Here is a 72,089-nt window from a genome sequence, read left to right as displayed (position 1 = left end):
AGAATAACTTGGTTTTCAGTGCAGAATTTTCAAAGAATTCCTTCAACAAGCGACGAGCAATTAAAATCCGGTCAACTAAATTATTAGCCTTCAGGTATTCGTCAACCTTAGTACAAAACACGTATTCATTGTCGTCTACAAGAATTCGATGCCGATAAAGACGATGGCGACACATTCTATACCAAAAACGCGATATGTCTTCTTGTTTTATAGGGTACTGTAGGCATAAAGGTTTAAGGCAAATGTGCAAACTTTATCTTTGTCAAAATCACGTAAGACAAGTTGAATTAGCGTCAATTCGTCCTTGGGTAATATGTAGGTTTCTGTTAAAGAACCCTCAAGATCGAATTCCTGATGGGTTTCATAAAGAAACTGAATCAGAGGATAGACATTCTCATAGGCTTCTGATCCCCCGTATGAATTTAAACCAATAAAAACAGGTGGATAATTTGACATACTCTAAAGTCCCATAAATAATGATCCGTTGTGCATGAAATATTAAAATTCAGTCCCAACAGAGGAATCTGTAAAAGAAATGGAAATAGCGTTGGTTATCTTTTTGAGCAGAAACTTCACAATTTTTCAATCTTGGGAAAAAATTTTCCAACTTCATGAAAACTTTGTAGAGGTTTCAAAAGAACATTTTGGCACGTGTAGTGAAAGTCAGGGTAGCATGTGCCAATCTGGGCCACCCCTGGCGCCTTCGTGGTTAGTATGGCTATAAAAGGTCAGAACAACGAATCGGTGAGAGCAGTTCTGCTCTATGCTTGTGAGTCCTAGCTTCTCCGAGTTGAGGATGTCAGACAACTCTGTGTTCGATCGTTGTCCCCGAAGGATTGCTGACACCCATTGGCAACACCATCTTAGTAATGTAGAGGTTCGGCATCGTGTTCGAGCAGAGCGATGACAATTTAGTGTCACCATCTTGAAATACCAACTACAATGGCTCGGATATGTCCTACGAATGTCGTCCCAGAGAATTCGTCGTGTATTATTTGCCGACGCTGGGATTGATAGAAAAAAGAGAAGTGATCAGCAGGATATGGTGTTGTGGCATGAAATTTGCACAGGACTGGCTTCTATTGGTCCTTTACGACTACTTAGTTGAGGTTCTAGAGATGGGGCAACATTGGTTGATACCTTGTTAGACGTGGCTCAGAACAGAAGTCAGTGGCAATCCTGCTCTAAATTTCATCAAAATGAACGTAAATTCTGTACTTGAAATAGTAATCTACGGTTACACTTTTGCTAATCGAATTGTTTCTACATTATCATTATTATTCCACTCATACACTAATTTCTGTTTTTTGTTGCTCACTTATTATACGCGCTTTACATTATCCCTTCACAGCCTCATTATTGTGTGACACGTACGTATTTGGTTCCCCTTATAACCACTGCTTGTGTTTAAATGAATTTAATAAAAACCTTCAAATTCCAATAAGACTGAGGTTATTCCCCAGAATTTTAAATAATTTCGAAGAAATTCACAAAACGTTTAGAGGAAATTTAGGTTTTCTCCAAAATTACCAAAATATTTGAGAAAATTCATTGAAGTTCACCAATAAAAATTTTAAGCTTCCCCACAGTTTAGGAAAAAACGTATGAACTTCATTGCGAAGCACCCAGAACTTTCTGTGTATATAAGCGTTTTTTTATTTGCAGTTTATTTCGCAAACTTAACGCAATTCAAATATGGTCGCGCGATTGTTTTTAACATCAACTTGTCTGTTGTAACAAACATTTATAAAGCCGTGATTAACGTCGCTCGCATAAACATTCCACAAGTAACTACGTAAATGATTCTTAGGAGATACAATGTGGACATGCAAACAATTAGTCAGTCAGCTACAACGTAGGACCAGGCACATATATACATCGGTTCCAGTTGCCACACCTCATTAGCACAACAAGATGAACACCAAATTCATAGCAGTTACTTTACTGGTAGTAATATACAATATTTATGTGTTCAAATAAATAATAATAAGTAATATATTAAAAAAGAATGCATATAAGGACACAGGAAGAAAGAATTAGTTCGTAGAAAGATATAAACCAATTTTAATCTCACAGTTTAAGAGAAGATAATGAGTGTATACACCTACATCATTGTGATCGATTCTGAGCGATGTCACATACAGTCTCAAACCATTGGTTACGATAGTCGCGCTGACCCCAACCAAGTAGTCTGCATCTACCGACATGCCACAGACCAGAAGTCAGTGACTCCAAGGAGTGATGCCTCGTTTCGGTGTGGCCGTCACTAACTTTTTCCCAACCAACCCCAACACTAGTCAGCATCGCGCGTCTTGGTAATCGGTGTTCAGCCATACGTTGTTGTTTCTCTCTAGACAGTGGGGTGTTGCTTGCTTTCCGCTGGTGTATGGGAATGTATGGGGAAATATTAGTAGACACCCAGTTCTGAATACCGTTGCTTAAACTAACAGACCAGGAAAAATTCCTGAATTTCCACACGCATTTCCCCAGGATTTCCATAAAACTTAGTGAAACAAAATTTCCCCATAGTAAGGTAATCGGATGTTAATCAATTAGCAATAATGCGAGATAAAACACAAACGAGAATCGGGAAACTATAAACAAACATAAAGCATGAAGTCAATAATAAGTGCATGTACCTGAAAAGGGAGGAATAAAATAAATTTGAATTACGCCCAGTCAACGCTCCTGGGGTATCGTCCACTGACAGGGGTTGCGAGCACTTTAAGGTCAAACTGTCGCAAGATGATTGGTGCGTCACATCGACAATCCGTGAAAATTTTCAGAAGCGGACAAATCAAGACATTTTTAGGTTTGAATTGAGTTCAGCCACACCATGTCTGATAACGTTCATTCTTCAAGTAACAAAGACGATGCCATCGTGATGATGCATGATGTAGGACGAATCTTCAATGACATATAGTGACTTAGGAGTTATCGTTAGTCAAGACTTAAAGACTACTGCACACTGCCGTGCAATAGCCGCCAAAGGTTTTAGAACCTTATGGTCAATACGTAGAGCTTTTAGTCATGTCGACGCTAAAACGTTTTTGACTTTGTATACAGTGTTCGTTCGTCCTAAACTTCAGTACTGCATACAAGCGGCTAGCCCTGCTTAAAAAAAGACAGTGAACTTCTGGAAAAGGTTCAGAGAACGGCGACTAAGCTGATTCCCGGAATAGCGAAGCTTCCGTATGAATCTCGACTAGCCAAGCTGAACCTTTTTCCGTTGTCATATCGCAGAACTAGAGGCGACTTGATTACCGTGTAGTGACTCACATTTATCACGAGAACACGACTGGTTTAATAAAAACAATTATTATTATAACCAACTGTACCAGTGTTTGTTTTAATGTGCTTTGTTTGACTGTGCTAATGACAGTTATTTTGTGCTTCCATTCTTATTCACACACTTCGATTGTAACTTCGCGCGAATTCGGTTACGTTCTGTAACCAAGGTTGTATCCTGGCACGACCTCGGTATCCTTTCGATGCCACGAGATCGCCAGCAAATATAACTCGACTTGGTCCATTAACTGCCTTCTGATATTTGGCTTCTCGGGGATTTCATGGATCTATTTGGTTACGTCCAACCCTCGCCTTCTGATTTATTTGGCACGTGTTTCTTTGTAGCGGTGTTCATAGTTAATCTCAACTCGACGCCACGCTACAATTGGTAACCCGTATTTTGGAACACGCCTCAGCTTCTGGTCAAATCTTCCAAAGAAGCCAATTCGGTGAGTCTATGATTTATCTATCCACGTCTGTCGTATATTTTCATATTTAATATATAATATACTCGACATGACGGATAACGATAAGAATAGTATTAATATAATAGACTCCCATTTATGTGTACCGAACTCTTGTTACTTTTTATTCGCGTGACGATGAATTCCACGCTTTATTCGAGAAATTTTCCCCTATTAACTATTCTCCTCGCTGACCCGGTTGCTTGGTACGGAATGCATTCGCATACGCATTGACGTCTACCTACCAGCATCAAATGGTTAAGTTGAACGGTTTCATTGCCAACTTAAAAGTTCTCTACGAGCACACGAGAACGACGACTGGTACGAAACCTTATCGCTCGTCCTCTTAGGTATTCGAACGAGCTTGAAGGCAGATATACAATGTTCCGCCGCTGAACTGGTATACGGCATGACATTGCGTCTGCCCGGAGAATTCTTCACACCACGGAGCAGACATGATTTCGCTAAATCAGACTACGTCCAACGACTGTCTGCATTTATGCGAACGCTGTCTCCGGTGTCAACTCGAATACAACATCGACAGGTCGCTCTCCCTCGAGAGTTATCTACCTGTTCACATGTTTTCATACGAGTAGATTCGGTATGCAAACCTTTGCAACAACCTTACGAAGGCCCTTTTCACGTGATCGCTCGTCACGAAAAGACCTTCAAGGTCGATCGACACGGCCGCATCGAGATCGTCAGCATTGATCGTCTCAAACCAGCACACGTCGATGACAGTGCCCTATCTGATAACCTGGGATTCAATGCTAGACCAAGCAAACCTACTAGCGGGATCCTCAAACCATCTTCAGGTCCCACGCTAGATACATCTGAGACCTCATTCTCACGTCCCAGTCAACAGCACGCGTCATCTGCACCGTCTACGGATGAGACGACAGTCTCACGTCCAGATCAGCAGACCACGCCGCCCTTGACTTCGGATGAGATTGCAGGCTCACGCGACGCGAACGAGACTGCCGTCTCACGTTCCGGTCTCCGAGTACGGTTGCCCGTACACTTCCGCGAATAGTCGCGCAGTCAACAACCGATACGGTGTAGGATTATTCCTATACTACACGCATGCTACACTCTTCTCTTTTTTGATTTTCTTTTTGTTTCCTGAGCCCACGCCTTCGACCATCTCCGTTTGGTTCCGTCGACTCCAGTCAACTTTGGCGAAAGCTGGCCTGATCACCCACGCTCTTGTCAACGTACTCAGTCGATATATTGGTTTCGAATGCTTGGCATACGCTTGTTCTCGAACTTGGTCGTTACGGTCGCTTCTGGTCTTTTGGCTCAACGTGGTTTCGTCCTTCGTCTGCAGCGTTTCTGGTCCGCTTTCTCTACGAACAAAATCTTCAGATTCTGGATACAAACCACTCTGGTGTAGCATGCTAACTCAAGCAATAAATACAACACATCGCTCCTGGTACCGTTCTCCGAAAACGACCTACGTTGGCAACTCGACGATCAACGATCGCTTTCCTGTTCGCCAATTCTTCCGTCCTACAATCGGTCGTCGGCCGATCAGTCCCACGATTTAAACCGCTATTTATCGAAAGTGTTAACCCTTTCTAGCGGGGGGCTCCTGTAGTGACTCACGTTTATCACGAGAACACGACTGGTTTAATAAAAATAATTATTATTATGACCAACTGTACCAGTGTTTGTTTTAATGTGCTTTTGTTTAACTGTGCTAATTATAGCCATTTTGTGCTTCCATTACCTTCCATCATTGTTCCGCGGTGTTTGGTACTGTTCGTACGTACTCCTGTCATCTGCTTCCACTTGTACCATTCCTTGGCACGATCTCGGTATTCGTTCAATACCACGAGATCGCCAACGAAATAAATCTGGTTACGTTCAACCTCCGCCTTCTGATTTACCTGGCACGTGTTTCTTTGTAGCGGTGTTCATAGTTAATCTCAACTCGACGCCACGCTACACATGGATTATATTACTTAATTCTTTGGGAAGGTTGCACTTCGGAAACTTAGACGATTAACATATATAAAGACCACTGTGTGAACTTACTTTGAATCGTCCTGTGTAACCTGCGATTCTTGATACATATTCTAATTTAGTCCCACGTAAGTTATGAGTAATTGTCATTTACGGCATCAGTACGTAAGGTAAACAGGCCTAAGTTGATTTCCGAAGGTCATCACATAGGATCTCACAAAATCTAGCCACCTGAGATCAAGATATCTTGATTATCGAATCTTACTTTTAAGTGCGTCCTCGTAACAGCCTTATATCAGTAATTATTTCTGATATTAGCTATTTTTGCAAGAATACCGGCAGCCAAAACATTGTAACTCTGCACGAGAGGTAGTAAAGCTATCTTAGCTCGGTCTCTGGTGAAATCTTCACATAATTACACCTCTTCCGCATGATTATGATTTATTTACTGCAATATAATCATCTGGTGGCTAATATATCTAACTGTAGAAAGTGATATTTACATCTTGGTATGTGTTATTATCATCTATAGCATTTATATAATATTCACAACACTCAGGACACCTAATGTTTTCACTTCCAACCTATTTCTGCCATAAAAGTCGAATAAAACAGTGAAAATTAGCCAAAATTGTGATAAAGAAGGGAAAAACGATAAATCTTACCATGGTATCGTTACTTGTAACGCAGTCTTGGTAGCCTTGACGACAATACAATTTTTATGACGATATATGCCTGGATCATGCTATTTCATATCTAAAAACATGATTTGTCTACCATCAGTGTATATCTAAGTAGAAATAATTGCTAGTCTGCGATGCAAATACGAAAAAACTATTATAGCAGCACCTGATTAATGAATTTTCAAGGACTTCGCGATACCATGTAACGCAAAGTGGATAACCATTTTTAACCTAAATGTGAAAACGGAAAATAAAATTTTGAATTGATTTATGAATAACTTCGAATTAGGGCTGTGCGAGAAGCAGAAATGTAAAAGTAGCGCAAAAGTGTGGCGATATCCCTTTAGCGCTGCCTCAAACATGTAGGGCAAAACTTCATAGGTATCGCCCTCTGTGGAGGTCGCTGAGCACCTGAAGGTCAAACTGTCGTAAAACGATGGGTGATATTATCCGCGACGCAATCATGTAAGCTTAATGGATCGCCCAAAGTAATAGCGGTCATCTATACGTTCAAGTAATCATAGAATTTGTCATTTCATAATGTATTTTTCATTAAAGAACTAGATTATGTTGTTAATTTTGCTCTAGTTGTAATTTTTATTCGCCACGTCTGACTGCGTTACACTGTACGTTCATTGCACGCTGGGATGATATCCCAAGTCATAGTGATTTCAGTCACATAGTTGATTGTTTCCAGATAGACCATGAGTGCATAATGTTACTAAAGAAAGATTTGTTGTACTGTAAACTATGTTTTTATGACTGATGTCTTAAGCCTGAAAGCAATTTATATATCCTTTGTCTTCTGTTAGGTAAGTTCGACTGGCCTATATTTCGTGTTTTGGTTTTATCGGCTTAATTACGTCCATTTAACTACTTTGAGCAACATGTCTGTGTAAATGAAACAATAATTATGACACTTGCTTTGTTTAGTATCCTTGGTTGTCGTATAATTCAGTTTAGTCGGAAAAATTATGGTATACTTAAGTATAGTGTTGGAAGTCTGTAACGAAACAGATCAGTTTAGTAAGTACAGAGGCCTGTTTCTAATGAGTACAATGACTGAAATCAGTCTGATGAAAAATAGGAAAAAAAGCCTTTGGTACTGTTGCTGACATACATTATAAGATAGCTTTAAGTATGTTTGGTGTTTATTTCTAGACCGTACATCTATCACTGACCATATTTCAAGATCACTGTCATTAGACAATTTCCCCAGCAAAAACATAGGTAGAAGGATTGCTAAGCGTCTGAGCTTATAGTTGGCCACAAAACAGCAGTATACAGCCTTAGAAGATGGGTGTTCTGTGTCTCATTTAAATGCAACTGGCTGTGAACAAATGTTAAGAATCTTTTCGAGAACTGGGACTTTCGGTTTATCAGACACCAACTCTGCTTGTATGTCTTCATGTTAAAATAGATGCAGATGAATGGGAATACTTAAGTGGGAGCAAAATAATAAAAGCATTGCAGTTTTGTACTAAGCACGTGTTATGCTTTGCACAAGTAATAATAGCTGACCTGATCTAATATTCATGAACTTGAAGGTGGCACAGGTATTCAGTGTTTGACAACGCTTTTACCAGTAACACCTTCTAATATAATTCGTACCCATCAAGAGAAATCAAAAGACAGAGTCGAGGAGATCGGGAGAGTGTATTTGGCGATAACCAATAAATCGGAATTCTCTTATCTAATCTGGCTAGCGATTGCGGTTGATGTTGAGCACGGCGTTACCACACGTGATCTGGTGCGGATGCATGACCGAGCGCCTTCAGTTAGGTGAGTCCACTAAAACTAATCTGGTCATCATCCAATATTGAAAACTTACGGAGCAATTTATTTTGCGGATTTATTTACCGCTACAGACCACTTCCCCCCTAGTGGGGTGGTGATGACCCTAAGACGTGGCCAGTCAGAAGTTTAAACCCAACGGGTATGTCGTTGGCAAACACTCTTCTGATAGCTTGCTAGGTCTAGCAGTGTCTGGTCGTCTTTCCTTACTATATGGGACCGAAGTACAAAATAGTAAAAAATACACTCGTATGTGCGTAAAACCACAATGTCGGCGAAAAAACAAGGAAAATAAACTCAAGCACACGTAATAGCTTTAAAAAAATTTATGTTTTTTGTTTGTTTTTTTAAACAAAAATATAAATATATAAGCATATTAAAATTGTTTTTTTAAAAAAAGATATAATATATCGTAAAAACAAAGATCGAGATAATATAATAATAATAATATATTTCTGCATGTGCAGGTACACACCGTTTTTACAGGCATGATCTATAAATTACAGCATTTGTTGGTTTGCAAAATGCTTCCCAACTTATTAAGTTTATAGTTGTTATAAAGTGAAATCGTAGAGCGCTTGCTGTAAACTATGACCTTGGGAGGACGCGTAGGTCAAGTTTGTTCCAAACGTCAGAAGTTTCATAGCTGTGCTCTCAGAGCAAGATTCTGAAGAAGAAAAAAAGAGAAACGGAAGAGCAGCAAGGCACTTGGATATGAACGCCAAACGTTGCTTAACATTGTGTAGTAGAACGGACAGAGGTATAATAAATTAGAATAAATTCATATTATGTCTTGTTAGAGTGAAGCGAAGTCAGAGGCTCTATATTAGAGAATGTACTAATAAAGAACAATGAGTTGTGATGTTTAACAAGTTGGAGTAAGCTTACATGAAGCAAGGGAAGTCAAGGTTGGTACAAGAGAAGCGGTTTATTAGAAGGGTGTGTATATAGAGGATGGAGTGTTAAGAATACCAATGACTATATCTTTTGTTATCTTTTTTTGTCTATCCGATGCCAGCCACACAATCCTAGTGTAAAAGTCCGAGTTAGCATGTTGTAGGTTGTCTTAGTAGAATAGCTAATCCAGCATAATATTGGAAACTTGAGTCTGAGTGGTGAGCGTAGGAAGACAATCTATATCACAGATTGACTGACTTATTCTCAATCGTGAGGAGCCTGATACATACAAAATGTTCTGTCCCCACAAACACGGGTGGATTGAAGTTATCGCTCTCACCATCAATGCTTGCTGGTCAGTAATTCCACCCTCCCTCCTTTTGTGATGTTAGGCTCATTTAGGCTTATTTTTGTATATACGTCATACCTCACACAATCCTCTGTTTCACAACCTGTTGGAAAGCACTATTTCTATAAGTACCATTTAACAAGCTTATCAGGCAGTTACAAGTTATGGACTGTGGGTAAAGCATCGATGCAGTGCCTCTGTTGACTATAGTATAAAGTATAGTTTGCCAATCAGAGTATAAGCGTTAAGAAGGGTATATTGTAGGATAATTGTTTATTTAAGCAGGCTGAAAAAGTATAGAAGTATATGAGTTGTGGATAAGGGAACGAGTGGAGAAATAATATTAATTGCTAGTCAACATAGTGTACAGAAGAGTAAAAAGTTAATACAGGATAAACAGGAAGGAACTCACAGTAACTTGGTGCTGATGTTATTTTCTGTTGTCCTAACTAGTTGATTGGTAACAGGCCCCATAGATGCAAGACCATTGGTAGTATACAGTCGATTGTGTGGTCCTCTTGACTTTTTAGGGTGGTAGTGAGTGTCCCTTATCGACCGAGTTTAGTTTAACAGTAATGATAGGTCCAGTGAGTTACCTGTCTACTTCAAGTGAAGAAATAGGGTGGGAAAAGTAATTAATACAACTGCAAAGTAGGAAAAATAAGGCAAACTGAACTTGAAGTCTATTTTGGTCTAGACATGGAGAGAGCCTATAATGTCTGAGTGGGGCGCAGATGTGTTCGTACGTGCAAAATCAGTGTGAGTGAGGGCTTGATCAAGCAGTTTTACAAACGTATGTAATTCATCTGCCATGCGAGTTTCGGAGGGAAGACTTCCATATTATTGCATACTTGGTGAGGAAGAAGTTTTCCCGAGTTTTTTATCTGTATTTCTCAACTTTGACCGTAGATACTTTGTTTCGAAGTCCGTATTCATGTGAATCTCGGGTAAGAATTATCTTTTATGTTGAATAAGTAAGGTTTTTGAGTAGTTTGAAGTAGAGAATCAAATAAGACCTAAGCCTTCTTTTCCAAAGGGGTGCTATTCCTAAGATTTGGCATCGGGAACTGTAGTCAATGACCGAGTCAGTCTTAAGTACTTTGCGGGTGAAGTCTCGTTGTATTCCTTCCACCTTTAGTATATCAGATAGGCGTAGATTGGAAAATAAGAACGAGCAGTATTCAACGATAGGTCTTACACAAACTTTGTAAAGAATGATTTTAGATTCATTTTGATAGAAATTACGGAGAGTGAAGCCAAGCAATTTCCGCATTTTGGATGCTTTGGCTGAGATGTGTTCAGAGAAATTAAGACTGTGAGTAATGTACCCCTAGGTCAGTTACTGATGCCAGCCTGGGCAGTGTGTGATTGCTAAGTGTTAGTTTCATCTTAAGAGACGTGTCTCCTATACATAACCAGCCGCATTTCTCTGTGTTGAGCCCTAACCTCCAGCGTTTGCACCAGTCGTCTACCATGTTGAGTTCATGTTGGATTGTTTGCATAGTACTGCGTAAATCGCAAATGTCAGTTTTATAGATGACTTTTAAGTCATCGGCATAGAGGTAGGTCTTACCTGTGCTAAAACACTTGCATATATTGTTGATGTAGATTATAAAGAGCAATGGACCCAAGACACTACCCTGCACAACTATGGTTATTGGTCGAGGTGTAGATGTATTAGAGTTAATCTTGGTTATTTGATATCTGTTCGCAAGAAAAGACTTGATCCATTGCAAAAGGGGATTTATAATTCCAACTGACTTAAGTCTGTTGATTAGAAGATTATGAGGTACTTTATCAAAGGCTTTCTTTATATCGAAGTATAGTATAATAACTAGTTTCTTCTGGTCACGTATACGAGTAACCTCGTTAAAGAAGTCTATCAGGCATGTACTGCACGACCTTGTTCTAATGAAGCCGTCTTGTGACGGGTCTATTAGATCTTCCTTGAGTAGGTGATCAGATAGTTGATTTTGTATCACTTTTTCCATTATGCGTGATATGACTGGAGTGATATTTATAGGTCTGTAGTTTTCAACCAGGTTTCTCGGTCCGGATTTGTGTTTGGGAAGAACATACGTTACCTTTCAGGTTTCCGGATATGTACCTGTCTCTAAAGATAATGTGTATATTTTCAGTAGTAGCGTCTGTATGTCCGGTCCTGACATTTTATAAACGATTGAAGGGATGTCATCGGCACCAGAACTTGCATTTGGCTTAAGGGTTTTAATGGCGGTATGTATACTCCTAATGTCGAAGTTTATGGTACTAAGATAGTTTTTGCCGGTGCACTTTATGTCAATATCTGGAGCATCAGATGTATTCCCATTGTGCGAAAACCATTCACATATGACGGTTTGGTCATTATACGTTACTCCATCGTGCAGTAAGGAGTGAATGTTGTGGTCTGTGTTCTTTCTTATGCGTTCCGTGAGGAGACGACATAGGGCTTGGGCTTTAGATGCAGCGGCGAGCGCAGTACGTTCCTCTACCTGTTTATGCTTGTTGTGTTGACGTTGTATTCCGTCAAGTACAGAGTATATCTGGTGCAGGGCACTGAAGTCTTTTGATATATAGTACATCCTTTTCAGTTTTCGCAGTTTAGACCTAGTCTTTTGGTTTATATAGAGAGTAACTGTTTTAAAACTAATTTTAGAGGGTATAGTAGTGTCTAGTGCAGATTTGGTGGTGATATTGAATATTTCTAATGTTTCTAAGAGGTTATTACTGGTAAAGAAACTGCCCCAGTCAGAGTGCTTTATTAGAAATCGAAAGTCTTCCCAGTCAGCGTTTGCATAGTCTCTATATTGAAATCGCGTGTTTAATGTCTTTAATTTGTTGTATATGGCAAGAATCGGAAGGGTGCAGAGGACTATTTTATGATTGCTGTTGTGAAACTTTTCGCCAACCACCATTGATGTTGGTGTGACATTATGACAGAATATCAAGTCAAGAATGTTGTGATTTCGTGTAGGCAGGTGTACATGTTGTTGCCAGCCGTGTATGTCTAAGGACCTAAGTATGCTTTCAAAGCACAATGGGCCAGAATGTCTTTTCCAGTTGATGGTGCGAAGGTTGAAATCACCACATACAATTTTGTAAGTGAAGTCAAGCGAGGCAGCCTGAGCAAATGACTCACTTATAATAGTGTCAGTTGAACTAAGAGTGTTAGGAGCTGGATATATGCATCCGATTAGTATTTTACACTCATGAATGTGCACAGCAAGCCATATCGATTCAGGAAGTTTGCTGAGGACGTGGTCGCTATAGATTTCCGCTCTCAGTTTTTTTGATACATAAACGAGACAACCACCACCCTTCTTGGTGACTCGATCACAGCGGAAGAGCTCATAGGTGTCTATTTGTAGATATGTGTCTGTGGTATCGGAGGACAGCCAACTTTCCGTTATCAAAACAAGTGAGGGGTTGTTTAGAAGTAATAGGTTGCGTAGGTAAGTCGTCTTACTTTGTACAGATCGAGCGTTGATTAACATAAGTGTCAGGTACGGTGACTGTTTGTCTAGTAGAAAGGTATGATGTAAACCCAGTGGTTTGTCTGTTTTGCCATAAGAAAAGGAAGAATTGGGAGCGTTGACTCCATATCGATGAGCGTTTAGTTTATTACCAGTATGGTTAATGCAAGAAGGGTAGTCGGGTGTGGTTTTGGTGAAAGAAGTATGTCTAAGAGTGGAAGGTAGAGTTGAATGGTTAGGTAATGTGTCCGGGGAATGATCAGGGGGTTCAGTCAAGGAGTTTTCAAGACTAGAGACAGTTATCGAAGTTGAGTAGGATGTGCCACTCCCTATTAAATCGGAGTATATAGATGGTTTCAGAATAGTGAGATTGTCGCCCTCAACATTTGGAGACCCCATAGCAGTAATGTTGAGGGGGAGAGAGATAAAAAAGGATGAGATAGTGTGTATGTCGAATTAGGGGGGACTAAACCGTTGTATTGGGTGGCTTGACTTAGATAGTACCTAGAGTCAGTAGGTGGGTTCCCAAGAAGGCCAACGTTACGGCTTCCTTGTGTGCGGTGGGCAATTTTAGTCCTATTGTGGTTAGTTGGGGAGGTTGTATGTTTCTGGTAAGGAATGAAGGAATGCCTGTTATTGTTGCCAAGTCAGGTGTTTCTGTTGTGTATAGTTTTGTGTTGGTTCATGGGGCTTACAAGGTTGACACTATATGACTTATGGGTATTACGTGTGGGTGTGGTTCTTGTCGAGTGTCGTTTCACATTAGGATGAGTGAGTGTTGCCAGTTCACTATGTTTGTTGTAGAGCGTTCTATTGCTATGAGAAGGTGCATGTTTTGGGTTAGGGGTGCTGGAGTATTGGTGGGTTTTCACGGCGAGTTTGGTATTATTTCGTACAGCGGTGTCTGAGAGTCTGTAGCTGTTAGCGCAATTCCTGGGAGGATCGTTTCTAGGCATTTTATAGGGGCCGCTAGGGTAATACTTGGACGCTATTGAGGCATAAGTGGTTAGGCATTTTGGGGTAGCTGAGCGTCTAGGCTGAGGGTGAGTGGTTGTAGCTGCTTTATGTGCGGTCTTGTCCTTAGGACTAATAGCAGTGTCCGACGTGCCTCCGTTTTTTGGGGGGGCAGTGTATGATATTTTAGGATTTGTGCAGCGACAGGAGCAGTAGCTGCCGCGGCTACGTGAGCTGGGTTGATCAGTTTGTGTTCCATTGCAGATTCGACGCTGGATAGCGGTCCTGTCATGAATGATCCTAATCTTTTTAAATGTTGGAATACGCCTCAGTAATGACTGACTATTGAGGAGGTGATTAGCCTCAGTGGTACTACCAAACTGAAATAGAATGGGACAGGAGGCTTTAGTGTGTGCTTTACGTAATCTTCTTGTTTAACACCAAGACTGCGACAATCCACATTCTTGTAGTAGAGTATTTTTAGCAATCTTTATGTTCGTACTATCAGGTATATTATACACAATGACATTCTGCATACACTGAAGTCTTTTCAACACTTCAGTTGATCTATGGCGAGACTCTAATTTAGGGACGAGCCAATCAGAAGCGTTCGAGCGATTTCAAGGTCACGGAGCCAAGTTCAACACGTGATGCTAACATACGATTGGTTCACAGTGGATTTTAGAGAGTAGGTGATTAACGAGAGGTTACAATAGATGGAACGGCGAGACTTTAATTTAGGGACGAGCCAATCAGAAGCGTTTGAGCAATTTTAATTATTAGTCAATAAGAAGACAGCATAAAGTAAAAATATATTAAAAGAAAGTAATGAATTACAGTGGATATTCTTCCTTTACATGATTTAAAAACTCGTATGTTAGCATCCTAACCCTAACCCTCACCTAACCCTAACCTTAACCCTAAACCCTAACCCTCAACTAACCCTAACTCAATGGACGAGTTTCTATTCCATATGCATTGTGAATTCAGAACCTCTGAACCTTAATCAAACTTTAACAAGTTTTTAAATCATGTAAAAGAAGAATATCCACTGTAATTCATTACTTTCATATAATATATTTTCACTTTATACTAACTTTCTTTTGATTGGCTAATAATTGTCAAGGTCATTTAAGATTCGTTCAAAGGTCGTCCTTAAATTAGAGTCTCGCCGTTTTTTATAATTTCCAGATCGGGATTTTCTGGAAAACTGATTAAATATTTGTACGGTAATAGGTCTTGAATAGTTTGGGTGAGGCTAAGTTCTGTTTGGCTGCTTTTAGGTCTACCAGTGGTGAGATTATTGGAGTTTATATCAAAGTTTTTAAGGTCGATATGGTTACATACAGGCCTGTTGCAGGTGTCTAGCGGATGATCACTTTGTGCACACTTAGTTGGAGGATGAGGTATATGTCTGGGTGAGTAGTCAAGATCTACATCATCGGGCTGGCTATTGTAGGCAGGCTTACATGTACTCCGTGGGCCGCTACTCAGGATGGCCGATTGTGAGGTTGCTGGGTGTTTGGGGTCAACAGCACTGTCTAAATACTGCTCACAACATGTGATGCTTTTGTTTGGACTGACAAATGATGTCGACTCTAACGGTATGTGACTGCTCTTATTTATATCGACAAGCGAGATGCAAGGTAGTGATATGTCTTGTCCAAGTAAACGGTGCACGTTTAGTGTGGCTGAGGGAAGATCAGAGTAGGATGCAGACTGATCAGTGTGTTTATAAGGTTTCACATTATTCGTTTTTGTGACTGATTTAGATCTTTTGCAGGTGCTATAGGCATCAGGAGAGTTTATATGTTTTTTAGATGGCCTGGACATTATCGGACCCAAGCAACACAAAAAGGGGAAATAAAGGGGTAAATACTTTGGTAGCGAAAGGGGAAAACGCATCAGAATGTCGTCTTTTTCGCCTGTCCTGGGGAAATAATGCGGATTTTCCCCTTTTTGTCGACAAATTACCGACTTATCGCCTAAATATCCGCTGAATTTGCAAATTTTCACCTAAATATCTTCCGAATTGTCGCATTTTCGCCTAAATTTCCGCGGAATTGCCTACTTCTCGCCCAAATACACACATAACTCCTATGTTCGCCTTTAATTTCAAAAACAGACCAAAATATATCTGCAATGCAGTGGAAAAGTGGTACATTTTTGAAAATTTGTATTTAAAAGGAAAAGCGTATTATTGTACAACACTAGAGCCGAAGCTTAAGCATCGATTGTTTTGCATATCCAATGCAATTGCTAATTCATTGTTATTTGAAATTATCTGCAACAGAAGGAACAGGTGGTTTTATTCATAAGGAATGTGCATTTAACCAAAAGTTAACTGACACCCAAACACACATTCTCAACACTTCAACAGTTTCCCATGTAAGTAAAAGAGTAAGCTGTTCGAAAAGAAAAGTTTATTGAAATGTAGGTAGAACATCAAAACAATTGCACGGCTATTGAGAATTGAGGTAGTCGTCCCGTGAATTCTGAATTAAAAAAAGTCACAACCACATTTCAATGACATGCTTTGGTACAGCCAATTACTTGAAGCTGAACTTACGGTTATGTTCGTTAGTATTGTTGACTGTAACTATAGAGCCGTAGGGAGGTTATCACTTTAAATTAGTACATACCTGGTCTTGTTTTCTTCTATTACGCTTTATCATCTTGTCTCGGATATCATGAAAGTAACCTTGTGTCGCGATGTAATAGAGCTTACCAAGGTCTTTTTCGTTGACAGGATGACAGAAAGCGATGAGATAAGGCACCCGAAGTTTAAGTAATAGATATAGGTTACTTCTTATGAAGCTGTAAAACGTGCATTTCTGTAGTGCTCGTTTTGAAGAGGTGCCAAGTAACGTGAATTTACTGGCAACCTCCGGTGTCAACAGATGCGACAGAACAAAACGCATCGACGTTTTTGGATCGTCACCTGATAACTTCGAAGTAATGTAAATACGAAATTTAATTAGGTGGACGGCGATAGTTGTAATTTAACTTAGTGAACGTGTAAAGTTTTATGGTAAGATCAGACCCAGTATTAGTTAAGAGTAAATATATTAACGTTAATTGGTGATAAAGGTAGCGTGAAAATTAGCAAGATTAATTTGTGACGTTGAGTTCCTAAATAAGGTGTCAAGTTGATAGAACCCTATCAGTGACGAATTATTTATCACTATTAAGTGTAAAATTAAAGAGAAAAACTCAAAGGAAAATAAAATAGTACCACGGAAAAAGTTACAACCTTCAAAAAGCGCGTCTGGTAGTTCTGTTCTAGGTATGATAGCAAGTTTCAAGTGAGCGACATTGACTTAGTTGACAGAAATGTTTAATTGATCTGACCATTAAACGCTTTCTTAAAGGATATATGTGACAACACCATATGCAGGCTTGAAAGCATCAGCGGAACAATGAATACTGGCAGGTAATGACACAAACTTTGATTTTAATCTTCCAGCCCTTTTATGTACCCACACAAAAAACTCCATTCTGCTTGGCAATCGGTGATTATCTCTAAGTCTAAGTCTGGATTTTCATTATTGGGTAGCTCATGTTCATGCTTCCATCACAAGGATATTTGAAAATGCCCATCTAACACTTGTACTGACTTTGATATAGCATTGAGTGCCGTAGGATATTGAAGATGGCACAGGTATTCAGTGTTTGACAACGCTTTTACCAGTAACACCTTCTAATATAATTCGTACCCATCAAGAGAAATCAAAAGACAGAGTCGAGGAGATCGGGAGAGTGTATTTGGCGATAACCAATAAATCGGAATTCTCTTATCTAATCTGGCTAGCGATTGCGGTTGATGTTGAGCACGGCGTTACCACACGTGATCTGGTGCGGATGCATGACCGAGCGCCTTCAGTTAGGTGAGTCCACTAAAACTAATCTGGTCATCATCCAATATTGAAAACTTACGGAGCAATTTATTTTGCGGATTTATTTACCGCTACAGACCACTTCCCCCTAGTGGGGTGGTGATGACCCTAAGACGTGGCCAGTCAGAAGTTTAAACCCAACGGGTATGTCGTTGGCAAACACTCTTCTGATAGCTTGCTAGGTCTAGCAGTGTCTGGTCGTCTTTCCTTACTATATGGGACCGAAGTACAAAATAGTAAAAAATACACTCGTATGTGCGTAAAACCACAATGTCGGCGAAAAACAAGGAAAATAAACTCAAGCACACGTAATAGCTTTAAAAAATTTATGTTTTTTGTTTGTTTTTTTAAACAAAAATATAAATATATAAGCATATTAAAATTTTTTTAAAAAAGATATAATATATCGTAAAAACAAAGATCGAGATAATATAAAATGTCGAGTAGTGCCTTACGTGCAATGGTCATTTAAATGTTCTGAAAAGCTTACTCTTCTTCCAGAACGCGTCGTTTTAGGTTTATTTTCAGATACTGTCGAAGTACCATCGTGCGTGTTGGTTGTTGGATGAGTTGTTATAAGTGTCGGAGTCGTGTCGTTCGATTGTACCGAAGGAAAATCGACGTGGATAGGATTTCCTTCTAAATACGCTGCTTTGAGGCGATCTATGCTGATGCTATCGTTTGTTCCGTTCTTATCGACTACACAGTACTTAGATTCACGTTGAAGAACTTTGAAAGGTCCTTCGTATGCTGATTCGAAGGGTCGTCGATGCGAGTCTCGACGAATGAAAACGTGTGTACTATATCGTAAGTCAGGTTGAACGAAAACATCAGTTGATTGAGGTCGAGTGGAAGCAGGTTTAACTGAACGCATTGCGTTTGTAAGCCTGTTCGTGTAGGAGGTTAGATCCATGTTCATTGAAGAGGATGAAGGATCCACGAATTCTCCTGGAAGTCGAAGTGTCGTTCCATAAACGAGTTGAGCCGCAGTGTATCCAATGTCAGCTTTCGCTGCATTGCGAATACCTAGTAAGACAAGTGGAAGAGCGTCGGTCCACTGTGAAACGTTGGCAGCTGATAGTGAAGCTTTTAGTTGTCGGTGAAAACGTTCTACCAACCCGTTTGCTTGTGGGCGGTAGGCCGTCGTTCAGAAGCGAGTGATTCCTAAAAGTGTGGTCAGACAACGGAAAAGTCCAGATTCAAACTGACGTCCGTGGTCTGTAGTGATGGTTGAAGGGCAGCCGAGGTTTGCTACCCATCGTTCGACGAAGGCGCGAGCCACTGTTTCAGCAGTGATGTCCTTAATAGGTACTGCTTCTGGCCATCGAGTGAAACGGTCTACGCAGGTTAAGAGGTAAGAGTATCCATTTGAACCTGGTAAAGGTCCTACCAAATCCAGATGAACATGGTCGAAACGAGCATCGGGAGTTTTAAATGAGCCTAAGGGACATTTATTGTGTCTGATAACCTTAGATTTTTGGCAGTTTACACAGGAGCGTGCCCACTCCCTCACGTCTTTATTCATTCCAGGCCAGCAAAAACGTTCTGCTATAAGCTTGATGGTTGCACGAACACCTGGATGAGAAAGTTTGTGCAACGTATTGAAGACGTTGCGTCGATAACGTTTCGGCACGATTGGGCGATCCCTACCTGTAGATGTGTCACACATTAAGGTTTCCTTACCTGTTCCATCTGTTTGATTCTTAGCTTGTGTTGTAGACGATAACTCGTGCTGAAGATCAGTGTCTTCTTTTTGATGCTGGGCGAGTTTAAGAAGGTCGATTCCTTGGAAACTGTCCGAGGAAGTTATGCGAGACAAGGCGTCTGCAACTACATTGTTTGCTCCAGAGATGTGTTGGATGCCTGAAGTAAACTGCGAAATGTAGTCCAGTTGTCGAGACTCACGAGGTGAGTACCTGTCTGAAGAAGCTCTTAACGAGAAAGTAAGAGGTTTATGGTCAGTAAAAAGGGTGAATTCACGGCCTTCGATATAGTGTTGGAAATGCCGTACAGCACAATACATAGCTAGGAGTTCCCTACCGAATGTGCTGTACCTCGATTCGGTGTCTAGCAACCGTCTAGAGAAAAATGCCAAAGGTTGCCAGGAGTTGTTAACCCATTGTTGTAAGACTCCTCCGATTGTTGAATCGGATGCGTCTACTGCGATGCTAATGGGTGCTTGAGTGCCCTGATGAGCAAGCATTATTGCTTTAGCGATAAGTTTCTTAATTGTGGAGAATGCTTTTCGTGCAGTGTCGTCCAGATTGATGGATTTCGCATTTCCACGAAGTTGATCGGTAAGAGGCTTCATAAGCGATGCGCATTTCGATATGAAACGTTAATGGAAACTTACCAGGCCGTTAAACGTGCGTAATTGCTTGACGATGGTCGGTTCTGGGTAATCCAGAATGGCCGCCACTTTGGTTCTAAGGGGTCGAATCCCTTGAGCATCGATAGTGTGTCATAGGAAGTCTAATGAGTCAGCTTTGATTTGGCATTTCTGGACGTTTACAGTAATGCCATGTTTTTGCAGTCAATCGTAAACAAGATCCAGATGCCTGAGATGCGATTGTCTGTCCGGACGTGCGATTAGGCAGTCGTCAACATACGCATGTACGAAGTTGAGACCTCGAAAAACGTCGTCTATGAACCTTTGGAATGTTTGAGTAGCGTTTCTTAGACCGAAGGGCATTCGCAAAAATTCATAGAGTCAAAGGGGAGTAATTATAGCTGTTTTCGGAATGTCGTCAGTGGACGTGGGTATTTGGTTATACGCTTTAACCAAGTCGATTTTCGAAAAGACAGTTGTACCTTTCAAGGTAGCTGTCAAATCGTGAATGTGAAGCAACGGGTAACGATCGGGAATGGTTTTCGCATTCAATCGCCGATAGTCACCAGTTGGACGCCAATCGTTGCTGTCCTTTTTAGGGACCATGTGCAACGGAGATGCATATGGGCTATTTGACGGTCGTATGATTCCTAAGTCTATAGTGTGGTCAAATTCGTTTTTGGCCAACCTTAGCTTTTTGGGTCTAGTCGTCGTGCTTTAGAGAATACAGGTGGTCCCGTAGTCGTGATGTGATGTGTAACGTTGCTGGTTGCACACAGTAGTTTCGCTTGCGTTTGTTGTATCCCAGGATACTTATCGAGTAGTGGTTGATAAAGTGGATCTATCGTATGCTTAATTGTGACCGGGGATAATCTGCAACCAGAAAAAGAAGTTAAGCAAACGGATAATTTAGTTTTAAATAGAGCAAGAACAAAGATTGGTGCAGAATAATATGAATTCATTTTATTTCGTTAGGTTCTCATCAGCTGCTTACAACCTAAATTATTTGAAAATTCAAATTATTACAGATATTGACATATTTATACATAAGAGTGTGATTAAGGATCAATACATGTGTATGATGATGTAGCAAGCAAAGATTCAGATAGAGTTAATGAGCTCATAAAATGTTTGATTCGAATAAATAAATAAAGTTAGAGAGGGGAAGTTCTGGAACATTGAAATAGTGATTAGAACAATAAATAAGAACTTTCGTCTAAATTTGAACGAATAGTTTCACAATATTTGGGCGCCGAGTTAATTTGAGACATTAAAAAGAAGAATATATTTGTAAAATCTCAGCGAATGATTAGAACTCATGAAAATAGATTAATGGTAATAAAGAAAATATGAATTGAAATCAATCAGTTATATATGATGTAATTTATATTTCAGAAAGAGTTGGAATAATGGCGTAATAAATAAATAAATAGGAGCAAATTAATAGAAAGAGTGGGGGTTATTGTTACCAGGGTAAGGAAAGATTTATTACTGTCTCTTTTTGTATACATAGATCTGGTTTTAAACGTTTGATTGCTAACGCTTCAGCGAATTTCAAAAGGTTCGAGTTTGATTGTTTGTTAATCACCTTGAAGGACTTCAGTATATCAGCTTTATGTCCTGTATCAAGGAGATGTCTTGCGATAGCACTGTTGAATGAGTTCAATCCATTTAATCTTAAACTTTTAGGAATATGTTCTTTGAATCGGACGTAGGCTCTCCTTTCTGTTCTACCAATGTAACTGCTTTGGCAGGTACATGTAAATTTGTATACACAGTTGGTGTTTCCGTCTACTAGCCTCCATTTGCGCGTGTCGATGATTAGATTACGGTGTTGTAGAAGGTCCATACCAATGATAGGCATAGAAACATCTGCAACAACGAACATCCATTGAATGGGTTTGCGTAAACCCACGTTCAGGTAAACGTACCTTTTGCCATACGTAGTGATAGGTTTTCCGTTTGCCGCCTGTAAGTTTGAAGACAATCCGTGAAGTCGGTCGTCAGAATCCTCTGGGAGAATGCTAACTTCTGCGCCAGTGTCGACGAGGTAACGAACTCTCGTTGTCAAATCTGTGACGTATAGCAGACGACTGTGTTCGCCGTTAACGCGTGCCTGCTTGGAAGTTTCCCGAGTTGTTTTTCGAGTCGGTCGGTTTTGACTTAGGAAAATTGCAAGTGTAGATCACCAACGTAGATGATCTATGTCGAAAATGATTGGAGGCCTATTCGAGTTAGACGTGAATGGTGTGACGAACCAACTAACGTCGAAGTCATATACAGTGGTCAGCACCTTACGTGAACTACCTCATTGACGTATCAAGGTACTGTATATGCTTTGAAGACTGGACACCACAAAGGACATTGCTACAGAATCATATTAGTTAAAGTAGATACAAGCGATAGTAAGACCACCACCTAATGGGCCAGTCCATTGTGTACGACTAGATAATGCGCACTGGTCATCATTTACCTTGACAGGGATCGATGATCGGTTTGATATTCAGTGATCCAACCCCCTGATGATTTGACTAGGGCTTATTCACATTTCACTGGCCCCACACTATGCTCAAAAAAATCGCAGTTCGCTTTACTTATCAAGAATATGTGACTAATTATTGTAGCACTTACAGTATTGTTATACACAGTTCCCGTATATGCTCAGAAAGCAGACAGAAATGGCTATCAACGTCAATTGTTACTCATATCATTTTTCTTCATCAGATACGTTACATAATAATATGTCAGTTCAGTCAGAAACGACAGTATATGTAAAAGGTTTACGAGCTTATTTTTGATTGAAAATATGACCAGGTTCTATTTTTGACTTGATAAGTGCTGATTTTCACTTAGTTGAGTTTGTATTGTTACGAATAATCACATTAGGCTGAATAAACTTTCATCCAGGTTGTGAGCAACAAATACTTCGAACTACCGATTACCTACTTACTTACGCCTGTTACTCCTAATGGAGCATAGGCCGCCGACCAGCATTCTCCAACCCACTCTGTCCTCCGCCTTCGTTTCTAGTTCCATCCAGTTCTTGTTCACTTTTCTCGTGTCTATTTCCATTTCCCGGCGTAATGTGTTCTTTGGTCTTCTTCTTTTCCTTTGGCCTTGAGGATTCCATGTGAGGGCTTGTCTTGCGACGCAGTTGGGTGCTTTCCTCAATGTGTGTCCTATCCAATTCCAGCGCTTCTTCCTAATTTCTTCCTCCACTGGGATCTGGTTTGTTCTTTCCCACAGTTGGTTGTTGCTAATAGTGTCCGGCCAACGGATCCGAAATATTTTGCGTAGACAACTGTTAATAAACACTTGTATCTTCTGAATGATGGCTTTCGTTGTTCTCCAGGTTTCTGCCCAATACAGTAGAACTGTCTTGACATTTGTATTGAAAATCCTGACCTTGGTGTTGGTTGACAGTTGCTTTGAGTTCCAGGTGTTCCTCAGTTGTAAATATGCTGCCCTTGCTTTGCCGATCCGCGCCTTCACATCTGCATCAGATCCACCCTGTACATCAATGATGCTGCACAAATATGTAAAGGTTTTTACATCTTCCAAGTCTTCTCCGTCAATTGTGACTGGATTGGTGCATGCTGTGCTGTATCGGAGAATCTTGCTTTTCCCTTTGTGTATATTGAGATCTACTGCTACTGAGGCTGCTGCTGCTACACTGGTCGTTTTCTCCTGCATTTGTTGTTGCGATTGCGATAGGAGGGCCAGATCATCTGCGAAGTCTAGATCGTCCAGCTGCATCCTGGATGTCCACTCCATCTCGTGCTTCCCTTCAGATGTTGGCGTCTTCATGATCCAGTCGATCACCAGGAGAAAGAGAAAGGGTGAGAGTAAGCAACCTTGCCTAACACCGGTTTTTACTTCGAACGACTTTGTCGACTGTCCTCCATGCACGATTTTGTAGCGTAATCCATCATATGAATTCTGTATGATATTGACTATCTTCTGAGGCACGCCGTAGTGTCGAAGAAGTTGCCACAGTGTTGGTCTGTCTACGTTATCAAATGCCTTTTCGTAGTCAATGAAGTTGATGTAGAGTGATCAATTCCATTCAATTGATTGTTCCACGATGATCCGTAGAGTTGCGATTTGGTCTGTACATGATCTATCCTTACGGAATCCTGCCTGTTGGTCTCGAAGTTGGGCGTCTACGCAGTCCTTCATCCTGTTTAACAATACCCTGTTGAAGACTCTTCCCGGTATTGAGAGAAGAGTGATGCCCCTGTAGTTATCACACTTGCTGAGATCACCTTTCTTCGGTATTTTGATCAGAAGTTCTTCTTTCCAGTCTTTTGGTACTTGTTCCTCATCCCAAATCTTATTGAAGAGAATGTGGAGTATCCTTGCAGTTGCCGCCACGTCTGCTTTTAGTGCCTCTGCTGGAATGTCGTCTGGTCCTACTGCTTTGCCACTCTTTATTTGCCTGATGGCTATGCTTATCTCTTCAATTGTTGATGGGCCAACATTGCTTGGGAGGTCCGTGGGTGCTGCTTCGATGTTGGGTGGGTTCAGTGGGGCTGGTCGATTTAAGAGTTCTTTGAAGCATTCTACCCACCTGTTTCGTTGCTCTTCAATATTGGTGATTACCTTGCCTCCCTTCCTTTTCATTGGTCGTTCTGGTTTTCGGCGATTTCCAGAGAGTTTCTTTGTCATGTCATACAGTTGTCTCATGTTTCCTTCTCTTGCAGCCTTTTTCCGCTGTCATTGCTAAATCTTCCACATATTTACGTTTGTCGGTTATGGTGCTTCTCTTCACCTACTTGTTTACTTCTGTGTATTCAGCTTGTGCCTTGGATTTTTCTGCTCTTGTTCGGATGGTATTGATTGCTTCCATCTTGTTCCTACTTTCTTGAATCTTATCCAGTGTATCAACAGTGATCCATTCCTTGTGATGTTGCTTCTTGTGGCTTAGAACCTCATGGCATGTTGAAGTGATTGCTTCTTTGATCCCCTTCCAGTCGCTCTCTATGGTAGTTCCTTCTCCATTGAGTAGATCATGAAAGGCCTGGAACTTATTGCTGAGGGCTATCTTGAATTTGTTGATTTTGTCAGTATCCAGAAGAAAAGCCGTATTGAACTTTTGTGATATTGTCCGCCCCGTTGTCCAGTACCTCTCGAGTTTCAATTTCATCTTGGCGACCAGCAAGTGGTGATCTGATGCTATATCAGATCCTCTCTTGGTTCTCACATCTTTCATCGTCCTCCTGAACTTTTTGTTGATGCAGATATGGTCGATTTGGTTTTGCGTGGTTTGATCCGGTGAAGTCCATGTGATTTTGTGAATGCGTTTATGTGGGAATATATTGCCACCTATGACCAGTTTATTGAAGGCATATAGGTTTGCAAATCTCTCACCATTTTCTTTCCTTTCTCCCAGTCCGTGTCGTCCCATGATGTCTTCATATCCGGTGTTATCCGTTCCAACCTTGGCATTGAAATCTCCCATCAGAATGGTCTGGTCCTTTCTGAACCAATAAACTGAAGTCAAAGCTATATAACAAGCACAAACATTACAAAAATTGACATGTGACGGAAAAAATGCTGTTAATAGCTGGTAAATAACGACATTCAAAACCCTTGACGTTATGCAACATGCGCGCGAGAACCTGTAACTTGACTTCTTCATCGTCACCCGGAGCAATTGAATTACGAAATGGCCGCCTTATATCTGGCCATTCAAGGATGTTCAAACGAAACGGCGGGCGGCTTCTAGCGAACCTTTCTTTTGCCGTCCCGATGAAGCAAGTTGTTGTTTTGGGATGTGGTGCCTGGAGCACAGCTATTGCTAAAGTTATCGCCGATAACGTCGCGTCTTCAAATGAGTTTTGTAGTAAGGTGAGTTTGTCAGAATATACCGATATTCAAATGGCTTTTAGATCGCTATGTATGTACGTGGTGAAACTCACAATGACCGAAATTTGGTTGATTATATCAATAACGATCATATAAATCCAGTATATTTGCCATGCATTACTATTCCTACTAATGTCGTAGCAAACAGTAATATCAAAGAAGTTGTTTCAGATGCTGATATCATAGTAGTTGCTTATCCATCTCGATATGTACAGTGGTTAATAAAACAAATGAATGGGCATGTCAAAGAAAATGCCTACTTTGTCTCCTTCTGTAAAGTGAGTTTCAGGCAATATTATTAATTTTCTTGCTTGGTTCACGATCAATGTTATTCTAGGTATAAGCGTTAGTCTTTATGTTTACGTTATAATGAAGCAGTAAAATATTGTGTTGATATTTAGTTTTTTTCATGCCACTTTGTCTAGCATTTAGTTGCTCAAGTGCTCACATTAACTGGGTGACATGTACACAGACTTAAATATCTAAATTCGTTAAAATAGTCCAGATCGTCCGACGAACCAAAGATTACCTACTAAATAAGAACCTTGAGAGTTTTTGATTTCTTAGGACTGTTTATTTCCATCTAAACTTCCTGGTAGTCTATCTTCTGTACATTTCCATTTCTTGCTGTATAAATTCTATTTACATTGATTCCGAACCACTATCTTTCAGGCCTAAAAGACGTATCGGTACGTTTTGCTAGTATACCGTTAAGTTTATTATCCAACATGAATCTTGGCTTCACTATGTGTCATTGCATTGTTTGAGATTTCGGGTCTTTTTAAGATTGGTTTTTGTGCCAATGTGTATTGCGGTATGATAAAGATTATGTCTAATATTTTGACTGACCTGCAGGAAAGAGAACTAATATTTCGAAGTTTTAGTGTGAAACATATTACTTTCAAAGTTTTTAATTCAAAATCAGTACTTTGCTGCTAAAGTTTTTCGCTATGAAAGCAATAACGTACTGTTGAACGAATACGACCTCCGTGTAAACATTGGTGGTATAGCTGAAAGTGTGCCTTTCTAATCTCTCATAGTACTACTGTTTAGTCTTGAGAAATGCCAATTTGGTTCTCTGCATTGAATAAAGGGACCATTACTAAATCCAGCGATAACTAGTTGATATGTCTGAATCTGCGTATTCAAACTTAGATGAACACTAGAAAGAGTTGGAGGACTTAAAGTACTTGATGTAGCTTTCAGACTCAAGGAACCTAATAAAGTTTTTATGGAACTACATTAATCTCAGGTCGAAATACGAGACTGAATCTAAGAAACTTTTGATCGTTTGGTAAATCGTGTTGTTGCTAACTGTTGGGAAGCGAAAATGATTCATTAGTCTAACTAGTTGAATTACAATAAAAGTAAAGATAAATGAAGATCCGCATACCTTTTTCATGTGTGTCAACAAAGAAAAATGTTACATTGAGAAGTTAGTCGATCGCTCTACCCATCTGATGCATTTCATTAAACACATTGAGCACTTAAATTACAAACTACCAACAAAATACAGAACTTTGATCGACAGTGATTCTAATTTATCCCTTGGGATTTCACTATGGGATTGTCAGTCCTTATCTTTAAAGGTGCTTTGCTCATAAATGATAAGTGCTTAACCATCAGTGTTATTGAAGCATCTTTAAGGCGGAAAATGTTTAGAGTCCAAACGATAGAGCCAAAATTTTGACACCACGGTCCAGCAAATTCGCCGTTAAACAGTATATTATTCATTTATGCATTTTGATTTTCGCTTATTAATTTTTGCTATGGAAGACTTTAGTACTTTCTGTTTCAAATTCGTTCCACAAAAATTAGCTTAGAGCAAATAGTTATTGTTCCACGCTTCATATTTTTTGTGTCTATTGGCAATTAATTGATCACCGGGTAGTAATCGGTTTTATGCTTCTTTAATTGTTCAGTTCTGTTCGGATCCTGTCAATTACGTTGCATGTAACTATTAGTTTAAGTGAATCGACGTCTCATGCGCTCAGCTGAAACGCCTTATTGAAGAGTAACAACTAGTAAAAACCCAGATCCAGGATTTCCTACCTACTAACTCCAACCATGTAACATCTCATCATGGTGCATAAGATATCAAGTCACCTAGACTAGTGACAACATGCAACTTAGTCGATGGAGTTCTATCATCACTGAGGGACTAGTGAAACATGACATTGATCACTAATCAATAACCAACCAGTTGTAAATATCTTGGTCCTTCACAAGGGTAATTTTCGGAACGATGTCTCAAACTGTGAGGCTGGGTGATGTTAGTTTAAATTCCTCTGGTTGACGCATCGATTCCTTCGAAATTGCATGCATATATTACTAACTAGTAACAACTAGTGTGGAATCTAGGTTCAGGGTTTCCTACTCACAAACTTCAAACACCTAACATTTGTCTGCCCGAAGTTTATGGCTTTTGAGAATATTGTTGTTAAATCATTAGTTACGACATTAGGTAATTGTATTTTTATTGTTAATCTGGCTTAACTGAAATAATTATTTTTGGTAAATGAGCTTTCATTAATCTTAGGTTGATTATGTCAATATTTTAGTCTAATAGCTAGTTAAACTCGCATTGTAAATAGTTTTTTGCTCACTTGGACAACTAATTTAATTTAGATTACAACTTATAGCGTCTCATAATACTTATATAGATCCACTATCCATGTAGTACAAAAAGGTGAAATGCAAAAAAGTCTAATTGAATGGATTTATTTTGCGATACAATACTCTTTCCCATAAATCGCTTTTTTTCTCATAATTTCTCGTTATTTCTTTTTTTTTAATCGAATGTAGGGTCTTGTTTTGTATTCAGAAGAAAATCGAGTCAAACTAGTGAGTGATATGATTCGTGAGCAAACTGGTAAAAGTTGTGTTGTTGTCAGTGGAGCTACAACAGCTATAGAAATAGCTGAACAACAATTCACCGAAGTAACTATTGGTGCTAAAAATTACGATCATGGAAGTGAAGTAAAACGATTGCTTCAGGTAATATGATATTTCACAGAGAAAATTGATTGCTATCCTAAACTCAATAAGCAAATTAAGAGGTTTGGTTGATTTTTTTTAGCTTGTGGACTAACTATAGTTTCTGTAAGCATTTTATTTAATTATTAAGAAGCTAATCTTATAAGGTGTCGAAGCATGGTGTTTAAGGCTTCGTTTAACTGCTATAAACTAAATTTATTTGTTCAAATAATCACCACTAAAACCTGAAAGCACTGGAAATCCCTTTTTATCCTGGCGGTGGACCCCCCGGCAGTGTGCATCCACGACCTTATATGTGGGAGTCGGACCCAGGACTTCTGGTCTCGCACACGAACGCTTAACCACCAGACCACTGAGGTGGCATCCAAGCTTTTCAGTAGTGGTCTTACTTAGATTGGTCCATGATTTCAATCCAATTTAACGATCTCTACAACCCCATACTGACAAAAATTTCTTTCGATTGGTGAATTGAACTACTGAAATAATTTTTTTCTAACACTATCGATGTGTTAGTGCAGAAATCTACAAATGAATATTTTATTATGTTAGAGAAGAACAAACAACCATATTCACATCAAATGCTTCCATAATTAGATGTACAAGAGTTATTTATTTGTTAATAAGTTTACTATTGATAGTTATGCTGTCCAAAGTATAATTAGCCTTTAAAATATTGTAATATGATATGAAATTTGACCTAATTTTCTGATGGTCGTATATTTATTATATTCTACTCAGAACGTTGGTTGTTGATTGAATGTCATTAGTAAATAAAACATGAGACTTTAGCGATATTTCGTTTCATGAGTATCTGTGAGCAAATGAAACTGTATTTTCCCTCTTTCTTAATCACAATCAGTGCGACCATCGTCACAAACAAAATGCATACAGCCCCAAAGTGCCCTGGTACGGCCGAGGGTGGGGAGAGTCAGCTCTCCCTCTCGAAATGCTCTCACATGGCCAGACGTATAGAGCTAATGACAGAGAAATCCTACTCACTTCCTTCTCGCGGCAGGGGTGTTGTTTACGAAATTTCGAGGATGGAAAGCGAATGTCTGACGTTTTAACCGGGTTGGTGGATACGGAGAATCCACCTAACGGAGTTGGAAAACCCTGATTCTAGACCAATGGTTCATATCGGCTCCAGGATTCTGGTGGAACGAATGGCGTATGAACCTATCGTTGATCACAAGTTACCATGGGACTGCACCTCCTTGCGTTGCTCCATTGCCTTGCGGATCAAATTATTATCTATTTATTTATTTCAACACATAAATATTGGTACAAGAATGCGCCAAATATATATGCGCCACACAAAACAATGGGAATTTAAAGGGAAGGAAAAGAAAAAAAAGAGAATAATAACTAAGAGATTGATGTAAGGTGGTGTAATAATAATCATGGTAAAAATGGGGGAACGGAAAGGTACAATCAGAAGAAATCTTTCAGTTAAAGAAGACACAACCACTTTTTATGAAGAAAGTAAAAGAAGATTACGGCAGAATCGCCACTGGCTTCTATTCTGAGCCATATCTGATAACGTCTCTAGCCACTGTGTCGCACCATCTCTCGGACCCCAGCCAGGGAGTCGTGAAGGACCAACACAAGCCAGCCCTTTGCAGCTTTCTTTCATACCACGACACCATGTCTTACACTGACCACCTCTCCGCTTTTTACAACCAGTCCCAGAGTCCGCAAATAATGCACAACGTGGAATTCTCTGGGACGACATTCGTAGAACATGTCCAAGCCACCGAAGTCGGTGTTTCAAGATGGTGACACTAATCGGATTATCGTCTCTATGCCCGAACACACGATGCCGAACCTCTGCATTACTAACATGGTGTTGCCATGGGATGTCAGCAATCCTTCGGAGACAACGATGATCGAACACAGAGAGTCGTCTAACATCCTCAACTCGGAGAGGTCAGGTTTCACAAGCATAGAGCAAAACTGCTCTCGCTGACGCCACCACCAGCACTTATGCAGCTACCCAGATACACGAACTTCTCGACCACTTCTATCTGCTCACCATCCAGAGTGAGTACAGGATTAGAATCCTGCCAGTCTTGTAAAAGTACTTTGCACTTCGAATGTGCAAAGCACATACCATAACTACGGACGCTCATTGAATGCGGATTGCATGGCTTGGACATTATCACTCAGTAAGACAATATCATCCACATACTCAAGGTCGAGAAGTCTTTCTCCAGGCAACAGATCCACACTGTCATTACTTACATCCATCAGGGCTGTTTTCGGAATGTCATCGATGGCAAAGTTGAAGAGGAATGTTGAGATTGGGCAACCCTGTCTAACCCCACTGCTTGAATGGAACAATGGAGAACGGTGGTTGTATGCCCTCACTCTGCCTGGGGTGTTTGTATATAGGGCCTATAGGATGTTAATAAACTTCTCAGGCACACCCTTCTTCAATAGAAAATCCCAGAGAACAGTCCTGTCTAACGAATCGAAGGCAGCCGTGATGTCAAGAAACACTACGATTGTTGGCCTTTGATAAGTATGACGGTGTTCTAACATTTGGCGGAGGGTGAAGATATGACCAATACATCCTCGACCAGAACGAAAACCAACCTGATCCCCGCAAGTCAATCTTTCTCGGGTTTTGAACAACCTACGAAGTACGACGGAAGCCAATAGCTTGGACGGTCACCCGGAGTAGACCGACGGGCTTCGATGAGTTGTACGGAGCCTGAAGAAACCTGGTGCAATCTGTCAGAGCATAGATGGAGATGACGAAAATACATCGTTTCTCACGCCGATTTCTTCTCACTTTGATGGAACTCTCTAATCTAACAACACATAGCCGACTGTTAATGGGGATCCAATCGATTAGTGCTACCTCAGCTCTAGTGCTTAGTGCGACACCAACGCCAGCAAGACCAGACGAAGATGCCACAGGGTCCCCGGATAAACGCACGTAAAACAAGCTTTTCGAAGCGACAGATGGAGAGCAAATTTGTAGTACTTCACTAAAGTCTTGAATACGGGTTTTGTATAGACAACAAACGTCGATATTAAGACTTTCCAAAGACTTAGCCAGCCCTATCTGTTGTCCAACCTGCATAAGTGTGCGGAAGTTGAAGGCAGCCAGTTTGTATGGTGCACGTGGTTTCAGAAAAACTGCTTCAGTACTCATATTCGGTGGTAACATACAATTTTCAACTAGGCAGTGACTCGAGAACGTTTAGATAGAGTCGAATATCCACCAAAGACGAGCTGCTGTATAAGTCGAAAAAATAAGCATAGACAGAGTAGGAATAAAAGAGGGTGAATAATGTCGTAGTAAATAATAATAATAATAACAATAATAATAATAATGGTAATAATAATAACAATAATAGTAATGATAATAATTTGAATCATTTGATTGTTATTCGAAGCGAGAAAAGTAGTTTCCATAGATATAGAGAGTTCATCATTTGCGTGTGGGCTGTGATACTGCACGAGTGCCCAAACCGAAGCAGGTGGTTATCTTAAGGGGCCACACCCCGAGCCTTTGACCTATAGGTCTAACCCACAAGGCAGTGGAGCATCGTAAGGAGATGCAGTCCCATGGTAGCCGGTGACCAACGATTGATTCAAACGCCATTCGTTCCTGCAGCATCTGGAGCCCATGTGCACCATTGGTTTGTGATCCGGTTAAAGCGCCGGACATTCGCAGATCAAACTTTTAGGTCGAAGGCTGCGGATATGGCTCCCTAAAAAAAGCACCTGCTTCGGTCTGGGCACCCGGGTAGTATCTCTACCCATACACAAATCAAATGACTTGTGTGGCGCATATGTATTTGGTACACCTTCTTACCAATATTTGTACGTTCAAGTAAGTAAAGAAATAGAAATGGCAAATCTTCAGTCACTTTGAAAGTGTATAGTTTCTTTTAAATTGGGAATGATAGATTAAGGAACTATTATGAGAGAACTTAATCTATGCGCGTAATTATTCCCAGTAAAAATTATGTAATTGTTAATTTGTGTAACAATGTTCAGTCAGTTTAGTTACAGGATTCATTTAATTTTAATGCCAACTGGAAGTCAGTTGTACTGAATCTTTTGATAAGCCATTCTATTTCTCTAATATATTAAGTATATTTTTATTACTGATTATAATAACAGGTTCTTCATTATGTACAACCTACAGTTTTATATATTTATGTATTTATTCTAGACATTTTATCTATATATTTATGTTTATTTTTACTTGTTTATATTTTATTTATTTATTGCAACCAATCGCTTTTTTGTTATTCTTTATTTTAACATATAGATATTGGTACAAGGAGGCACCAAATACACATGCGCCACACAAATCTCATTTGATTTCTGTGAGGGCTGTGATACTGCCCGAGTGCCCAAACCGAAGCAGGTGGTTATCTTAGGGGGCCACACCCCGAGCCTTTGACCTATAGGTCTAACCCACAAGGCAGTGGAGCATCGTGAGGAGATGCAGTCCCATGGTAGCCGGTGACCAACGATTGATTCATATTTCATCCAAAACTATTAATCGTAGTCAAATGGCTAACACTGTTTCCGTAAAGCAATGAATTAGTCTACTCGTTTAGTTTAAAAAACGACCTCAACACTTTGAAACGTTTTTTATCATCTTGTCAATCAAATTATAAAATTACATCGATATTCTTCGAGTCTCGCATGCGGGGCCGTGGATTCGCTCCGCTGATAAGTCTCATACTAAGACGAAACGGCTGTCCAGTGCTTCCAGGTTTTCATTGGTAGTCCAACATTGATCGGTTCATGATTTCAATTAAATTCAATAACCTCCACAACTCCATACTGAAAACTATCATGTGTTCACAAATGATTACCTTCGAGAGGGAACTCTCAGAGTCCTAGTGAGAAGTCGTGATCAGTGGAGTTCAGCCGTGTCGAGCGTGAAGCAGCTGCCCACCTAAGACAGTAGAAGATGGTAGCGAGATATCGTGGATTGGTTGAAGCCAGACATTAACACTGTTGGTTGCCAGCTCAGTGGTCTAGAGATTAAGCGTTCGCGCGAAACCGAAGGTCTTAGGTTCAAGCCTCGGATACAGAGTTGTGGATGCTCATCGTTGAGCATTCAATCACATTAATATTTCTCTAATTGGGAAGTTTCGATACTTCTAAATCTTATTTTAAAAAGAAAACCTCCGCTTTCTCTGATTCTTGGTCCTTTTTTGGTGGAGATAGGGTCGCAGTAGATTTAATTCCTAAAAGCAACAGTCCTTTTTTCATGATGAAATAACGCGAACGCACATATACTTAGGGGGTTGTATGTACACATATGAAGGAAAAAATTGTTGAAGAAAAGAGTGATTGCTTGTTGTTGCTGAGATTTTTCCGTCTTTGATATCCATGGCTACATTCAATCAAGCTGTTGTAAAATATATATGTTGAGTAGATACCTCGATATTGCAAAAATGCAAGGTTTTAGAATATTTTCGGGTCGTGGTGAAATCCAGAACGCACATCACGTCCTATTTGGGACTTGCCAATCAGATATCCGCTTAATGTGTACGTATACCATTAGAGAATGATCGATTTCAATCTTTAATCTCAACAGTGGGAAAATACAAACCCTTACAACTAACCTTATACCTATTGAAAAAGTCAATGGCGTGCTGGAGTCAGTGGTCTAGTGGATAACGGGTTGGTGTTCGGATTATTAGGTGTTTGACTCAAGGAACATCAACATTTGGATGTATATACGTATAACTGAGGAGTCTCAAATAGAACGAAACGCGTATCATACGTTTCATTGTTGGCTATGATCTCAAAGTATGCTAAAGAATAAGTGTCTCGGATTGACTGAACTAATTGTTCAGTGTGATATAATTACATATTGATCAAAGTGTTATTTGATTTAGTAGTACTATTCGGTAAACAATCGCAATTTTACTTAGGTATTCGGTTTTTAGGCCAGTTTTTATTGGGCTTAATAATACTACTTAACTATCCGGATCGAAAACATCTGATTGCGGATTCGACACTGTACCAAACAAAACATTGTTGTAACATTTATGATTAATAAATGTTTGATATGTAGTTAGTACTCATCACAGATTGGTTTCATTTAATGTGAAATTAGAAACCAGGTAGTACTGTAGTGTTGAAGAACACAGGTGAAGACAACCGATTATATTTAGCACAAAATTACAGAATTACCTGATAAAATAAGAAAATTATACTCTAATACTTCATTTGCAGAATGTTTATTAATTGTCTCAGACTTCATTGTTTCTGCATTTCCATACCAATTGCTTTCTGTTCTCATTCTTCCCTCCTCGATATTCTCAACCTTCTGCTGCCAGAAACTCTGTTCCTAAATAGCGTTATATACTACTTATGTTGACATATGTTCACCAACAGTATGTACCCACTACTACACCAAGTACCGAAACCATGATGTGCAAGTCTCCAAATTTAATCGATCACCAAAAAATCCCGAGAATTAAATGTTTAATATATTTTGACAGTAATAGTAATCGAGTCAATTATCAGTTAAAATGTGACCTACATAACTACGGAATGACATTTAAAAAAAAATTGTAAACATTAAAGTTATGCATTTGTTTGCCTAAAGTACTTTGTATTTCTCCCGTACACATTTTTCTCTGAAGATCATCTATATTGTTTAAATTTATCAAGCTTTTTTTTGTAAACATTTAGACAAATATATTGATTTCAATTTTCTGTCTAGATTATTTCCGCTAAAACTGAAGCTATTAGATTTATCATAATTTCCTAGATATCTAGATTTTTTATTTTCAGTTGTAAATTGTTAATGAAAAATTTGTACTAAAAATTGTCCGTTTCAAGCAAGCGGTCTGAAGTTTATAAGCACTCACTGTCAGAAGAAATGAATGTCCTTGGTTAGATCCACTTACTGGGGTTGTAGATGCGCACCACTGAGGAGTCTCGTAATAGAATAAAACAGCTGTTCAATATTTCCTGGTTTTCAGTGGTTGTGTAGTTAGGGTCAGTTAGTAGAAACTGTTTCTTTTTTCGTCTAGTTTGTTGGAGTGGTGTCTCAGTAGTTAAGATATTCAACTTTCAGCCACCAATTAGTGGATTTGAATCCCGTTTAACCTAATTCAGTTTGGGTAACCAGGTAGTGCTACACACATTCACATTTTCAATAAGGCTTGATGCCACTACTTGAGTTAATGGACTTTATGTAACATTATCTGTTGCATTATTCCTTCTTATGCAATAATACTTATTGAGCCTTGTTGTGTGTTTTACTTTTTTTGTCTCAATGTAGACAAATTACTTAAGAATGGTGATTACACAGGATGATGTTGGAGTTGAATTATGTGGCGGTATCAAACATGTTGTAGCAATCGCTGCAGGTATCTGTGATGGTCTAAAGCTAGGAGATAACACCAAATCTGCTGTACTTCGTATTGGATTCTGGGAAATGTCTGAACTGATGAAAGAGCTATTCCCCGATAGAGGTTTGTTTTCGTGTAGTTTGCTGATAGTTAACTATGATAATTGTTTTTAGACTATATGTTCGTTTTATAAGCAAAGATGCACGGTGGCTAGCAGTGGAATCCAGAACGCGCGTCTCGTCCACTGCTAGCTACTATCCATCTTTGCTTGTAAAGCTTGTGACAACGCAATATCGAGGCAGTCCGCACATGATGCATGTATGCCAACAAGTGACTGATCAATTGCAGTCCTTAACAACAATGAGAAGATACAAGCAAATAATACCAAGTGAATTTCTGTTCGTCTAGTGAATAACCTTTGATATGATAACTCTTTTTTAGGATGTTCCATGTTTTTAACATATCAATCGATCTAATTGCATGATTTTAAAGATCTCATCTAGAAAGTCTTGACGCATCTAATAGTTATAACCGTAACACAATTTCATTTTATTCCTTATCGCCACATTACGGATGCATCGTCTCTTCGCTTTATGTAGCGATTTCTAATAGTAATATATTTTTGCCTTTTTAGCTCCTACTTGGATAGTACATATAACATACGTTCAATCCATCAAAATGGATGTTTTTGGATGATTTGATTTGCACTCAAAAATAATTTCCACCACTTTCATATACCACCAGCTCTTATGGTCTGTTTTCATTGAATTTGTGAAATCTTGTTTCGACTTCAATAACCAGAAGTGAGGATCAGTTAGTAAATATCATGCATTTTGCAACACGCAGAGTAGTGGTTATTAGGAGTAACTGTTAACTCCTTGTTCTCAGTTTTACAATTTGAAATCCTAATTTTATGTGACATCATCCTATTGTCGGACTAAAATTCTTATTCTTCACAATTAACTTGCACTTTATTTTATTGTCTATCTTAATTTTTATTCTGTTATTATGTTTAATGTTTCCTAAGACCAGTTACAAACTATTTATATCGATGTATTATTTTTATATTAATAATATGAACTTTGTAGCGAAATCTCAGTCTTACAGTCTGTTTATTATGAACTTGTGTTAGCTAGTATTGCTGCCTGATTGTCTCTTTGCTTAACTAGGTTCGTATAAGTCGTTGAGTCAGTGTTCTGACTCTGAATTTTTGGCCATCTAGAAAGTTACATATGATATGTTAAATACTATTCTTTTTATGTTACATAGTTTAAAACTTTTTTCCAAGTTCATAGCATTGCTACAAATTCTCAGTCATTTCCTAGTCAATTGGAGAACGTCTCTTACAGGTGGATAGTTTGCGGGAAAAAAATCCCATAATGTTAAGAAGTGTGAACAGATTTACATAATGGATTGTTTAACGTCTTCCATCGTTTACTCTGCCTACCAATTAAAAAACGACATAAGGTCGTCGTTATGTATGCATAGGTTATTCGTCTTCTCGAACCCTTAGAAAAACAAACAGATCTTTCAGAATCCCCACATCATTCTTAGGATTAGAGTTTCCGTCGCAAAATGATATCAGGTATGATGAGGAAGTGGCATGCAGCCATATGGATGAGTGGATTACGCGCGAAATCTCCGAGTGACGTTATCTGATCAGTTCGTTAATAAAATATAAGGGCACTAAGTAAAGGTTTTGTTTGTTAAGTGTTTAGGAATAGCGTCAATTTGTCTCTTATACATATTCTACAAAGACAGAATTTAGCATTTGATATATTTAGCACTATCAGTTTTACTCAATGGTGACAAAAAAACAATTTCCCACTATCATTTGAAACGTTTTGATCAGCATACAAAGGTATTTTTAATACTCGTTATATGTGATATTTCAATTTCACACAATAACCAAAAAATCGTATTCTGAATTTTGACCGCCTCGTCCTTATACATTAGTTTTACTTATAATGTCCGGTAATCTGTTATGTCCTGATAAGAATAATGAGTGGTAATTTTTGGGATCCATTGTGGACCAATACTAAACGTATATTTTTATTGTATAATTGTTAAATAACTAAACTATTCATATTCATATTCCTCTCATTATAAGCTTTATTTCGACTTATGAACCATTATTATACGTTTTACCATTCTTGAATTATGCCCTGTCTATTAGTCACTGCCTCCCACATTTGGCCAAATTTTGTACAAATGTTATTTTCTACTTTATGGTACGTTGTGGTCTGTTTGATTGGTATATAAACCGAGTATGTTCGAAATACATGTTTCATATCGCAGAGGCTCGGATTGGTGTTCTGAACTTAACTGGCTGGGCTAGACGGAAAGCAGGACCAATCAGAACTCTAGACTGCTCATACGGGTTTACACGTTATTGATCCGATCGATAAGTCACTGCTGTTTAATCGGCGGTCTCAAGTTATAACATAATTCACTGAAGCTGTCGGTCGTATGACTGATGGCTTTTCAAAATTCTTTACTTTATCTTCCTGTCTCTTGAATGATTGATGACTATAATGTAAATTCATATTACAAGGACAAGGATTATTATTCGTACTATTATTCTTCGTTTTATATGTTGCTCAAAGTACGTGTTTATTGCTAAGATAGATAGATGTATGTAGGCAGAAGATGGGAAATCAGAAGTAGCGATTTCACTTGTTCAAAAGATGCACATTCATTCCGATAAGTTTATTGACCCATCGCATATCCCCTGATGAACTCTGAAAAGTTATGGAATTCATTGGGAATTACTTTATTTGTATACACTTTTTCCCCTTCATAAACCTCAAATTATGTCTTTTATCTGTATGAAATCTATTTTTGTGATGTTCTAGTCAAGTTCTGCACAAATAGTGATATTTAATCACTTGTATGATTTCCTGTTGTTACGGTCCGCGACTTCCAATTGAGATACACGTGCTTTTTATACACTTGCTTTTACTAGTGAAGTGACTGAAAAAGCTGATAAATAACTACGATATTTTTAATTTATGAAACCTGTAAAATAGATACATAAATTGAACCAAAGATGAACTCAAATCCCACTCGCAACTTTGTCACACGAGCTAACCACCAATCAGAATCGAACAAAATTCACCATTTCTACCATCTCGGTAAACCATGACGGATGGCGCTTTTCGTCCTATGTACTTTTTCACTGACTTTTTAGTGTTATAATATTTAATGTTTCAGCGTACCAAAATTTTGTTACTTATATGGCATGTTAAATTTTGGGGATAATTTTCTCTACTAGATTGAGTATTTTCTCGGCTTCCAACTGTCATGTCAGTGCATACTTCCTAGCATGCTTACGTGTTTTGTGTGACTTAGTACTAGTCCAATTAAAGCTAGACCACCATGGAAAACGCGGAAGCACTCGACGGCCGTTTCAATCGACTCATGATCTCAACTATTGAAGTTACTACAATCTCCACAAAACCCCTTCTGATACTAATCAACATATGCTTACTAGTGACCGGCTTCAAGAGGTATATCCTGGAGTTCTAGTGAGAAGCAGCGACCAGTGGAGTTCAACTGGGTCAGTTGTGAGATAATAACTCACTGATGATAATGGTGGATGTGTCGCTCAATTTCGTGGATTAGTTGAAGCTAGACATTAACAACGTTGGATACCGGCTCAGTGGTTAAGCGCTCGCGCGCGAGACTGATAGGTCCTGGGTTAGAATCCAGCAAGGCGGGGTCGTGGATGCGCATTGCTGAGGAGTCCCACGATAGGATGAAACGGCCGTCCAGTGCTTCCAGGTTTTCCATGGTGATCTAGCTTCAATTAACTCATGATCTTAACTATTGAAATTACTACAATCTGCACAAAACGCCTTCTGATACTTTGTCGGTTTGTCAAGCCGATTAAGTAGTATAACTGTGCCCTTCATACATACCGTGTAGCTCGAAATAGGCGTGTTTAAAAATTACTTATCGAGATGTTACATTAAATCATTGAATTCACGTAAAAGCTTTCTCAATTGATTTTTATTTAGGTTGTTTGTTTGTTTTTCACTATTTCTCATTGAAACAGAAACTATTTTAAAATTAAAACACGAATTTCAGCGAAGGGATCTCTTTTCAACGAATTTATCATCAAGCTGTACAATCGTATATATATGAAAATTTTGTTTTTGTAAAAGTACTAATTCCGTTAGGAAATGTGAACACAGTTAATAAAAAGGGTTATAATACTAGATTACGTAATATGGATAATAACAATAACAATAGATTTAGTGATTATAATAATATGATTAAAATGTTTTTGATATAATAATTAAAGGTCATAGAGGTGTAGAAAATAATAAATAAGGTGATATGATGAGTATTTACGAATAAAACAATGAGAATATAGGACATAAGTAAAGGGGAATGCAGTAATAATAATAATAATAATAATAATAATAATAATAATAATAATAATAATAATAATAATAATAGGATAATCAAAATAATTAAGGCCAAGGTAATGATAACGATAAGACGTACTTCTTTTGTACGCATAGTTCTGGTTTAAGCTCCTGGGTGGTAAGAGCTTCGGCTATTTTGTAAGAGTGGGATACGAAGAAATCTGGGTAGATTTGAACGAACCATATAAACAACCTTAAAGTCAATTTGTGGATCTGTAGAATGGTTATAGTCGATTAGGTGTTCAAGTATAGAACTCCTAACTGCTTTCCTTTCACCCTTATAGAATCAAACTGGGATATGTTCCCGTATCCGAGTTGAAAGCGAACGCTGGCTACGGCCAATGTACCTTGCTCCACAAGAGCAGGTGAACTGGTAGATGCACATGGAGGCGACCAGACGCGGAAGCTTATCTTTTATGGGTACAGAAAATAAGTTTCTACTAGTGAAGGTTATTCGCAGTTTTGCTGCGTTAAATGTTCTGCTAATAGTTGTTGTTAGACGATTTTTGATTACTTCTGATGTTCGATCACCTTTAAATTCCAGACTTATATAAAGGTTTTTCTTCGGAACGGAATGGCTAGAATTCTTGTCGTGACTACTTCTATTCGTATTCTTAATTATTTTGATTATCCTATTATTATTATTATTATTATTATTATTATTATTATTATTATTATTATTATTATTATTATTATTATTATTATTATTATTATTATTATTATTATTATTATTATTATTATTATTATTATTATTATTATTATTATTATTATTATTATTATTATTATTATTATTATTATTATTATTATTATTATTATTATTATTATTATTATTATTATTATTATTATTATTATTATTATTATTATTATTATTATTATTATTATTATTATTATTATTATTATTATTATTATTATTATTATTATTATTATTATTATTATTATTATTATTATTATTATTATTATTATTATTATTATTATTATTATTATTATTATTATTATTATTATTATTATTATTATTATTATTATTATTATTATTATTATTATTATTATTATTATTATTATTATTATTATTATTATTATTATTATTATTATTATTATTATTATTATTATTATTATTATTATTATTATTATTATTATTATTATTATTATTATTATTATTATTATTATTATTATTATTATTATTATTATTATTATTATTATTATTATTATTATTATTATTATTATTATTATTATTATTATTATTATTATTACTGCATTCCCCTTTACTTATGTCTTATTTTCTCATTGTTTTATTCATGAACGCTCATCATATCAGTTTATTTTTGTACACCTCTATGACCTTTAATTATTATATCAAAAACATTTTAATCATATTATTATAATCACTAAATCTATTGTTATTGTTATTATTCATATTACGTAATCTAGTATTATAACCCTTTTTATTAACTGTGTTCACATTTCCTAACGGAATTAGTACTTTTACAAAAACAAAATTTTCATATATATACGATTGTACAGCTTGATGATAAATTCGTTGAAAAGAGATCCCTTCGCTGAAATTCGTGTTTTAATTTTCATGTTTAAATGGGAATTATCTGTCAATTGAAGAAACTATTTTGTCTAACACAGCATTTCTTACTGTTTTTACGTCTTCACTATGAACATGCCCATTTGATTGATAGGATCGATAGTCTTTTTTTAAAAATCAATTCCTCCCTATCTGAAATTTCTTAAAATATTTAAATGTCTTCTGTTTGTATATCGGTTGCTTCGAATAAACGTGCTTACTTATTGTTTTTAATTGGATAATGTGAAAAAATATTTTCTACAGTCGACATGTATGTGATATTTACTAAGACATAAGTAGTATATAACACCAATCAGAAGTGGAATACCTGTCAGCAGAGGGTTGAGAAGATTGAAATGAAGTAAACAGAAAGGGAAACATTAAGGGATTGAAGATTGGAAGAATCATGAAGGATGTATAGGACATTTGATGGAAGATTTGCAAATGAACTATTGTATGTATGGTTTTCACATTTTGCGAAATAATTCTGTAATTTTGTGTTCAACAATAAACTGATTATCCCGAGCCAAGTCTGGTTTATTACACACTTTGTTCTCAACCAGTGAGTCTCAAATATATAAACCCTGTCTCATTTAACAATGTTCAGAGATCAGAATAAAATATTCTTGGGGATCTCGATAAATGTGGGTTACCTCTTAGTGTATGAATCAGCAAAATTTCACTGAAATATATCATTTATCAAGTTAGGTGCGGTAAAACTAATAAGTGGAATCAGTCCATGAAGTGATTGACCGCTGAACTAGGCTGTGTTGACAGGTGCAGACTACCTGTCTGCTTTTCGTTCAGTGACCGCACTCAGTAGTTGATTTTGAGTGGAAAGCGTCATAATGTCACAAGGACGCAGATAAATTCACTCTTCGTCTTCCCTTAGGTCCTAAATTTTAAAACGATCTCATATTACTAGTTCATTCTGTCTTCTCGAATCATGCTGTCTATGTTTAGTGTTTTCTACTGATGCTGTTACTACTTCCATTACTCTGACATTTGTCTTGATATTTTCACCCAAATATCCTGACATAATGTAGCAGCTTGAACCGATGCATATAATGGTCACGTTCTATATTGTTTATGACTAACTGATATTATTTTTCCTAGTATTTAGTCAGATATTTATGTATCCAATCTACTTTATATTCGACTTTGAGCTATACCATTTGTATGAAGCCTCATAATACTAGCCAATTTCTTAAACTGAGGTAGGTAAAGAGGATTTCGAACATGTGACCTACTAGGTTGAACGAAAGTTTAATGCATTAAACCAGTAAACTAAAATTATATATATTGTATAAAGACAAATTTTCATTATGATCGACCAAAATGTTTTAATTCTTTTGTTGTGCTCATTCTAACTTTAGGTACTGATTGGCTAACAATAGAACAAAGTTGTGGAATGGCTGAATTATTTATATGTAAGTCATTTCGTTACTTATTGTTTGTTTTCTTGTAAAATATTTTTACTTGTTTGCGAAATATTTAATGATAAAATGATAGTTGCACTTATGTACTTGTTTAACATTATAACATTACAAAAGCCAGCCCCCAAATGCCCTGGTATGGCCGAGAGTGGGATGGACCTGTTCTCCCTCTCGAAATGCTCTCACACGGCCACGCGTATACAGCCTCTATCAGGGAAGTCCTACTCACTGCCTCGTGGCAGGGGTGTTGTCTACAAAAATCAGAGGACGAAAAACAAATGTTCAGGTGCATTAACCGGATCCCGAACCAATGGTGCACATGGGCTCCAGTATCCTGCAGGAACAAATGGCGTATGAATCAATCGTTGGTCACTGGCTACCATGGGACTGCATCTCCTCACGATCCTCCATTGCCTTGTGGGTTAGACTTCTAGGTCGAAGGCTAAGGGTGTGGCCTCCTAAGAAAACCACCTGCTTCGGTCTGGGCACCCGGGTAGTATCACAACCCTCACACAAATAAAATGAAAATGACGATATTTACCGAAAATTCTATTCTCGCTTCGATTTACAGTCAAAAAATTCATATTATTATCGTTACTATTATTATTATCGTTATTATTATTATTGTTATTATTATTATTATTATTATTATTATTATTATTATTATTCACTACGTCGTTTATTCACTCTTTTTTATTCCCACTTTATGTATCCTTATTTTTCGACTTATACAGCAGCTCGTCTTTGGTGGATATTCGACTCTATCTAAACGTTCTCGAGTCACTGCCTAGTTGAAAATTGTATGTTACCACCGAATATGAGTACTGAAGCAGTTTTTCTGAAACCACGTGCACCATACAAACTGGCTGCCTTCAACTTCCGCACACTTATGCAGGTTGGACAACAGATAGGGCTGGCTAAGTCTTTGGAAAGTCTTAATATCGACGTTTGTTGTCTATACAAAACCCGTATTCAAGACTTTAGTGAAGTACTACAAATTTGCTCTCCATCTGTCGCTTCGAAAAGCTTGTTTTACGTGCGTTTATCCGGGGACCCTGTGGCATCTTCGTCTGGTCTTGCTGGCGTTGGTGTCGCACTAAGCACTAGAGCTGAGGTAGCACTAATCGATTGGATCCCCATTAACAGTCGGCTATGTGTTGTTAGATTAGAGAGTTCCATCAAAGTGAGAAGAAATCGGCGTGAGAAACGATGTATTTTCGTCATCTCCATCTATGCTCTGACAGATTGCACCAGGTTTCTTCAGGCTCCGTACAACTCATCGAAGCCCGTCGGTCTACTCCGGGTGACCGTGAGTTTGACCACAAACGACGACTGTTACGTAAGGAAATCGGGCAAAGCTTGCGTAAGGACCGAAAAGCCTGGTGGTCGGAGCGTGCTAATGAGCTGGAAACAGCAGTTGCATCTGGTAACTACCGGAAGCTCTTCCAACTCATCCAAGCCACTGGCAACACGAAGTCTGGTATGAGCGAAACAAGGATGACGGGATGTCAATCACCAACATCCATCGACGTCTTGGACGATGGGCAGAATTCTTCGAAGGACAGTTCAACTGGCCTGTTGCTCCGGCAACATCGGTCAGATTGTCCTGCCCTCCATGGCCGGTGACGACTGATCCACCAAATGAGGCGGAATTCAGCAAGGAACTCCATCTCTTGAAGCGCTACAAATCACCTGGCCCAGATGACTTACCTCCGGTTCTTTTTAAAGATGGTGGTGACTTTCTGACTAAGGAATTGACGACGTTGTTTACAAAGGTTTGGGAGCTAGAGAGTGTACCAATGTCATGGAATGAGTCGATAGTTGTCCCTATCTTTAAAAAGGGTTTACGTCGTTCCTGTAACAACTATCGGGGGATAAGTCTACTTCCGAATGCGTCCAAGCTATTGGCTTCCGTCATACTTCGTAGGTTGTTCAAAACCCGAGAAAGATTGACTTGCGGGGATCAGGTTGGTTTTCGTTCTGGTCGAGGATGTATTGGTCATATCTTCACCCTCCGCCAAATGTTAGAACACCGTCATACTTATCACAGGCCAACAATCGTAGTGTTTCTTGACATCACGGCTGCCCTCGATTCGTTAGACAGGACTGTTCTCTGGGATTTTCTATTGAAGAAGGGTGTGCCTGAGAAGTTTATTAACATCCTATAGGCCCTATATACAAACACCCCAGGCAGAGTGAGGGCATACAACCACCGTTCTCCATTGTTCCACTCGAGCAGTGGGGTTAGACAGGGTTGCCCAATCTCAACATTCCTCTTCAACTTTGCCATCGATGACATTCCGAAAACAGCCCTGATGGATGTAAGTAATGACAGTGTGGATCTGTTGCCTGGAGAAAGACTTCTCGACCTTGAGTATGTGGATGATATTGTCTTACTGAGTGATGATGTCCAAGCCATGCAATCCGCATTCAATGAGCGTCCGTAGTTATGGTATGTGCTTTGCACATTCGAAGTGCAAAGTACTTTTACAAGACTGGCAGGATTCTAATCCTGTACTCACTCTGGATGGTGAGCAGATAGAAGTGGTCGAGAAGTTCGTGTATCTGGGTAGCTGCATAAGTGCTGGTGGTGGCGTCAGCGAGAGCAGTTTTGCTCTATGCTTGTGAAACCTGACCTCTCCGAGTTGAGGATGTTAGACGACTCTCTGTGTTCGATCATCGTTGTCTCCGAAGGATTGCTGACATCCCATGGCAACACCATGTTAGTAATGCAGAGGTTCGGCATCGTGTGTTCGGGCATAGAGACGATAATCCGATTAGTGTCACCATCTTGAAACACCGACTTCGGTGGCTTGGACATGTTCTACGAATGTCGTCCCAGAGAATTCCACGTTGTGCATTATTTGCGGACTCTGGGACTGGTTGTAAAAAGCGGAGAGGTGGTCAGTGTAAGACATGGTGTCGTGGTATGAAAGAAAGCTGCAAAGGGCTGGCTTGTGTTGGTCCTTCACGACTCCCTGGCTGGGGTCCGAGAGATGGTGCGACACAGTGGCTAGAGACGTTATCAGATATGGCTCAGAATAGAAGCCAGTGGCGATTCTGCCGTAATCTTCTTTTACTTTCTTCATAAAAAGTGGTTGTTTCTTCCCTTACTGAAAAATTTTTTCTGACTGTATCTTTCGGTTCCCTCCATTATTAGTATTATTATTTTTAATAATACACTACCTTACACTAATCTGTTCGTTATTGCCGTGTTTTTTTCTGTCTTCGAATTCTCTTTGTTTTGTGTGGCGCACATATATTTGACGCCCTCTTGTACCAATATTTATGTGTTCAAATAAATAAATGAAAAGCCAATTATTTTATCAAAATTATGTTGTAATTATAATGTTGATATTACTGAGGTCTCTTAGATAGACAACATTAGTGCTTACTTCAATTAGAACTGACCTTTCTTGCTATTTAACAAGGTGTTATTTGGGTTCATTTCGGCGACATGATTCGTGATTAGTCGTCCTTATTTGCCATTAGACTCACGTTGGTTGTCTTTGTTAGTCGATGTTTGGTTTTGTGACGGACGTTGATCTCCTCCTTATGAGTTCCTAATTTTGGTCAATGTCAATGTGTCTTGATTTTCAATTGATCTGAATGCCGTGCTTCTAGAAATTCTCTGGTATTTTTATAGTTAACCTGTACCAAAGGCATTCACCTAAGTTACAAATTTTCTCTATCATTTCAGATTATAATGTATTTAGATATTAACTTTGTCGTTGAAATATCGTCGCTAAAATTCCTTTACGTTTGTTATAACTGAGGAATAACTGATACTTGTAACCGGAGACTACGATTTGCTGCATGACACAAGGAAGACATGGCAAATAAGAAGTCCTCCTATAGCAGCGTAGTCCACCCACTGGCATTCTCCATCGAACTCTGTCCAGGACAATCCTTTCCAGTAGTTTCCAGTTGCTATTCATCCTTTTCATATCTGCTTCTAACTTCCGGCGCAATGTGTTCTTTAATCTTCCTCTTTTCCGTTTCCCTTTAGGATTCCAAGTTAGCACTTGTTTCGTGATTCAGTTTGATGATTTTCACAACGTATGTCCTATCCACTTTCATCATCTTTCCTTAACTTCCTCTTCAGCTAGAAGCTGGTTTTTCCTCTCCCACAGTAGGCTGTTGCTGGTGGTATCCAGCCAACGGATATTGAGTATCTTGCGTAGACAATTGTTTATGACTACCTGTACTTTCTTGACGATGGTTGCGGTAGTTCTCCAAGTTTCAGCTCCGTACAGTAGAACTGTCTCCACATTCGTGTTGAGGATTCTGATTTTGGTGTTGGTTGACAGTTGTTTTGAGATCGGGATCTTTTTCAACTGTAGGAATGTCGCTCTCCCTTTGCCAAGCCTCACCTTTACATCTGCATCGGATCCTCCTTGTTTACAGATGATGCTGTGCACCTGTTCCAGAGCTCCTTCATCAAGTATGATTGGTTTGGTGTTCTCTGTGTTGATTTTCAATATCTTGCTTTTTCCCTTGTGTATGTTGAGGCCTACTACTGTAGAGGCTGCTACTACGCTTGACTTCATCTGCATTTGCCCGTTGCTGCGACTTTGTCGTGTTGGTCGAGCTTGCTTGTCGAGATGAACCAGTCGAGCTATACTACCACGCCACACAGGTAGGTTTAAGAACGGTAAGGCTAAAAGTAGCTAACTCAAGGTACGAGGGCAAAGTCGCACTGCTGACTGTACAGAGGTGTGACGGCAGTAAAGTGTTTCCTTCAGACAACCAGCATAGCAGCGATGCTGCCTTCCCACAAGGAGTAGTGGGGTTAGGAAAGGTCGACCTCGGAAATGCACGCTTCGGGTTATCCCACGGATATCCGTCTCCGGCGGTAAGGTCCCAACATGTACGGGGCTAACACGGAAATTGCTCAAGCAGTTGTCTCTTGGGCACTGTGGTCACGCTCTCAGGTAACTAATACCAACTCTAACCCAGTTTCGTTTCCACATACCGTGTTGTGGGCAACTGGGAAGTGATAACTGCTCTCATACCTCTAACAGCATTCAAGACCACTTTATTCATAATCAACCCCCTTCTTCAATTCCTATTATAGGGTTACGAAAAATTAATGGATTTCTATTAAGTCTATTGCACTGATGGATTATCGTAAATATTCCATCAGACTCTGAACACGATGAAGAACGAAAACAAATCAGATATAGGTTAAGCAAAAGTCTAAAGAACGACCCTGAGCAGTGGTGGGCAACGAAAGCAAAAGAGATGGAAAAGGCAGCGGCTGTAGGTAACGCCAGACAGCTTTTCAGACTTATAAAAGAAACTGGAATTAATAAGTCAAGTATGAGACGATCAGTCCAGACGTTTAGAACGATGGACAGAACACTTTGAGGAGCAGTCCAGTTGGCTTTCAACTACTCTACAACTACATACAGTTCCCAAACAGCCTGGATGGAACATTGAAGTAGGCCCCCCGATTGTAATTGAAGTTCAAAAAGCCATAGCTAATCTGAAACGAGGAAGAGCATCTGGTCCAAATAGATTGACCCCAGAGGTCCATAGGCATGGTGGTCCTATTTTAGCGACTATGTCGACTGATATTTTAGCTAAAATCTTGGAGTGGGACGTCATGCCATCTGACTGGTCGCAATCACTGATTGTCCCAATATATAAGAAAGGGTCAAAATCATCCTGTGATAACAATAGAGGTATTAATTTAACTAACATAGCATCTAAAATATTAGCCCCAATAATTATTGGACGCCTAACAAAGATTCGTGAACTGCAAACACGAGAAAATCAGGCATGCTTCAGACCTAGTCGTGACCTCATCCACCACATTGGAATTGGGTATTTACAAATATTTCCTCATACGTTTTCACATACAAGAGAAAAGCAAGCAATACACAATCTCATTCATAACACATCAGTCGTTCAACTCGGACAATGTTCATATATATATAGCGTTTGTTAATGCAAGTGTTGATTCCGAGCACTGCTTAGTTGTATTTCCTCATTGCCGTAGCAATTTGATTGGTCTTCCCAGTTTCCCACATTGTCCGAACATTCCATGTACCTCTATTAATTTTTACCATAATTGTTAGGAGGGACGTCGGCCTCGTGATTTCCGAAGAATCTCGGCTTTCGTCATAATTCTTCTGAATGAAGATCCTACAACTCCCATGGCAGGGTTTTAGTGGTTTAAATGATTTTTTCTAGTTAGCGTTTTGTAGCAATTATTTTTTTCCTACGGGATGTGGTTGTTGACTCCATGCTCAACCCTCCTCCTTTATTCGAACTTGGGACCGATAGTAACTCTAGAAAAGCTACAGACAGAATTTCCTGGAAGAAAACCTTGCGAAAAATACACGGATTATTATGAAAAATAAATTGTCATAGTTCAGATCACCAACTGAACTTGGTTAACAAACATGTTATACAAAGAAGTGTCATACAACTGTTTCTTCGTACTGTGGGGCTTCTCAGCAATGCACGTCTAGCACTCTACTGAAGGACTGAATCTGTGACTTTCTAGTCTCTGATCAAGCAATGAACAATTAGACTACTATGTTGACTAGTGATAAATTTTGAGTTTGCTGAGGAGACGTGATGAGAGGATTTCAACTAAATCAGTTTTGAAGAGTTATTAACCTACTACATTATACGATAGTTGATCGATGTCGCGGATTTGTTGAGGTTAGTAATGTAAACCATTAGATACAAAACAGTAGTCTATAAGTTAAGCTCTCCCCATGAGAGCTGAAAGTTCTCGATTCAATCCGTGGTGTGGCGTTGGACGCGCACTGCCGATCAAGCCTTATACTGAGACACAATAACTACTTAGTGTTTCATGATTTTCAGTGGTTGTCTAACTTCGGTTAGTTCGTGATACCAGCTATATAATCAGTTAATTTCCGCAATCCCCTCCTCCTTATTGATCATTTATCAACTAAAAAATATGTAATTTCACTATAAATGTTATTATTAACGTTTTTGTCAAACAGCTATATTTTGAAGAGTTTTTCAGATATTATTGTATTTATTCGTATTTTATGCTTTACTCTCAAAATTATTTATATTAATCATCGAATTTAATAAGATAATATAATTCACATGTTATTTATGAACATTAATTTCTTGGTATAAGTAATTCATTTTGACAAAATGCTCTTTCTTCTTATCTTCATCCTTAAAAATTGAAACTGTTTTGTTTGTTAACGTAAAACACTTTATGTCCTTATAAATCAACCAACTATTATCGATTTCGTAATCATAAAGAAGTCACAACAACTCGAAATATAAGATAATACATGTAATACCTACTAATAAACTATTTTTATTGAATGTATAGAAAGGAATGTTGTAATGTATATTTAAAAGAAATATTTATCATTAATATGTGTTTCCTTTGGGAATATCAGAATATTTATGTGTAAATATGTTAAAGGAAAAGATGTGAAAATTAAATAGTTGGGCTTAATGTTTCCTTCTTTTCTTTCTCTTTTTTTATTACATGAAAATAGTGTGTATTGTTCACATGATGAGCCATTCCGTTTTCAGTTTAGTCTCTACATATATATTATCCACTAAATATTACTGAACCTTATAATTTCTATATATGAAAGTAGCGTTTAATAGTTTTAGATGTATGTATTCTCAGTTAAATGGATGAAATTCCCACGAAGATTAGATACATACATCATGGTACAGCAACAACCTGCCTTTAGTACAAATAAGCAATATATACCATTACAGAAAGGAATGTCCTAAAAAGCAGACATTCATTTTTAAGTTAGCTGTAAAAATATGCTAATAAACAGAGAAATACATGTACATTAATTGAAGATGGTTGATTTAATTTGTTCTTTTCCTCACAGATTGATATCATTTAAGGGCGGAGTTCCTTTAAAATTAGGAAACACTAGAAAAATACAACCAGTCTTCACAAAACATCGTCACACAAGCTATACAATGTAATGCGTGAATGGATTCGTAATTTCTCTCTCTGCCGTATGGTATCATAATGTGGTAATCTGATCGGTGATCATAAATATAATACCCGTAGACTAGCTACTCGAACAATACGCTATACACAGAATAGATCACGTTATAACAGATATACAATATACGATGAAACATAGGGAACCAGAATAATGCTAGATAATACTTTACTCCACAAGAATACTATTTTCCGAAATATCGTCATTTCATTCCACAAGTGTGGCGCATATATATCTGGTGCCCCCTTGTACCAGTATTTATTTGTTCAAATAAATAAATTATTCCACAAACTTGCGAGCAGTTTACACCCATTGAGTCCAACGTAGAAAACAATAATATGAAATGAAATCACAAATGGTTAGCTGAATATTTGTCTGTCCGCAATCCATGACTAACCACAACTTTCAATTACCTCATATCATAGCAAGACCAGGGTTTAAATGATACCAACTTTGACCTACATCATGTCAAGATTCCACAATCATTGATTTCAGTTGTTTAGAAGAACATTTACACTGAATAATAATCAAGAAAACTTGTATAAGGTAATAATAATAACTGATTAGAGTTTGAAATGCAAAACGGTAATTTAAAAAAATTCAATAATAATCAAATAAACGTACAGAAAAAAAACAACCCCGAAAAATACCCATCAAAAGAATTAGGGCCAAGAAAGAATGAAAGATTGGACGAATCGTTTCTGCACGCAAAGTTTGTGGATTACCAATGCCTCAGCAGTGTATAAAATATTGTTTCGACAGCCCTTCGATTCACTTCATTTGACTGTAGGTTACTTTGGAGCGATGCGTCCACAGTTAATTAAATGCTCCTGTATAGAATTAGTAATTGTTTTACATTCTTTTAAGAGCCAAGCCTGATAGTGTTCCGAAGTGCGTTTGGACAGCGATCGCTTTGTGCGGCCTATGTAACGTGCCCCACGTGAGCAAGTAAATTTATAGATACACATTGATGTGGCCGAAGGCGGAATTTCATCCTTAACACATCCCCGAATGGTAGGCGGGTTTGAGAAAACAATGCGGAGCTTAGCTGCGCAGAATGTTTTATTCAACGATTTTGAAATGCATTTTATTTTAAGATTTCAGCAGCCATATCTCCTTTAAATTCCATATTTAAAAAAATGGGTATTCTTTTTTTACTGTCGGTACTTTCCAGTTCGCACATTTTCTCTGTACTTCGAAATGATGCCTTTGTTAAAGCTTACACTATGTTGTATCATTTTAGGTTGTTTTACCTGTGTATCAAGCTGTTCCCACACTTCGTCTTCTTCCAATGGTAGTGGCAAATTGTTGAAGTGTTGTTTGCCACCTGGCATAATAAAGTCATAAATAGATCCATGAGTATTAGAATAGCTCAATCATTCCTGAATTCCTAAGTATGGTAGACCAACTTGAAACTGCAATAGACTTGATCGTTTTTATCAAGATGTAACACAACCATATATATATATATCAAATTTCAGTCAGCTGTGTGACATCTCCAGCTGAATCTACTTACCAATTCATGACAGTTAAACTTTATTTGATCTCTTCAGACTGTATTGGATAGTAGCAATATAAGCATGTTTTGTTAACGGGATTAATTTTTTTTAAACACATAATGTTTCCCTTCTTATCGATTGTGTTTATATTCTTTTTTTCAACTAAATAAAAGCAGGAAATCTTATAGATTTTAGCTTTTTATTTATTTTCTCTCACCAGGATTTTACTCATATCGATTAGTTATGATGAACGAATCAAAGGTTAATTAAAAATGATAAACTTTTAACCAATCTACATGTATCTTTCTATTATTGGACTTTACTTCTTTCATATCGTTTCATATTTATTTGCTTATCAGCGTGTTTTTCAAAACTTGACATTGATTATTTCTAACTTTCTTCATTATTTAAATTTTTCTCGGTGAATATATTTTTCTAAAGGTTTAATTTCAGATGTCAGTTTATGTCTTTATTATAACCGTTTCACTCATTGTATGGGCTTTTTACATAATAAAAAGTTGGAATTCGTCTAAACGATTAAGGAAAATATGCAATCAAGTAACAGTTTATGTTGTAAGATGCTTCAAGATGTTTTTTCATTCACTCAAATGAGTGTTTGTTAATGATGACAAACAGACAATACTGATCCCCAATAACTGTGACTACGACGAATTAATTGATATGTAGGTTAAATTTCTGTGAAATAGTCCTGCTTAACTAAATGAATTTCAATAGTTAGAGTATATATTTTTTCATAGAGTGTTAATCCAGTCTTTTTCAATATTGTAAAGGTTCTTACCCTTGATTAATTTATTGAACCTGTTAAGGTTGTTCGTACGCTTTGTTGCTTTGTCATTATATATTACTAATACTCATGATCCCACTTTATAGTTTTATACGATTAATTCGTTAAAAATTCGCTATGATACATAAAATCATCAAGGTTTTTGATAATAGAATTGGCTAGATATAGCTTGTATTTCAGTTAAGTTACGTTATAAAAAAGCACATGTATCTTTTACTTCAAAATGGTATTGTGTCTCAGTGGTTAATATGTTTAAGTTTTAGCCACTAAGTCGTAGGATCGGATTCTGCTCTGCCCACTTAGGTTTAAACAACCAGCCAAGTAATAATACAAAATTTCACACTCAAAGTGTGGTACACAGTCAAGCCCACATATTGGTACCTAATGAAGTGGATAATAAATAAATTGCTTCTTAATGGGGATTAAATCTTTCAAAAACTTATTATTATTTGATTATTTTTAGGTATGTCTCATCGAAGCGATGAAGTTCCGGATTTTGGATCAGATTTAGATTTAATAAATATCACTGTAGGTCGTAGATTATCTCATCCAGGAAGTTCTTTCAGTTTACATCAATTAACCAAAGACTCAAAGAGAGTGTATACTGATGGAGTTGATTATGCAAAACAGGTAAGTCTACGAGTGAACGTTTTGTACCATATATATATATATATCCATTCCTTAGATGATAAACATTAAATGCTCGGCCATTATAAAAAATTTCTTAATGAATTTTTTTCATCCCATTTTCAAATACTTTTCATTCTGTCTCCCATCAGAATAATCTGGTTCTTTCCTGAGCACTTCGCTATGATTGATTTCAACCTCTTGTAAAACTGATCTTTATCGTCGTCATCCTTATCATTGGTGGGTGCATAACATTGTTGTAATTCCTTCGTTCTTTGTTTTGAAGGATGCTTTGACGATCCTGAGTCCATGAGATCGCCACTGAATAAGTGTATTTCGTGCTTCTTTGAACAACATCAGAGCAACTCCATGAGTGTGTGGAGCAAATTGTTCTTCTTGACCAGAGTACAGCAGCATCTCTCCCAAATCTATCCTTTTCTTCACAGCTTGGGTCCAATGGGTTTCATTCCCGTAGCTATTTGATTGGTCTTCCCAGTTTCCCACATTGTCCGAACATTCCATGTACCTCTATTAATTTTTACCATAATTGTTAGGAGGGACGTCGGCCTCGTGATTTCCGAAGAATCTCGGCTTTCGTCATAATTCTTCTGAATGAAGATCCTACAACTCCCATGGCAGGGTTTTAGTGGTTTAAATGATTTTTTCTAGTTAGCGTTTTGTAGCAATTATTTTTTTCCTACGGGATGTGGTTGTTGACTCCATGCTCAACCCTCCTCCTTTATTCGAACTTGGGACCGGTAGTAACTCTAGATGAACTTCGAGCGGAGTTCAATACTATTTATAGGTCATGCAAAAGTTGGCATTATATTAAAACGCATTTTTAGGAATATTGATTATTTTCAATAAGTTTTCAGTAAAGCATTTAGTTATTAAGGGAGAAACAAGTTTCAGCAATATATAATTCTAACTTTTCAGACCGAAATATTTAGTGATTTTAAGTTGATAGATTGAAAACCAAATACTATGGGCCTGCTCAATGATCTACTAGGTTAAGCGTTCGCGCGCGAGACTGAAGCCCAGGAATCGAATCCTGCGAGCTGTATCGTGAATGCGCACTGCTGAGGAGTTCCATAGTAGGACGAAACGGCACTCCAGTACTTTCAGGTTCTAGATGGTTGTCTAACATCAATCGGTTCATGATCACAATAAATAAGTTGAACTGTGATAATTGGAAGTGATGTAAATATTCCAAATACGCCTCCAAATGCCCTGGTATGGCCGAGAGTGGGATGGACCTGTTCTCCCTCTCGAAATGCTCTCACACGGCCACGCGTATACAGCCTCTATCAGGGAAGTCCTACTCACTGCCTCGTGGCAGGGGTGTTGTCTACAAAAATCAGAGGACGAAAAACAAATGTTCAGGTGCATTAACCGGACCCCGAACCAATGGTGCACATGGGCTCCAGTATCCTGCAGGAACAAATGGCGTATGAATCAATCGTTGGTCACTGGCTACCATGGGACTGCATCTCCTCACGATCCTCCATTGCCTTGTGGGTTAGACTTCTAGGTCGAAGGCTAAGGGTGTGGCCTCCTAAGAAAACCACCTGCTTCGGTCTGGGCACCCGGGTAGTATCACAACCCTCACACAAATAAAATGAAAATGACGATATTTACCGAAAATTCTATTCTCGCTTCGATTTACAGTCAAAAAATTCATATTATTATCGTTACTATTATTATTATCGTTATTATTATTATTGTTATTATTATTATTATTATTATTATTATTATTATTATTATTATTATTATTACTACGTCGTTTATTCACTCTTTTTTATTCCCACTTTATGTATCCTTATTTTTCGACTTATACAGCAGCTCGTCTTTGGTGGATATTCGACTCTATCTAAACGTTCTCGAGTCACTGCCTAGTTGAAAATTGTATGTTACCACCGAATATGAGTACTGAAGCAGTTTTTCTGAAACCACGTGCACCATACAAACTGGCTGCCTTCAACTTCCGCACACTTATGCAGGTTGGACAACAGATAGGGCTGGCTAAGTCTTTGGAAAGTCTTAATATCGACGTTTGTTGTCTATACAAAACCCGTATTCAAGACTTTAGTGAAGTACTACAAATTTGCTCTCCATCTGTCGCTTCGAAAAGCTTGTTTTACGTGCGTTTATCCGGGGACCCTGTGGCATCTTCGTCTGGTCTTGCTGGCGTTGGTGTCGCACTAAGCACTAGAGCTGAGGTAGCACTAATCGATTGGATCCCCATTAACAGTCGGCTATGTGTTGTTAGATTAGAGAGTTCCATCAAAGTGAGAAGAAATCGGCGTGAGAAACGATGTATTTTCGTCATCTCCATCTATGCTCTGACAGATTGCACCAGGTTTCTTCAGGCTCCGTACAACTCATCGAAGCCCGTCGGTCTACTCCGGGTGACCGTGAGTTTGACCACAAACGACGACTGTTACGTAAGGAAATCGGGCAAAGCTTGCGTAAGGACCGAAAAGCCTGGTGGTCGGAGCGTGCTAATGAGCTGGAAACAGCAGTTGCATCTGGTAACTACCGGAAGCTCTTCCAACTCATCCAAGCCACTGGCAACACGAAGTCTGGTATGAGCGAAACAAGGATGACGGGATGTCAATCACCAACATCCATCGACGTCTTGGACGATGGGCAGAATTCTTCGAAGGACAGTTCAACTGGCCTGTTGCTCCGGCAACATCGGTCAGATTGTCCTGCCCTCCATGGCCGGTGACGACTGATCCACCAAATGAGGCGGAATTCAGCAAGGAACTCCATCTCTTGAAGCGCTACAAATCACCTGGCCCAGATGACTTACCTCCGGTTCTTTTAAAGATGGTGGTGACTTTCTGACTAAGGAATTGACGACGTTGTTTACAAAGGTTTGGGAGCTAGAGAGTGTACCAATGTCATGGAATGAGTCGATAGTTGTCCCTATCTTTAAAAGGGTTTACGTCGTTCCTGTAACAACTATCGGGGGATAAGTCTACTTCCGAATGCGTCCAAGCTATTGGCTTCCGTCATACTTCGTAGGTTGTTCAAAACCCGAGAAAGATTGACTTGCGGGGATCAGGTTGGTTTTCGTTCTGGTCGAGGATGTATTGGTCATATCTTCACCCTCCGCCAAATGTTAGAACACCGTCATACTTATCACAGGCCAACAATCGTAGTGTTTCTTGACATCACGGCTGCCCTCGATTCGTTAGACAGGACTGTTCTCTGGGATTTTCTATTGAAGAAGGGTGTGCCTGAGAAGTTTATTAACATCCTATAGGCCCTATATACAAACACCCCAGGCAGAGTGAGGGCATACAACCACCGTTCTCCATTGTTCCACTCGAGCAGTGGGGTTAGACAGGGTTGCCCAATCTCAACATTCCTCTTCAACTTTGCCATCGATGACATTCCGAAAACAGCCCTGATGGATGTAAGTAATGACAGTGTGGATCTGTTGCCTGGAGAAAGACTTCTCGACCTTGAGTATGTGGATGATATTGTCTTACTGAGTGATGATGTCCAAGCCATGCAATCCGCATTCAATGAGCGTCCGTAGTTATGGTATGTGCTTTGCACATTCGAAGTGCAAAGTACTTTTACAAGACTGGCAGGATTCTGGTGAGCAGATAGAAGTAGTCGAGAAGTTCGTGTATCTGGGTAGCTGCATAAGTGCTGGTGGTGGCGTGAGTGATGAGATCAATGCATGTATAGTGAAAGCCAGAGCTGCCTATGCCAATATTGGCCATCTTTGACGCCTTCGTGATGTCAGTCTGGCTGTAAATGGTCCGAACTACAACGCGTCGGTGAGAGCAGTTTTGCTCTATGCTTGTGAAACCTGACCTCTCCGAGTTGAGGATGTTAGACGACTCTCTGTGTTTGATCATCGTTGTCTCCGAAGGATTGCTGACATTCAGTGGCAACACCATGTTAGTAATGCAGAGGTTCGGCATCGTGTGTTTGGGCCGAGTGACGATTATTCGATTGGTGTCACCATCTTGAAACACCGACTTCGGTGGCTTGGACATGTTCTACGAATGTCGTCTCAGGGAATTCCACGTCGTTCATTATTTGCGGACTCTGGGACTGGTTGTAAAAAGCGGAGAGGTGGTCAGTGTATGACATGGTGTCGTGGTCAGTCAGTCAGTCAGTAACAACGTAGAACTTCGTACTTACTTACATCAGTTCGAGTTGCCACACCACATTAGCACAGATATGCAGTTGTCGATTCAAATCCCGTAGTGGTAGAGGTTATAAGAGTATAAGCAGTAATCGGGAAGAATTCAGAAGATTAGAATTTGGGAGAACACAGAGAGTGGATATACCTGCGCCATTGCAAACGATTTTGAGCCATGTCATTCAGGGTCTCTAACCATCGGTTGCTATCATCTCGCGGTCCCCAACCAGGTAGTCTACACCTACCAACATGACTCAGTTCACTTGTCAGTGACTTCATGGACTTGTGCCATGTTTTGGTTTGGCCGCCCCTAGCTTTCTTTCAGCTTACTCCTATATCACTGAACATAGCACGTTGAGGCAGTCGGTGGTTGGGCATACGTAACACGTGTCCCAGCCATCTCAACTGATGAAGTTTCACTACTTCATCAATTGATTTGCCATCCTTGCCTGGTACCCGTTTCCTAACAACTGTGTTACTTACTCGATGGTCCCATGATATACGAGCAATGTTTCGAAGACACCTATGATCGAATACTAGTAACCTACGGATATCCTCTACTCTTACCGGCCATGTTTCACTGCCATAAAGTAGGACGGAACGAACTGCTGCGCAGTAAACACGTCCTTTGGTTGATAGACGGATATCTCGCCTACGCCATAAATGGCGCAAGTTGGCAAAGGCTAGTCGAGCCTTCTGTATCCGTGCTGAGATTTCGTCACACACTAAACCACAAGGGCTGATGTGACTTCCAAGATAAGTGAAGCGGTCGACACGATCAACTACTTCACTCCCTATCATTAGTTCGGGTGTCGATGTAACCCAATCCTGAAGCAACATTTTGCATTTCGAGGGGGAGAATCACATCCCGAACATGCTTGCATTGTTGCTTAGAGTGGTCAGAAGACTCTGCATTTTGTCAGCGTCTTCATCAAATAGAACTAATGTCATCCTCATATTCTAAGTCAAAAAGTGAATCTCCCGGTAGAAGTCCAACCCTTGGGAATTTAGATGGGGAAAGTGTTATCCCTAAAAGCATGTCTACGATAAAGTTAAACAAGAATGGAGAGAGTGGGCAGCCCTGACGAACACTACTTGAGGTAATCAATTCTGATGACAGTTCGCCATAAGCTCTTACTCTACCAGTTGTGTTTGAGTAGAGATCTTTTATAAGGTTAATGTACTTCTTTGGTACTCCTTTCAGTGACAAACACTGCCATAGAACCTTACGATCAACAGAGTCGAATGTCGCCTTAAGGTCGAGAAATACTACCATTGTGGGGCGTCTGAATGTGTGTCTATGTTCTAGAACCTGACGTAGTGTCAATATCTGATCTATACAACCACGTCCAGGTCGAAAACCAACCTGATTTTCTCTAATCTGCTCTTCACGAGCTTTGATTAGGCGTCGAAGTATTATTGAGGCTAATATTTTAGACACTATATTAGTCAAACTGATTCCTCTGTGATTGTCACAAGAGGACTTTTTGTCCTTTCTTATAGATTGGCACAATCAGTGATTGAGACCAGTCAGATGGGATTACGTCCAGTTCCCAGATTCTACTTAATACCTCTGTCAATCTCGCTGCTAATACTGGACCACCATCCTTAAAAGTCTCAGGAGTAAACCTGTCAGGGCCTGCTGCTCTCCCTCGCTTCAGATTTCCTATGGCTTTTTCAACTTCGTAAAGGGACGGAGGACCTACATTAACTTGCCATTCAGGTTGACTAGAGATCGTGTGAAACCGAAGTGTGGCTGAAGGCCAGTTGAACTGGTCCCTAAAGTGTTCTGCCCATCGATCCAGTCTCCTGGATTGAGAATGAATAATATGCACATCTTTCTCGGAGATTGTTTCGCTAACGGTCGGGTTCCTAATTCCGGTTTCCTTACCGAGTCTGAACAATTTTCTGCTATTACCTATTGCCGCTGCCTTTTCCATCTCTCTTGCTTTCGCTACCCACCACTGTTCGCGATCATTGCGTAGACTTCTTGTCAGCTTGCGCTTAAGCTGACTCCGCTCTTCATTATGTTCAGATCCGGGTGGAATGAGTTTCCGAGCATCTCTCAGTGAGATAGATGCTGCTGAGATCCAGTGTTGCTCCCTAAGCTTCTGGTTTACCTTACTAGCAGATATCACTGCTGTTTCCACAGCTTTTCGGATATCATTCCATGCTGCCTCGGGGTGGGCATCACATACATGGCTGCCTAACTGTTTTCGTAGTTGTTCCTGAAATATACTGTTAGCTTGACTATCATTAAGTAGGCCCCTAAGAGGTTTCCTTGCAGCGTCTTTCCTGCGTCCAGTAAGACGCAAGCAAATACGCGCTCGCACTAGAGCATGATCTGAATCTAAGCATGTGCCCCAGAATGAGCGACAGTCTTCTATCGAGCCCCTCCATCGGTGGCTGATAGCGATGTGATCTATTTGGGTCCAACGTTGGGACGAATTAGGGGTCGCCATGTTAAAAGATGTTTTTCTTTATGCTTAAAGTTAGTATTTGCAAGGAACAGGCGGTTATCTGAGCATAGCTGCAACAGACGGTCGCCATTATCTGTTCTTTGAACCACGACACCATAAGATCCACCTAGGTGTCTTTCCCTATCGCTTAGTTTACCTACTTGAGCATTAAAGTCACCGGCCACTATGACTACATCCGAGCGCTTAGCTTTTCGGAGGTCGGAAAGCTTTCTGTAAAACTCATCTTTTACATCATCTGAGCTGCAGTCAGTGGGAGAATAGGCAGAGACGACGAAGAGGCAACGACGAGTGTCCCTATCTTTCCGGATTCTTACTGTTCCGTTCAGCCGGACAGCGCACAAACGACTGTCTACTGGGATCCACTCTAAGAGAGCTAGTTCTGCCCTAGGACTCAATGCTATACCTACGCCGGCGAGGCCACGGGAAGCAGAATCAGGGCTTCCAGATACACGAAGCGTCAGTCGAGTTGGTTCTTTATTTTGACATGGTGAGGTCAAATTAATGACGCTACTTGGATCCTGTATGCGCGTTTCGGAGACGCAGCACACATCGATGGCGCGAGATTCTAAAGTCCTAGCTAAGGAAGCCTGCTGTCCTATTTGGCACAGTGTTCGTACGTTAAAAGCTCCTAAGTGTAGTTTAGAGCGTGGTTTCAGGAGACCAGGAATAGCGTTCCGCGTACTCGAATCGTTTGCCCTAGCGGTGCGAGGTGATAAAGAGAGGTGAGGAGGGTTGGTCATGGAGATAAGAGAGGTATTAGGAGGTGTAGGAAGGATTTGAATGTGACCAACTTGGTCTCGTGTGCTGTTACGGGTATGAGGGCTGGTGTCACTTCCCGGCTGCCCACACCGTGGAAGGGTATTTCTTGAGGAACCTGAAAAGGAAATTGGATTAGTGTTGGTCTTAACGACCTGGGAGCGTGACCGCAGAGCCCAAGGAACAACTGCTTGAGGCCGGTCGCGCACGGCCTTTCTGTGGAAGGTTTTTGACGTGTTAGCTCCGTTCTTCAAAGGGCCCTACCGCCGGAGACGGAAATCCGTGAGGTAAGGTGAGGTGTGCATTTTTAGGGTCGACCTTTTCTAACCCCACCCCTCCTTATGGGAAGGCAGCATCGCTGTCATGCTGGTTGTCCGAGGGAAACACCTTACTGCTGTCACACCTCTCTACAGTCAGCAGTACGACTTCGCCCTCAGACCTTGAGTTGCTGCTTTTAGTCTTACCGTTCACCAATCGACCTGCCTGGCATGGTAGAACCTACAGGAACATATGTTCCAGCCAATATAGTTCGGTTGGGTCATCACGATAGGCAAGCCCGACCACCGCTTCAAGGTAGCAGCTTCGGTCGGGAAAAAATATGGAACGCTTCACGATTTTGCGTGTCATCCTTGCACAGGGGCCATGCTAATCTCTCTGTATCGTTCCAATTTTAGTATATGTACCGCCGAAGCGAGTCGTGGTATGAAAGAAAGCTGCAAAGGGCTGGCTTGTGTTGGTCCTTCACGACTCCCTGGCTGGGGTCCGAGAGATGGTGCGACACAGTGGCTAGAGACGTTATCAGATATGGCTCAGAATAGAAGCCAGTGACGATCCTGCCGTAACTTTCTTTTACTTTCTTCATAAAAGTGGTTGTTTCTTCCTCAATTGAAATATTTCTTTCTGGTTGTACCTTTCCGTTCCATGATTATTTTGTGATTATTATTATTATTAATATTTGATATCATTATTATTGCGCTACGTTACACTAATCTGGTCGTTATTTTTTTTCTTTTTTTAAGGTCCTCATCTTTCCTTTTATCTTTCGGTTTCTTCCATTATTACCATTATTATTTTTAATAATACACTACCTTACACTAATCTGTTCGTTATTGCTGTGTTTTTTTCTCTTCGAATTCTATTTGTTTTGTGTGACGCATATATATTTGGTGCCCTCTTGTACCAATATTTATGTGTTCAAATAAATAGTACTATGTTATACTTACATCCTCATACTCATGTTGAATAATATATTTTCTTTCGTTACCTGAACTATCTAGTAATGTTGTTTTTTATTCTTTTTTATTTCATTTTCTTCAAGATATATAAAATATTGACTGCAAGACATCGTACTGGCCATTTTCCTCTATTTATTGGAGTTCATCGAATTTGTCAAAATGAATTAAAACCACAAGATTTACTCAGCTGTTTATCATCACATCCGATTCATTCATAACACTTTAGTTTTTAACAATTTCATTGCACACTTACTTTATAGCTAGGAGTTTATTATTACTTTGGTAGAGCTATCTTTTCTGAGTTGAAGAGTTTATTCTCATAGCTTGCATATTCTTCACAGACATTGTCAGCATTAATGTCAGCTAGAAGTGACTGATTCGAAATTATCCGTGTGTAGCTAACAAATTATTGTGTCAATCTTAAATTTGGTTGGCTATTGTTGACACTTGTCTTGTCCTACTTTTTGGACCTAAAAGCAATTGTGTGGACAATAACAACACAGGTATCACCGACAGCCAATGAAGTTTGTTGTAGATAAAACAATCTGTCATTCATGTATGTAGAGAATTTTAAATAGTTCCTTTCTATCTGAAGTTTGTATCTGATAATGCTGTTTACAATGAAAATGGCAAACCACCACTCAGTTCAGGAAATACAACACAAAAATTAACCTCCGTTGACCAGAAATTTCCTCCGTTATCTCAAATTGCGATTTCACTTTGATCATTTATTTACCTGAGTCACTTTTATCGTTTATTGATGAATTAGATTAGATTGTTGTTTGTATTCGTCAGTCATAATTTCCCTTATTGTCTTCCTTGTAGAGAATTTTAGTTTATTTCTGATTTTTTGATTTCAGTATTGATTTTATAATGAGAGTATCCATTTGGCTAGGTATATTTTAGATGAAAGTATTTGTTTAATTATTTTTTTTATTACTCAAAATATATTTATTGCGTTGACTTATTTACGGACTTAGAAAATATGCGTAATTATTATAGGTACAAAGACATACACCTTGGATTTTTGTATACACTAAAAATTACTCCAATTTTACTCGACTGATCTAAACTTTATTGACGACTAGCCATTTGTGTGCGTGATGATTAGATGGAATTGTCTTTTATATGGCCCTTGTAATTCTCTGGACTATAGGTATTAATCAATAATAAGCTTGAATAAGTTGACAATATTAAAATGCTCATTTGTGTTGATTAGAACATTTTCTGACTGTCCGCCTTTTTCTCATAATCTGAGAGTGTTGATAATTTTTGCTTTAAATTTTAAAATTTCGCGTTTGATTATTTTCTGTTGAAGAAGAATACTTGACTATACTGTTAGTGAGAAACATTCGTCTAGTATCACCTCAGTACCTCTTTTAGATGATCTTTATCAAAGATCGGAGTCTACTCGAATTGCACGAGATTGAGCGTGACCTGGTAGCTTGCGTCGAAGTCACACCTCATGGTTAATACCTAGCGTGCGATACTCTTTTGTGGTATCCAGGTACTGTGGTTTCTGTGCTCTCCGTGTAGAACAAACATGAAATTTCTGAAGAAATGTATTAGTATGAAAATATCGCACGGGTACAAGACGGAAACACTGTCGCATGGGCCAGTAGATTGAGGCATCCGATTTAGTTATCCTTGACCTCGACTATGTTCGAAAGACTCTGAAGACCAGTGACTTGTCGCCTGACGAACGGTTTGGCCAGAGCTCAGTGGCGTTTCACTGGCCGTATATTCTGATCGTTTGAATAACTTTCAGAGTGAGTGCAGACCATACGGCATAACCATCAGTTCGGAAGGTCATTTCTGCAGGATCTGTTTTTGTATGCTCACTTGGAAATATTGTGAAAATCCTTTCATATCTGTTTTTCCTATGTATAGCTACTTATATTATATATTTTTTCTTTTGTTATTATCTGTAATTGTATATCGATTTTCACTCTTGAGACAGATTGCAGTTATTTTCAATATATCTTCTAAAAATTTTGAATCCTAATTATCTTTTGATAACCATTTTATTTTACTTCGTTTTTTATGGCGCTCGCCATATTGGACTGCCGTACTTTGGTTATTACTTTATGAATTGATTGCCTCTGCTTTGTGAGGTTGATCTTGAAACATGTCCTCTGTTTGTTTTTGTGTCGTTTGTTATTATTCATTGGTAGGTGCATTTTTTAAATGGTCGTCGTTTGCTTGTTGGTTGTTCACATTTGAAGTGACCTGAATTGACATACCCTACTCGGGTACCATGATTTTTATCTATCCTTACATTTTTTCTTATAGCATCTCTCCTGGGTATCTTCTGCAACGTTCTGAACGTTTGTTGCGTCATTGTATAGAAGTTATTGGCTATTACCGTCTCTTGAATGATCGAACTCAGTAGTGCGTGACTTAAGTTCTATTGTTGGTACAGATATACTGAATAAGTTCAGTTTCTAAATCTTATAATATCAGTCACGTATTAATCTAACCTCCCATATTGCAACTACTATTCAGTTTTTATTGGCTTCATATTGACACGATATTTCCGGGTTTTACACAATTATGTGACCAGTAATTTAGTGAGCGAACATTTCAATACTTCAATGGGTTTTAATTTCTGACACCAAACGTACAAACTTCGTAATTTCACAAGTACTGTAGATCCGAACTCCGTTGTAGTCACTGTGACATTAATATGACAACACTATTCCCTCATGTTTTCATTATTCATCTGACCTAGTTCAATAACAATCCACTATGTACTTGAATCTTTGTAGTTCAATTGTTTTCGTAATTAAAGTGATAAATCGTCTTAAAGTAAATGTCTAAATATAGTACAACACCTAAGCTTTTATATTAATATTTGGTGGCAAATCTAGTTTACGAGGGAGTAGTTTGAGGTTATTACCTATTCAACGGTTAAAATTCAGATAATGTATCGAGTTCAAACTACTGAAGTGTCCGTTGATTAGAAACGCAAAATAATTTAATGCTTACTATTCAAAATAAGTGGTTATCGGATTGGAAGAATGATGGAGTAAGATGGATATTACCCGCACTATCAAATGTACTAAAACATGGGAAGGTTTAATGATCTCTAATTATGTACAATCGGATTCCGTTGAAATCATGGACCGACCTGCGTTTGACCACCATCGACACCTGTAAGCATTGGATGGCTGTTTCCTCCAGATATGGGACTCGTCAGCAGTGTGCATCCGCTGTCCTGTGTGCGGGATCTCAGTACCCTGAGAAGTTATGTAGAATGTGAAACAGTTGCCCGCCTGAGGCAATGGGGTTAGTGGTGGACTCTAATTTATGGACGAGTCAATCAGAAGCGTTTGAGAAATTTCAAGGTCACGGCGCTAAGTTCAATGCGAGATGCTCACATTCGATCATTTTACAGCAGATTTTAGAGAAGAGGTGATTATTGAGCGACTACAACAGATGAGACTTAAGAAGTTCCTGTATCTGTGACTGCAGCACGATGTGCAGACTACCGTGACGAGATTGTGTTTCGTTGTTCTATATGTTGGAGGAAAAAATCTGCTCGAACTGGCACTTTCTTTGCTCGATCACGACTCAGACTAAGGCAAATCATGATAATTGTTGCAAATTGGATTATAAAGTCACCAGTAACATTGGCTGCGGCTTTTGCAGATGTTACAGTACGTGCAGCCTGGCAGTACGATATATACCGATGATTGGAAAGCGTATAGATGCCTCCACAGACTTGGGTTTGTGCACCTTAACCCTAACCCTATGCACTATGATTTCAGGACATCTGAACCTTTATCTAACCTTAAAAAGTTTTTAAATCATGTAAAAGAAGAATATCCGCTGTAATTCATAAGTTTTTTATAATATATTTTTGCTTTATACTAACTCTTCTGACTGACTAATGCTCTCAAGGTCACTTTAAAATACGTTCAAAGGTCGTCCATAAAATAGAGTTTCACCGGGTTAGTCGATCAACATCGTGGATTGGTTGGAGTTAAAGATTAACACTGTTGGATGCCGGCTCAGTGGACTGGAGGTCGAACGTGAAGTTTTTACGTTTAAGTCTCGGATGAAGGGTTGTGTGTGCGTACTGTTAAACAGTCCCACACTGGAACGACACGTTCATCCAGTGCTTGTCGGTTTTCCATGGTGGTCTAACACTGGCCGGTTCATGAGTATAATAAAATTCAACTATATCCACAACCCCAAACTGAAAAAAATACGATTTTTTCATTGTGAAACTATTATAACAGACTGATACAAACCATGAGATAATACCACGTCTCCAGGAATTTATAGCACATTCTCCTCATTTCTCAATTTCTGTTGGTTCGATGAGTTAGTTATGCTCTGTTTAGAAGCATGATTTTCACAAATAACGTGTCTTCTGAAGTTAGTCTAGGATCAATCACTGAGTCTCATTTATTCACTTAATATTTATTTGCTTGGATATCAATAGTTGAAGCATATTATTCTTGGGGGTTTCTTATTTAGCCTTTAATCTCGGACAGTTGAGTTAACTTGATCATAATAAGCGAGACATTTACTCACCGCCGTCACTTGGAAAATTGACAACATGCTAAGAGTTCGCTGCTTAGTTGGCCGTATGAAAGACATCGTAATGAAAATGACACCAACATACATCTGAAGATGAATAATAGGCGTGCACATAAACAGTGCGGACAGATGTGGCTTACTGGTAGTCCCACCGCGGTTCAAAACTTCCCAACAAAGCTAAAAGTGACCACTACCTGAACACCACGGTAAAAGCGTTTATGTATAATAGTAATCCCTGAACAAAAGCAAATGTGACTCACTAGTTCGTGTATATGTCCTGTTTTTATCTAACATCCGAATCAGCCTCGCGTGCTCAGTGGTCTAGTGGTTAGGTGTTCGCGTGCGAGACTGTTAGGAACTGGATTCAAATCACGCGAGACGGGTTCGTGGATTCGGACTGCTGAGTCCCACAATAGAACGGAACGACCGTCCAGTGCTTTCAGGTTTTCCATGGTATTCTAGTCTCAAATGACTAATGATCTTAACCACTGAAACAATTGGTAATCAATTAACGAGAGAGTATTTTATATCGCAAAAAACGTAAACTGTTCGAGATAAACAGGCTTGTATATTGGAGTTCTTTAGTACATATATCTCGGCTAGTAATACTGTAAGGACCGGCTGGAAAGCAAAACTAACGAGCCAAAGTTTATTCAAGAAGGTCAGACCACGCCCTTCTGTATGGCGTGCGAAGCGTTTTTGAGTGACTCATATCAAAACACAAACTTTGTGCTCAGTTTGAACGTTTTGTAGTCTGAGAAAGGGAACAAATTATATCAAAAGTACAAAATACCTCAAACAGTTCAGCCTGTGATTTACGATCAAAGGTTTTCTAACACTAATTGGCGTGCTGAACAACAAAAGGAATAGATAATAAACAAGAGTTCGATATCTGGGAAACAATAAAAATATTTTCAACAAGACGGGACAAGATATGTGTCCGCAAGGGTACCAAAAACTTTTCCAAGCAGTTAGTCAAAGGTTAATAGCCATACACTGAAACACACCTAGAACTTGAGTTCGGTCAAACGCGACCTCATTGTCAGTAGTCCGGTAACATACAACAGAAAATAAATAACCAAGATAAATAACAAAATCCCCGACAAAGATTGAAGAACATAATAGGTGGTTAAGACGATACCTGAATAAAGGGTAAAATATAAGACAGGGAGTAGAAACAAATAAATGACATTACTGTTCAACGGAATGCTGTGGATGGATTTGTGATGTTTTCTTTCTGTTACGCTTACATTTAGTTCATTTTCTACAGCCAGACATGCTCGTTTGTCTCAAAAAATTAAATTTCTGTGGAGCATGCACATTGCCCTGACGTCTGTTGAGGAGTATTTTTTTCACTGTTCTGTAACTCACCCCCAAGCAATTATCTGTCAAGTGAAGTGCAATCATACCAAAGAAAACTAATTGCTAGACGTTGGATGGTATACTGAACTCCGCCTACGTAGTAGATGATCAATGTGGGTCGATCAGTATGTGGCAGTTCCATCACATGGGGCTATGAAGTCTCATTCGATGTACAGTAACTTTTGCTAACTTGTTATGCTGAATAAATCCACGACATTTCACTTAAACTCAGGCGGTTGGGGGTTACTTGAACAATATAATTAGGTTAACTATTAACTACAATAGTCTCGAAATTCAAAAGCCATATTAGGTTATTATAACCATAGTTGCGTGAGTGTTACATTATTATTATTATTATTATTATTATTATTATTATTATTATTATTATTATTATTATTATTATTCACAAACATCTTATGGGTACATAAGTGTTGTGAAGAAACCATTTCGGGTTTCTTCAAAAAATGCAATGATACACAATTTTCAATAATGTTAGCATTATACTTGCCATATTAAAAAAAAAATTGAGAATAATAATAGTAGAATATTAATAATAATAAATGGGGTCTTTGTAATTGAGAAGAATATTGAATTGAGTTTAAAAAAGGAAATGGAGAAAATAAGGGAATAGAAATAAAGGAGACGTGAAATACGCAAACAGTTTAATTGGCGCGTTTATGAACATAAAACAAGAACAAACGACTATGTATATATTGTCAAATTAGTAACAAAAAATAATTTAGAAAAAATAACTTATCGCAGTAAGATATGACGCTAGAATAAATGTTTGTGCAGTTATAGTTTGAAGTGATGCTATGAAAGTCTCAATTAAGTGAAAAGGATAACGAAATATCAATATGTATGAGTCATATATGCATAGTGAAGATAAAACGGGTCTGAGAAGTTAATTTAAGTGTAACACAAGTTATTGTCTTAATTACAAACTTCGTAATTTTAAGGATATTTATTTAGAGGGAAAGAAGAGAGAAAAGAAGTGAACACCTAGTGAAAAGTTTCATCCATGATAAGAATAATAATTGTGTAATGAATATCAACCTCAGAAGGAAACCAGCAATTGAAAAAATAAAATAAAAATACTTTAAAGCACTCGGATGAATACATTTAGATTTATGTAATAGTATACAGAGTGAAACCGGATATTAGTATAAATATTTGTGCAATAATAATTAAGAATGATGCTATGAAAGTCAAAATTGATTTCAAAGGACAATCTGGAGTTAAATATGGTTAGAAGGATAAGAACAGATAAAAAGAATATCTAACGTGTCGGGGAACTAATAATGATATTAATAACGGTAATAATGATGAACACGAACATAAGCAGACTTCATATATTAAGATAAATAGAAATAAAATAAACGTGAAAAGATTTAAAGGTTTTATTTTGCCTTTCATGCAATTAAATGGATGACGGACCTTGTTTGTATAAATCATTATTGAATACATTGATATTCAATAGGTGACATAATCCACTTTCGGAAAGAAAATCATCAAGGAGACTTTTGAACCGGGTTGTCCAATGAACCTCCAGCTCCACCTAGCCTGATTCCCGGTATATTTTGTTCCTTTTGTAGAACTGGGAATGTCGTCGTGGATAGTTTACTTAAGTTAAAATCCAAATGAGGGATAAAAATGTAATGTCATTTTGTTGCACATGCCTATTCCATGTAGTTCATCTGTTTCTCATTTATAGCCACCATTGATCAGCTGGTGATTTTGATGAATGATCCAATGGACTTTCAATACCTTTGCTACAAAGATCGTGGTGTGAAAAACATAATTCATCGGATACCATTCAACTGTGTTTCACTGATCGTTCATTTAAAATGTTTACACTTCTGTTAGGCTGCATATTCAAGAAATATGTCTGTTTGGTAATGCAACTGATTATAGAAGAGATTTGTGAGTTAAAAATTGGTGAGATGTGCCTACTCTCTTTGGTCGCATTTCCTGGTATATTTTGTTCCAATAGGTTCAACGATGATTCAACCCAATGTTAATTCAGTTAATGGATATATTGAACTTATCTTCAAGAAAGCAGCTCAATTTGTTGAAAAAAGGTTCAAATCTAATTCGGAGAAACCATGGGGTTCAAAATTAAAGTTTTAGTATGTTTTCGGGAACTTTGTTCACTGATTTCGCATCACGGCTGACGTTATGTTGGTTCATGTGTCTCAGCGTTTTATATCTCTGCAGCTTACAAAGCTCAAACGCTCGGTCATAAAGAACTCATTAGTTTCATTCCAGCATCACTGGATGTGATATAAGTCATTTGTTTGGAACACCCAATAGTATATTGGTGAGAACAGAGTGAGAGTATAACTTTTGGAGCTATCAAACGAAGGTTTACCATTCATATTTCCTTTGTGTAACAGATATTTGGTTGTACTGTTGTACTTTTCTGTTCTTTTACTTAGAAGCTATTAGTTGGTTTGAAATTTGTTGTCGTCTGTCTCATTATACCAGATTAACTAAATTATTTCTCGGTTTTCTGCCTTGTTTCATTAATAACCAAGTCCTGTCTATATGGTAGTTCACTGTGTTGTTTTGTGGTCAGACATTATAAGCACGTTGTTTGCGTAATGGGTCGTGATTGAACAGAGTACAATATAGACTTATTTTGCTTTTTACCTTAGTCTTCTGAGTAGTTTGAAGGGGCTTGTGGGGCAGTAAGCACCTTTGTTCATCAATCGATGATTCATTTGGCAATTAAAATGCTTCCGGTCGTAATAGCATTATAGATGAACCAATCGATAGTCGGAGTATGATATATCCTACTTATTTTTGCCAACATAAGTAGTATATAGCACTAATTGGAAGTGGAATACGTATCAGTAGAAGGCTAAGTAGATAAAACTGAAGAAAATAGA

At 38.7% G+C, this 72,089-nt stretch overlaps 1 protein-coding gene across 6 annotated transcripts; it reads left to right on the top strand.

The window, feature by feature from the left end:
• Positions 1 to 25,733: 25,733 nt before the first annotated feature.
• Positions 25,734 to 71,713, top strand: GPD1 (glycerol-3-phosphate dehydrogenase). Of its 6 annotated transcripts, none has more exons than XM_051210429.1 (8): positions 25,734 to 25,942; positions 25,984 to 26,238; positions 28,766 to 28,957; positions 36,234 to 36,426; positions 43,680 to 43,733; positions 54,486 to 54,652; positions 63,372 to 69,528; positions 70,913 to 71,713. In XM_051210429.1, exons 1-7 carry the CDS (start codon positions 25,844 to 25,846, stop codon positions 63,504 to 63,506), a joined length of 1,095 nt encoding a protein of 364 aa, XP_051070419.1. In that variant the 5' UTR covers positions 25,734 to 25,843; the 3' UTR covers positions 63,507 to 69,528; positions 70,913 to 71,713. The 6 variants fall into 6 exon arrangements, with proteins under 6 accessions (XP_051070419.1, XP_051070422.1, XP_051070421.1 ...); XM_051210434.1 differs by lacking the exon at positions 70,913 to 71,713 and having other exon boundaries at positions 25,984 to 26,107; positions 26,150 to 26,238; positions 63,372 to 64,255; XM_051210433.1 differs by lacking the exon at positions 70,913 to 71,713 and having other exon boundaries at positions 54,486 to 54,550; positions 54,589 to 54,652; positions 63,372 to 64,255.
• Positions 71,714 to 72,089: the final 376 nt, after the last annotated feature.

Source organism: Schistosoma haematobium, chromosome ZW (genome assembly GCF_000699445.3).
Source record: "Schistosoma haematobium chromosome ZW, whole genome shotgun sequence".
Taxonomy (NCBI): Eukaryota; Metazoa; Platyhelminthes; class Trematoda; order Strigeidida; family Schistosomatidae; genus Schistosoma; species Schistosoma haematobium.
The sequence above is the reverse complement of the archived record's forward strand: the minus strand, read 5'-3'. Positions and strand labels throughout refer to the sequence as shown.

Coding starts and splice junctions, on each gene's coding strand:
- GPD1 (XM_051210429.1), top strand. CDS start 25,844: ATGAAGCAAGTTGTTGTTTTGGGATGTGGTGCCTGGAGCACAGCTATT. Junction 26,239..28,765: donor ACTTTGTCTCCTTCTGTAAA/GTGAGTTTCAGG, acceptor AATCGAATGTAG/GGTCTTGTTTTGTATTCAGA. Junction 28,958..36,233: donor AAGTAAAACGATTGCTTCAG/GTAATATGATAT, acceptor GTCTCAATGTAG/ACAAATTACTTAAGAATGGT.